Raw genomic sequence first — 72089 nt, 5'->3', positions numbered from 1 at the left:
AACCAAAAAGAGAAGTGGTTGGTGTGTGGCTTTAGTCAGCTGCTCAGGAAGGAAGGAGAACTGACTGGCCTCTAGCCAGGGCCCCAAAACTGACTATAGTTACCATTAAAAAACAAAACCAAAACTGTATTAACAGGCAAATTAGATATGCATATGCCAGTACACCATTCTTGGTTGATTTCCTAAACCCTTTTATGACATAATTTGAAGACTGTGCAAGTCACTGAACTTAGATTTGAGATATAAAATAAAAACTGAAAGTAGGCAAATTGGACTCCCTCAATATTTAAAACTTCTGTCCATCAAAGGACACAATCAGCACAGTGAAAAGTCAACCTGCAGAAGAGGAGAAAATATTTGCAAATTATGTCTGCTAAGGGGTTAATACTCAGAATGTATAATGAGCTGTAAGTCAAGAACAAAAAACAAACAACCTGATTAAAAATGGCAAAGGAGTTGAATAAACATTTCTCTAAAAGAAGGTATGCAAATAGCCAACAAACACATGAAACCATGCTCAACATCACTAATTATTAGGCAAATGCAAAACAAAATCACAATGAGATATCATTTCATACCTATAAGTAAGTAAGTAAATAAGTAAATAAGTAAGTAAGTAAGTAAATAAATAAATAAAACAATAAAAATTGTTGAGGATGTGGAGAAATTATAATCTTTGTACACTGTTGGTAGGAATATAAAATGATGTATCTGCTATGGAAAGTAGTATGGCAGTTCCTCAAAGAAATAAAAATAATACTGTTATATGATAAGCAGTCCTGCTTCTGGGTATATACCCCAAATAATTGAAAGGTATATCTCAATACCCATGTTCATAGAGACACAGTAGCCAAAAGGTGAAAGCAACTCAAATGTCCCTTGATGGATGAATGGATAAACGATGGAAGAATTATTTAGACTTAAAAAGTAAGGAAATTCTGATACATGCTACAATGTGGAAGAATTTTGAGGAATTATGATAAGTGAAGTAAGCCAGTCCAAAAAGACAAATACTGTATGATTTTATTTATATAAATATCTAGTGTAGTCAAATTTATAGAGACAAAAAGTAGAATGGGAGTCGCTGGGGTAAGGGGTAAATTGTTATTTGCTGTGTATGTAGTTTCACTTTTTCAAGATGAAAAGAGTCCTGGAGGTCTGTTGCACAGCAATGTACATATAGTTAACACTGCTGTAGAGTATACTTAAGATGGTTAAGATGATACATTTTATTTTACCAGAATTTAAAAATTATTTAAAACCTGGCATCATCTTTATTGTCAGGAATGAATTATCATTAAGATAGTTATATGGTAACTATTATATATTATATACAACTATACCATTACTGGTTATACAACATACTATAAAAGAATGAATTTGATAAAACGTTAATAGTTGTATTAAATATTTGTGCTCCTGTTATTGGGAGTTATTAAGGAAAAATCTTAATTAAAGGTTAAATAATTTTAAAGCATAATGTAAAGATAAAATTAGCTGCTCCTTTACTGTAAGCATTCTCTGATACCAGTGATTCTGAAAAAAAAAATCCTCGTAAAAAATTATCCAGTGAAACAGCTCTGAAGACTGTTGCCAATTAAATGTTAAGTGTCTTCCTAAATTTATTTTGTTTAGGATTGGAATAATCTTTGGGAAGGAAGTGAGATATTTATTATTTTTAGAAAGTTCTAATGTGAAAATGCATGCTTGTTATATTGCAGAAAAAGCATACTCCCTGGTAAAAGGCTTGTTTTACTAAAAGCCTTCTGTCATCAGTAAGAAATGACAATGTGTATATGGGAAATTAAAAGAAAGCAGAAGAGAAATGTTAAGGTGATATTCATAAATCTCAGTCTTAAAAAGAAGTCCAACATTTCCTCTCAGCCATAAAAAAGAATGAAATCTTGCCATTTGCAACAATATGGATGGATCCAGAGAGTATAATGCTAAGCAAAATAAGTCAGTCAGAGAAAGACAGATACCATATGATTTCACTCATATGTGGAATTTAAGAAATAAAACAAATGAACAAAGAAATAAAGAGACAAACAAAAAAACAGACTGAACTATAGAGAACAAACTGAATGTTACCAGAGGGGAGGTGGGTGGGAATGCATGAAATACGTGAAGGAGATTCAGAGTACACTTACCATGATAAACACTGAGTGATGTATAGAATTGTTGAATCATTATATTACACAACTGAAACTAATATAGCACTGTATGTTAATTATACTGGAATTAAATGTTTTAAAAAATACCAACATTCCTAAAAGGTTAACTAGTTTTCAAAATCACATTGAGATTGGTAACTTTTAAATGGCTTTTGTTCTACCTCAGTTTAAATTGTGATGGTTGCATATGTAATAACACAATTTCTTTACACATGGCCAGTGCTGTTACCTTGGTCCTACTCCATTTGCTTATATCTTCCTCTCGAGACAAGGGGGTTTTGATTAAATTTGGTATCCATGGAATTCTTACTTACATTTTTGCCAAATTTGGATAAAGAATTATTATGTAAATAGAGAATAAAAACATTTGTAAATATCAATATTATAAAATATATTAGGTAATTTAAAGAATGAGTTGATTCAGTGAAAAAAAGAAAACATAGCCATTCGAATATATTTACCAATAAAATTCTAGAACAGTGGTTCCCATCTGGGGTCAATTTTGCTCCCAGAGGACGTTTAGAAATGTCTGGAGACATTTTTGGCTGTCATAACTGGCATCTAGTAGGCAGAAACTAGGTTGTTGCTAAACATCCTACAGTGCACAAGACAGTCTCCCAACAACAAATAATTATCCAGCCCAAATAGTGCCTTGTTCTAGAGGAGCTTCCCATTACCATGTTAAAAGACCAACATTTGTAGTTCACATTAAGGCTACTATAACATAACTTGGAAACTAACTTCGGAGCCTATGGAGCTGCTTGTGGATGAGTTCAACCTGTAGACTCAAAATAAGAAATAATGTACAATTTCTTTCACTGGCCAAATCACAAGGAGGCCCAGTTTGTGATCTGGACCATTACCAACACAGTGGACCTGCCAGAACAAGTCATTATGAACCCATGTTTAGCTCACTGAGTCTTCCAGAGATGTCCTTCCAATGTCATACTCAACAGCCAAATGCAGCAGATTTCAGAGAACTGACTCAAATATTTAAAAGCCTTTGAAGATGGTGCCATCTGCTTGGTAGCCAGCAAGATAAGTATCTCTCTCTGGAGATCCATGATGGCTGCCTGGGTATTTATAGTCTTGCCATAAAGATCTGTGGGTTTTCCCTCCAGAAGACCAAGTCTCCTAGCCTGGTCATTATAGCCAGTGGAAACTGTGGATGAGATATTTTCATCTTCATACATCATTGCTATTAAAAAAAAAAAGCCCTTGGTTCTGGAACAGGGCTTACTCATGACTATTCTCACAGCGTTCTGTGGATCAGGCCTGGAGGTAGCAACATTTCAACAGATATACAGTCAACCTGTGACTCTATGCAGAATAGAGAGACTGTTTTATGCTACCATGTCAAGACCATGGCAGTGTGCTCATGCCTGGGCTTCGGTCACCTCCCCCTTGTGAAGTCTAGCAGTAACAACCTACTTTGTTGGGTGCAGCCCAGCATCAGCCAGGATGCAGCTCAGCATCAGCTGTATGCACTGAAAGAAAAGTGAGGGGCTTTGACATGGAAAGACAGTGACCTGTGGTTTTTAAAGTTTTTTGTTTGTTTGTTTTGTTTTGTTTTTTGAGAGAGAAAGAGAGAGGTGGGGAGGACCAGAGAGAAAGGGAGAGAGAGAATCCCAAGCAGGCTCAGCACTGTCAGCACAGAGCCTGACACGGAGCTCAATCTCACAAACCAGGAGATGATGACCTGAGCTGAAATCAAGACTTGGACGCTTAACTGACTGAGCCACCCAGGTGCCCTAGTGACCTGTACTTTTTAAAGAGCTTGACTTCCATTTACTAAGCATGTGGAATTATTGTAGCAAGATATATAGAATGGAAATGAATGTGTCATGTGTTTTGAATCTTCCATTAAATAATATGTCTTTTCCAGGAAAGAGCAATTAAATGATTTCTCTATGTCAACATGCACCTCTTTGGCACATAGTTAATCCTGAGACTATCTCCTAAACCTGAATTTTTAGACCCTAAAACATTCATTTGTTTACCAAAGAACTGTATATTTAAACACGAACCATTTCCATGATCTTGGGAAGGTCAAGATCAGCTCTCTGGGTTTCAGTTTTATCATGTCTAAAGTGGGGAAAAGGAAGGAAGATAAGAATCCTGTGCTCTTATTATGTATTTTTTTTTTTACTTATCTCACTGTAATTCCCATAGCAAATGATAGTGATTTTTAAGCATATTTTATTATGTAGATTATAAACTCTCAAAGAACTGGGATTGACATCTGGTAATTTTTGCTTTCTTCAACATCTGTCACAGTGTCTGGCACAAATATGGCAAAGCCAAGTAAACAACATCACCTCACAATGAGACTTCCAGGATATTTGCATAATTATCAAAAGCTTTAAAAAAACCAAAGAGTGAATGAAATGAAAAGTGGAATTTCCATCTTAGCCAAGTGTTGGTTTAAGAGTAGGCAGAGCAGGACATAGGAGAGCTAGCCTGGAATGACTGCACGTTGCTGCAAATGTTTTGTTTCCTCATTTCAGTGATTTACTTCCTTGGGTCTGTGACTCCAATATTGATTCCTATTCTTCTTCCATTGCTTCTCCAGTTCTGGATATGTCTGTTAAACACTGAACATTTTTAATAATCGTCCCTGCACCCACTGTTCTACGTATGACATCCTATTCAGTTGTTGTTTCATCCTTACCATTATGCTGTCTGGATCTGTCCTGGAGCTAGACACTAAATCCAGCTATCTGCAGGTACCTTAAAAATAACATATATGAATACTGTACTGTTCTCTCCCCAACAAAATTTTTGTTTCCTTCTAGATAGTTTTATGTCTTATTTAGTTGTACCACCAGCCACCTAATTATTCCAGGTAGATATCAGAGATTCATCTTTAAATCTCTTTTTCTTTCAACCCTGACATCAAATTTGTTATAATAGTCTTTCAGTATTACACTCTAAGTATTTTTGCTAAGCTCCCTTCTATTAATTCTCATAACAACATCATCATTTCAAGTTTTAACCTAATACCTCAGTAATAGAACAACTTCCTAAGTATGCTTGTTGGGCCAGTAATCAGTCAGCAGTGGCTCCCCAGTCAAACTGTTTAAACCTTCCCTGCAAAATGCCACCAACATGATTCATTGAAAAAGCAATACTTCAAATATTAGAATGATTAAAATGCTTCCATGGGTCCTAGTTACTCGCAGAATGGATTCCACATTTTCTAAAAGACTTATACAAGGATCTCTGTGACCTGACTTTATTTCCTATAGCTGACCATTTCCTGCCTCAAATTTCAAGCTGCAGTAACCCAGAATGGCACTTGTTTCCTTCATATACTACATATTTTTGCTTTTCAAAAACTTTTCCTATAATTCACTAATGGCCAAGACTATCTTCTAATTTCTAGCAAGTCTCTTTCCTGTTTCCATTCCCATAGCCAATTTGTACTCATACCATGAGTGTCCAATAATACCATGTAAACATTTTTATTATTAGATTTACTATATTTTTATTATTTATCTTTCTATCATCAGTGCTTATTGGAATGAAATATAATTTCTATTCAGTGCTTCTTGATTACATAAATATTCAATAAATGGAAGGAAGGAAGGGAGGAAGGAAGGAAAGCAGGAAGGAAAGAAGGAAGGAAGGAAGGAAGGAAGGAAGGAAGGAAGGAAGGAAGGAAGTTTTTTCATAGGCCATTTTGACATTTAAAAATCTTTTTCATTCTGGAATTCTACCATTTGGAAGCGGTTGGAAGATATTCTAACAATGGATTGATATTTCACTTTTTGTACCACAAATATCTCATGCCTTGATATTCCAGATTTCCTCATCCATCAAACCAGATAGTTTGATACAAGCATCATATATGGCACTTCTCTCTCCACTTTTAATAATTTGTAATTCAAAGTGCTGAGTTCTAAGATCAGGACTTTCCCAACTATTGATTTCCTCTGGTCTCTTGATCGAAAAGGAGTAATGCCTTTTATGGCAGGTAGATTTGCTTCTTAAATTTATTGTCTAGCTGTATTCTACTTTAACTTATAAATTGGGCACCATGCTTTCAAAAAGAGATTTTTCTAGTCCTCACAGCTCATAGCCAGGTCTTCTGTTATTCAAGAAGTAATGCAGCGGTCCTCAACAGCCAGAGAGAGGGAAAGTTTAACACTCCGAGCTTCTATTTCATGTTCCAAGCTTCCATTGTTACAAAATATGCAGTCTCACAGCTTATTTATTGCTAACTACATCCTTTATTATGCATTCTTCTATCTTCATAGATGAGTATAAGTAAAACAGCAGAGAAAAAGAATGTAAAACAGTATGACAAAGATAATTTAAATGGAAAAATGAAATAAGGAATTCTGAGAGTGGAAATGAGACATAAATATCATTTCTATATTTTGATGAATCCAATTATACATTCTATTTTTATACTAGGTATATTAAAATATAATATAAACCTGCTTTAAATCTATAAAAGCAATAAAATTTAAACGTCAAGGTTAACAATCTCATCATATACTATATTTACCTATCCTCAAGATTGCTTCATAGATGACCAAAGGAAATGAATTCCTATCAACCATGAAAATTTCTGGTCTTCAGCCACTTCTGAGAGATTCCACAGTCTAGTAACTATTTATTTGAGACACCCAAGAAATTAAGTTTCACTAACTGAAGAAATTACACTTTCTCCTTCTCTGAATTTCTGCTGCATAATTTCCATTAAACTTGTTTTAAAGTTTTTTTTTTATTTGAGTATATTTGACACACAATGTTATATTAGTTTCAGGAATACAACATAGTGATTCAACTTCTCTATATATTATGCTATGCTCACCACATGTGTACCTACCTTCTGTCTCCATTAAACTTATTATTCAAATGATTTCTCATTTATCCATATTTCAAAAGACTATAATATAATGCTGATAATTAAAAATCCTGAGTATTGCAAACTCTTCTACTTAAATTTTTTTATAGCAGCCTTTAGAAATAAATTCATTAAGATGGTTTGTTTTGTTTTGACTAGTTAACAGTTCCACAGAGAAGGTAGAAGTAGCAATGAAATTACCACAAGATAAAGAGCATAATGGGTATGCTCTTAAATTAGGTAATGAAAATTTCTTGTGAAAATTTCTTAAATTAGGTAATGGTGAACTCTACCACATTTAATGATCTTACTGACCATCTGGTTTTTGAGAATTAAGGGGAATCAGAAATTAATACACTCTTCTGATTTGAAATTAAGTATTCTTTACAACAGTCAAGAATGAAATCTTTTAGTTCACATCACCATCTTGTCTCAATACTTGTTTTTATGAAGACATGCATTCTCCTTTGTCTCTAAACATAATAAAACCCACTTGTACTCTAGAAATCAATTTGGATCTCAACATTCCAAATGAAGTGAAGTGGTTTCTTCTTACATAAAGCCTGCATCTCTATCATTTGCCATTCATCCATCTATCCATTTATTAATGTAGTTAACATGTGAGTATTATTTGGCCCCTTCCGTATAACAGGCAATGGACAGGAGAGGGCAAATTTTTGTTTCAAAGGGCCAGATAGTAAATACCTAGGCTCTGCAAGTCATGTAATGTTCGTCACAGCTATGTCACAGCTACTCAACTTTGTCATTGTAGTATAAAATCAGCGAAAGATAATATACCAGTGAATGGGAATGGCTGTGTGCCAGTAAAATTTTACTACCCAAGGCAGGTGGTGGGGTGGATTTGTCCAATGGGAGATAGTTTGCTGAGCCCTGGATGATATGAAATACACTTAATGATATATAGTAAGCAAATATAATGCTAGTAATCAAACTGATAAAAGGAAAATTTTAGAGAATAAGGAAAATGCAAAGCTTTTAGAAGTTGGTTAAAAGTCCTAGACATCTGGTGGGTGCCTCGGTGGCTCAATCTGTTAAGTGTCTGATTCTTGATTTCAGTTCAGGTCATGATCCTAGGGTTGTGGGACCCAGCCCTGCACTGGGCTTCATGGTGAGTGTGGAGCCTGCTTAAGATTCTCTCTCTCTCTCTCTCTCTCTCTCTCTCTCTCTCTCTCAATCTCTCTCTCCCACTCTAACCTTTCCACCTCCTTGCTCTCTCTCTAAAATAAAAATAAAAAAAAATCCTAGACATCTGGATATAGGGCTATTAAGACAATATATTAATATTTCAGCCAGAATCAAAGACAGGGAGAGAGATGGAAAAAGGGAGGGAGGGAGGGAGAAGGGAAGAAGGTAGAGACAGAGATAGGGATAGTTGGTTAATATAAGAATATCATGGTTTTCTTCAAAACTTCAAATTTGCATATTATTTACTTTATTAAGAACAAAATGTTATTTATCTTTGTCTTAGCAAAAATTAACATACAATACAATATGCAGTAATAAGTATTATTTAGCCAAAATAGTACTTCTCAGAAAGAATATATATGTGTGTATACGTGTATATGTGTGTGTGTATATATAGTTATAGTTATATTTATATATGAATGATTGGAAAAGTAATTGACCATCCAAAATAATTTTTAAAATGGTAATTTTGTGAGGGGAAGAATGTGTTAACTAACTTTATTGTGGTCATCATATTGAAATATGTAAATTAAAAAGATATATATATGTGTGTGTGTATATATATATATATATATATATATATATAAAATCATTACATTGTACAACTTAAGCTTACACAATGTTATATGTAAATTATATCTCAATAAAGCTGGAAAATGTAATTTTGGAGGTAGTATTTTCTGTATGAGAAATAGTTTGTTCTTAAATCACTTTTTATATGAGGGTTTTCAGGAATACTTTTTAGATCAAAAGCCTCCGACTGTATATCAGAAAATAAATACATAAAATTTTATTTGAAATAGTTTTTAAAAATATTCAAGTGAAGAGTGCCGGAAGATGGCGGCGTAGGAGGACGCGGGGCTCACAGCGCGTCCTGCCGATCACTTAGATTCCACCTACACCTGCCTAAAGAACCCAGAAAACCGCCAGAGGATTAGCAGAAGGGAGTCTCCGGAGTCAAGCGCAGACCAGAGGCCCACGGAAGAGGGTAGGAAGGGCGGCGAGGCGGTGCATGCTCCACGGACTGGCGGGAGGGAGCCGGGGAGGAGGGGCGGCTCGCCGGCCAAGCAGAGCCCCCGAGTCTGGCTGGCAAAAGCGGAGGGGCCGGACGGACTGTGTTCCGACAGCAAGCGCGACTTAGCGTCTGGGAGGTCAGAAGTTAACAGCTCTGCTCAGAAAGCGGGAAGGCTGGAGGACAAAGGGAGGGAGAGCTGCTGAGCCCCCGGACGGCAGAGCTCAGCTTGGCGGGGAACAAAAGCGCCAGCGCCATCTCCCCCGCCCATCCCCCAGCCAAAATCCCAAAGGGAACCAGTTCCTGCCAGGGAACTTGCTCGCTCCGCGCAAACACCCAACTCTGTGCTTCTGCGGAGCCAAACCTCCGGCAGCGGATCTGACTCCCTCCCGCTGCCACAGGGCTCCTCCTGAAGTGGATCACCTAAGGAGAAGCGAGCTAAGCCTGCCCCTCCAGCCCCCGTGCACCTTGCCTACCCACCCCAGCTAATACGCCAGATCCCCAGCAACACAAGCCTGGCAGTGTGCAAGTAGCCCAGACGGGACACGCCACCCCACAGTGAATCCCGCCCCTAGGAGAGGGGAAGAGAAGGCACACACCAGTCTGACTGTGGCCCCAGCGGTGGGCTGGGGGCAGACATCGGGTCGGGCTGCGGCCCCGCCCACTAACTCCAGTTGTACACCACAGCACAGGGGAAGTGCACTGCAGGTCCTCACCACGCCAGGGACTCTCCAAAATGACCAAACGGAAGAATTCCCCTCAGAAGAATCTCCAGGAAATAACAACAGCTAATGAACTGATCAAAAAGGATTTAAATAATATAACAGAAAGTGAATTTAGAATAATAGTCATAAAATTAATCGCTGGGCTTGAAAACAGTATACAGGACAGCAGAGAATCTCTTGCCACAAAGATCGAGGGACTAAGGAACAGTCACGAGGAGTTGAAAAACGCTTTAAACGAATTGCAAAACAAAATGGAATCCACGATGGCTCGGCTTGAAGAGGCAGAGGAGAGAATAGGTGAACTAGAAGATAAAGTTATGGAGAAAGAGGAAGCTGAAAGAAAGAGAGATAAAAAAATCCAGGAGTATGAGGGGAAAATTAGAGAACTAAGTGATACACTAAAAAAAAATAATATACGCATAATTGGTATCCCAGAGGAGGAAGAGAGAGGGAAGGGTGCTGAAGGGGTACTTGAACAAATTATAGCTGAGAACTTCCCTGAACTGGGGAAGGAAAAAGGCATTGAAATCCAAGAGGCACAGAGAACTCCCTTCAGACGTAACTTGAATCGATCTTCTGCACGACATATCATAGTGAAACTGGCAAAATACAAGGATAAAGAGAAAATTCTGAAAGCAGCAAGGGATAAACGTGCCCTCACATATAAAGGGAGACCTATAAGACTCGTGACTGATCTCTCCTTTGAAACTTGGCAGGCCAGAAAGGCTTGGCACGATATCTACAGTGTGCTAAACAGAAAAAATATGCAGCCGAGAATCCTTTATCCAGCAAGTCTGTCATTTAGAATAGAAGGAGAGATAAAGGTCTTCCCAAACAAACAAAAACTGAAGGAATTTGTCACCACGAAACCAGCCCTACAAGAGATCCTAAGGGGGATCCTGTGAGACAAAGTACCAGAGACACCACTACAAGCATAAAACATACAGACATCACAATGACTCTAAACCCATATCTTTCTATAATAACACTGAATGTAAATGGATTAAATGCGCCAACTAAAAGACATAGGGTATCAGAATGGATAAAAAAACAAGACCCATCTATTTGCTGTCTACAAGAGACTCATTTTAGATCTGAGGACACCTTTAGATTGCGAGTGAGGGGATGGAGAACTATTTATCATGCTCCTGGAAGCCAAAAGAAAGCTGGAGTAGCCATACTTATATCAGACAAACTAGACTTTAAATTAAAGGCTGTAACAAGAGATGAAGAAGGGCATTATATAATAATCACAGGGTCTATCCACCAGGAAGAGCTAACTATTATAAATGTCTATGCGCCAAATACCCGAGCCCCCAGATATATAAAACAATTACTCATAAACATAAGCAACCTTATTGATAAGAATGTGGTCATTGCAGGGGACTTTAACACCCCACTTACAGAAATGGATAGATCATCTAGACACACGGTCAATAAAGAAACAAGGGCCCTGAATGCTACATTGGATCAGATGGACTTGACAGATATATTTAGAACTCTGCATCCCAAAGCAACAGAATATACTTTCTTCTCGAGTGCACATGGAACATTCTCCAAGATAGATCATATACTGGGTCACAAAACAGCCCTTCATAAGTTTACAAGAATTGAAATTATACCATGCATACTTTCAGACCACAATGCTATGAAGCTTGAAATCAACCACAGGAAAAAGTCTGGAAAACCTCCAAAAGCGTGGAGGTTAAAGAACACCCTACTAACGAATGAGTGGGTCAACCAGGCAATTAGAGAAGAAATTAAAACATATATGGAAACAAACGAAAATGAAAATACAACAATCCAAACGCTCTGGGATGCAGCGAAGGCAGTCCTGAGAGGAAAATACATTGCAATCCAGGCCTATCTCAAGAAACAAGAAAAATCCCAAATACAAAATCTAACAGCACACCTAAAGGAAATAGAAGCAGAACAGCAAAGGCAGCCTAAACCCAGCAGAAGAAGAGAAATCATAAAGATCAGAGCAGAAATAAACAATATAGAATCTAAAAAAACTGTAGAGCAGATCAACGAAACCAAGAGTTGGTTTTTTGAAAAAATAAACAAAATTGACAAACCTCTAGCCAGGCTTCTCAAAAAGAAAAGGGAGATGACCCAAATAGATAAAATCATGAATGAAAATGGAATGATTACAACCAATCCCTCAGAGATACAAACAATTATCAGGGAATACTATGAAAAATTATATGCCAGCAAATTGGACAACCTGGAAGAAATGGACAAATTTCTAAACACCCACACTCTTCCAAAACTCAATCAGGAGGAAATAGAAAGCTTGAACAGACCCATAACCAGCGAAGAAATTGAATCGGTTATCAAAAATCTCCCAACAAATAAGAGTCCAGGACCAGATGGCTTCCCAGGGGAGTTCTACCAGACATTTAAAGCAGAGATAATACCTATCCTTCTCAAGCTATTCCAAGAAATAGAAAGGGAAGGAAAACTTCCAGACTCATTCTATGAAGCCAGTATTACTTTGATTCCTAAACCAGACAGAGACCCAGTAAAAAAAGAGAACTACAGGCCAATATCCCTGATGAATATGGATGCAAAAATTCTTAATAAGATACTAGCAAATCGAATTCAACAGCATATAAAAAGAATTATTCACCATGATCAAGTGGGATTCATTCCTGGGATGCAGGGCTGGTTCAACATTCGCAAATCCATCAACGTGATACATCACATTAACAAAAAAAAAAGAGAAGAACCATATGATCCTGTCAATCGATGCAGAAAAGGCCTTTGACAAAATCCAGCACCCTTTCTTAATAAAAACCCTTGAGAAAGTCGGGATAGAAGGAACATACTTAAAGATCATAAAGGCCATTTATGAAAAGCCCACAGCTAACATCATCCTCAACGGGGAAAAACTGAGAGCTTTTTCCCTGAGATCAGGAACACGACAGGGATGCCCACTGTCACCGCTGCTGTTTAATATAGTGCTGGAAGTTCTAGCATCAGCAATCAGACAACAAAAGGAAATCAAAGGCATCAAAATTGGCAAAGATGAAGTCAAGCTTTCGCTTTTTGCAGATGACATGATATTATACATGGAAAATCCGATAGACTCCACCAAAAGTCTGCTAGAACTGATACATGAATTCAGCAAAGTTGCAGGATACAAAATCAATGTGCAGAAATCAGTTGCATTCTTATACACTAACAATGAAGCAACAGAAAGACAAATGAAGAAACTGATCCCATTCACAATTGCACCAAGAAGCGTAAAATACCTAGGAATAAATCTAACCAAAGATGTAAAAGATCTGTATGCTGAAAACTATAGAAAGCTTATGCAGGTAATTGAAGAAGATATAAAGAAATGGAAAGACATTCCCTGCTCATGGATTGGAAGAATAAATATTGTCAAAATGTCAATACTACCCAAAGCTATCTACACATTCAATGCAATCCCAATCAAAATTGCACCAGCATTCTTCTCGAAACTAGAACAAGCAATCCTAAAATTCATATGGAACCACGAAAGGCCCCGAATAGCCAAAGTAATTTTGAAGAAGAAGACCAAAGCAGGAGGCATCACAATCCCAGACTTTAGCCTCTACTACAAAGCTGTCATCATCAAGACAGCATGGTATTGGCATAAAAACAGACACATAGACCAATGGAATAGAATAGAAACCCCAGAACTAGACCCACAAACGTATGGCCAACTCATCTTTGACAAAGCAGGAAAGAACATCCAATGGAAAAAAGACAGTCTCTTTAACAAATGGTGCTGGGAGAACTGGACAGCAACATGCAGAAGGTTGAAACTAGACCACTTTCTCACACCATTCACAAAAATAAACTCAAAATGGATAAAGGACCTGAATGTGAGACAGGAAACCATCAAAACTTTAGAGGAGAAAGCAGGAAAAGACCTCTCTGACCTCAGCCGTAGCAATCTCTTACTCGGCACATCCCCAAAGGCAAGGGAATTAAAAGCAAAAGTGAATTACTGGGACCTTATGAAGATAAAAAGCTTCTGCACAGCAAAGGAAACAACCAACAAAACTAAAAGGCAACCAACGGAATGGGAAAAGATATTTGCAAATGACACATCGGACAAAGGGCTAGTATCCAAAATCTATAAAGAGCTCATCAAACTCCACACCCGAAAAACAAATAACCCAGTGAAGAAATGGGCAGAAAACATGAATAGACACTTCTCTAAAGAAGACATCTGGATGGCCAACAGGCACATGAAAAGATGTTCAACGTCGCTCCTTATCAGGGAAATACAAATCAAAACCACACTCAGATACCACCTCACGCCAGTCAGAGTGGCCAAAATGAAGAAATCAGGAGACTATAGATGCTGGAGAGGATGTGGAGAAACAGGAACCCTCTTGCACTGTTGGTGGGAATGCAAATTGGTGCAGCCGCTCTGGAAAGCAGTGTGGAGGTTCCTCAGAAAATTAAAAATAGACCTACCCTATGACCCAGCAATAGCACTGCTAGGAATTTATCCAAGGGATACAGGAGTACTGATGCATAGGGGCACCTGTACCCCAATGTTTATAGCGGCACTCTCAACAATAGCCAAATTATGGAAAGAGCCTAAATGTCCATCAACTGATGAATGGATCAAGAAATTGTGGTTTATATACACAATGGAATACTACGTGGCAATGAGAAAAAATGAAATATGGCCTTTTGTAGCAACATGGATGGAACTGGAGAGTGTGATGCTAAGTGAAATAAGCCATACAGAGAAAGACAGATACCATATGGTTTCACTCTTATGTGGATCCTGAGAAACATAACAGAAACCCATGGGGGAGGGGAAGGAAAAAAAAAAAAAAGAGGTTAGAGTGGGAGAGAGCCAAAGCATTAGAGACTGTTAAAAACTGAGAACAAACTGAGGGTTGATGGGGGGTGGGAGGGAGGGCAGGGTGGGAAGGAGGGCAGGGTGGGTGATGGGTATTGAGGAGGGCACCTTTTGGGATGAGCACTGGGTGTTGTATGGAAACCAATTTGACAGTAAATTTCATATATTAAAAAAAAAAAAAAAATATTCAAGTAACTCCAAAACCTTTACAGATGAACAACACAGGATTATAAGGTTTGATGCATATTTAAACATTGTGATAATATAATATGCTTATTGGGAATAGAAAAGAGCAAAGTTAAAATATCATTCATTTTTTCTATCATCATTGTGAACAAATGTTGGTCATCAGTGAACTACTTAAAAATATGAAAGTGATGTTATGAAACATCACATACTGTAGAATTTCCAAAGAGCATCTCTTGTTGAATGTGAAAATTAATTAGAAACAGTCAGGTCATGCTTACTAAATACCTGAAGAATCTCATTTGGGAAAATCATCAACTTCAAACTTAAATACTAGGGTTAGGTTTTAGGGGTAAGATTTGAATGGTCATTTTTCCATTCTTCCAGTAATTGTTAATATTTGCTAGCTATCCTTCTTAGGGTAATATTTCCTCAACACATAATTTCCTTTTACTTTATTAAATACAATATATAAAGTGTCTAAAATATATTAGGCATGCAGTCCACTTTAGTTATATTTAAATAGGATAATCTCATTTTCCTTATTGTGTTTCATTTGAATTCTTTGTTTTCCACAATTATGGCATTTTTTTTATTTAAAAGTTGCTTCAGAACATCAATGGAAACACACACCAACTCTATTGGCCATGTACTTTTTGAACACTCTTTAAAACTGATATGATGTGTTTAGGTTATGCCACCTTTATCTGTAAAACATTTTGTTTTGAAGTATATGGGGGATTTCTATAATAACATATATATCATGACATATATGAAGAAAAATTCATGCTCACAACTTATAAAATGATCCACTGTGCTATGGCTTAAATTTAATAAGTTATATATTTTAAAGCAGCAAATAATACCTTTTAGAAAATTTTTTCAGGAATATGTTGAGGAGGAAAAGGAATTTACCTATAAGTAAGTACATAAGAAACAAAGCTGACCATGGAGTACTTAATCTTGGTCATGTGCTAAGCTAGAGACTAGAGGCACAGTAATGGAGTAGAAAGCTGTGAGCATCCATGCTCTTGTGGAGTTCACAGGCTACTACTAGAGCAGGTAGTTTTTTAAATAGATAATTATGCAAATAATTAAATAGCTGCAATTGTGATAAATGCTTTTAAATGCAGAGTGTTATGAGCAAGTAAAACTAAGAGATTTGTCTTTTTCTAGAGATGAAGGAGAATTTAGAATTTATACTGGTGGGTGTAAGAGAACAGTATGAGGTTAAAATGAAATTGTTCAGAGACAAGGAAACTCTGCATATCTCCTCCATGCAAATTCTCTTTGAGATGACCAGCTTGTATAGGAACTCATCTGTCCTACTCTGTGAGCTTCTGATTCAAAACTTTAGTAATGTACTCTATGCATTATATTATATTCCATGCCAAAAAAAAAAAGAAAAGAAAAGAAAGAAAAGAAAAGAAAAGGAAATGAAAGGAAAGGAAAAGAAAAGAAAAGAAAAAAGAAAAAGAAAAAGAAAAAGAAAAAAAATCATTCAGTTTTTGGTTATAGATGTTGCCATTCTTTAACTTTTAGTGTGGTGCAGAGTTCTCTGCAATTTTACTTCCCTCCCCAAGTTTATTGTGAGCTTCTGAATTTGATTCACTACAATATACCTATGCACTCAGAAAGTGTTCTTAGAACATCTGAAAATGAATAAGTCTTGTCCTAATTTGGTGGAGTTGACAGTTAAATGCAATTACCCTTACTGCTTCCCACTTTCTTCTTTCTATTAATCACCATTTGGTTTCTTGAAGTTGTGAACCTTAAAACAAAACACAATGTAACTAAAAGGCACACTATTCTAAACTTCAGAGTGATAAAATGTATAATTGGATTATTTGATGGAAGCATGATATTGCTTAATGGAATAGTCCTTTTTTTTTTTTTTTTTTTTTTTTTTTTTTTACTGGAATTCAAATCAGAAATGATTCTTCCTAGCATTTTAGGCTTTAGTCCACTGGTATGGACCAAGATAACTTTAATGTTCTCCTCGCCTTGACTAAGCTTTCCACAGCCTTCTTCTTTATTATAGGCCCCTGATTTCCTTTTTGTGGAGCTTTTACTTGAGGAAACTTGCAATCATAAATTTTTTTTCTCTGCTTCTTTGAGATGTATATCTTTTATAACCCAGGAATGTCTTTCTTAAGGACCTGGGAACCTTCCCTTTGAAATGTAATCATCAAAAAAGCACCCCTGTGTCCCAGACTCTCTGTGACAGTTGGAAACTAACATAGATAACCACCAGTTAGCAAATACAGATTGCCTAATCACATTGACCCACTTCCTTCAACTGTCCTCCAGGTTGGTTTTTTTTTAGTTGCTCACTCCAGTCTTTAAAATCTTGCCTTTGTTTCAGTGTAGCTGAGTTCAGTCTCTCTCCCCTATTGCAATAGTCTCTCTCTCATATTACAATAGTCTTGAATATATATATATATATACACACACACACACACATATATCCTATTCAACTACTCTCATGCGCTTTTCCTTTTACAGCACAGTGAATGCTATTTCTCCCTAATTTTACATGGAATAGGATCAGATATCACAGCTATGCCAAAGAACACAGTTAGGGTTAAACCAAACATGTCAGAGGGATGCAATAATTTTTTAGAGGGAAATTGCACAGACTTTATAATTAGTCTATTCTTAGGAAGCCCAGTAAGGTTTATACCATCAGAACTATGAAATAGAGATATATCCTAGTGCAAATTTCATGAAGTGAGCCCAAAGGGCTTCTGACACTCAGAAGAGGAAACCAACTACTTAACTATTATCCTAATTCATTGAGAAAGAAGTAGAAATTGATGTTCAAAACCTATAACACATCTGTTACAGGCACATATATAATATATATGTGCATATTAAATTGTATACAGTTTAAATTCTAGAATTTGTCATCAGTCATCTCAAGAAAACTTTATTCTTATTTTATTTATGGTTATTCTGAATTTCTTAACCTCTCTAGATGTTGTGGTAGGTACATGATTGATCATTAAAAGTAAAAATATACTTCAGTATAGATAACATTTCCCACCTCCACTTCCCCCCACATGTGAGCTATCACTCTTTCTACTACATATTTCACTTTCATTGTGGTTCATACATTGAGTCTCTAGCAATAGAACTTTCTACAGTGATTGAAATGTTCCAGTAAAGTAACCTCTAGCCACATTTGGTTGTTGAGCACTCAGAATCTGACAAGTGTGACCAAGGAGCTGAATTTTTAACTTTATTCTGTGACAAATTTAATTTCAATGTGAACAGTTACATGTGGCTAGTAACTACCATATTGAACAGTGCACCAGATCATATCAATCATAAATCTATATCTCATTGCCAATGGGTGAGAGCTTGCTAGAAGGTTATTCGTACAAAGTTTTTTACAAGATTTTCATGGTGGAAAATGAGATCCATGCCTACCTAGGTCAGAGTTTCTCAATCTCTGTGCTATTAACACTTTGAATCAGATAATTCTTTGTTGTATGTACACTGTATGGGGAGTGTCTTGTGCATACAGAGGATGTTTAGCAACAAGCCTGGCCTCTACTGCTAAATGGCAGAAGCACCTCTACTCTAGTTATGACCACCAAAAGTATCTTCAGATGATGTACATTGCCCAATGACTTCTGGGGCTTTGAGGAGCATCCAGATAAGTACTGTCTTTAAGCCTGATCATTCCTGATGGAATTCTGGCCACTTCTTCAGGCAATCTGCCTCCAAGATCACCTGGCTCAATTAAGGAGGCTCATTGACATGTCCCTTGGGCTGGATATCTGAATATATGACTGTGAAATAAGAGATGGAGGAAAATAGTACAGGAAAAAAAGGAAGAGAACTAATTCTATTACAGACACAAAAAAGATTAATTTTTAAATTATATACTTTGAGTTCTCACACTTTCGCCTTTGCAAAATGACCTCACCAGTATTTCCTAGTGTTTGATTACTTGAAATTACCTAATGTGTTTGATTACTTGAAACTTAAAGAGTTTTTAACTTCATATTATTTTAAGAAGTATTTAAGAAGTATTTAAATAGCATTCTTAAATCTCACCTCTGCGAAACAAGAATAGAAATAAAGATCTCTTTTAAATCTATCAAGGGTCAGAATTATACTTCCTACCTCAAATGAAAGCATATTAGCTCAGTACAGGTGAAGAGGTGACGTATATGGCAGCAGCTAGCGAGGAGAAAGAGGACATCATGTATGGATACAGATATCCTAGAAGCAGTAGGTACATATAAACAGTCTTGGAAAGAAGAGTCTGGACCCAGAATATGTGAGTTCTAGTTTCTAGTTCAGCATATTCAAACTGTGTGAACTTCAGCAGTAATATTCCTTCATCCTGAATGTTCTCATTTAATTGTACTGAGGCATACCTATCCAGGTACTTCATCTTTGATTTAGCATTGAGAATAGAATGAAATGCTATCAGTGATTGTTTGTGGCAGTATTGTGAAAACAGCTAGATAAATATCTCTTTATAGTCTTGCCCATGTAGTCTGGACTATAGTAACTTATATTTATGATGAAGGCCTACAACAATATAATAACTACTTTCCAGAATACATAGTACATATTAATTTTTAGTCAGATATTTCTCACTTATCTGAATATTTCTACTCTAGTTTACCAAATCAGAATTGAGTGCATAGACTGCCATTTATCAATGTGCTAGTGTCTTTATTTTTATTTTAAACTAAAATATAAAGTATCTTCAGTAGTTTTTCTTAATACAGCATTTGACAGTTTTTTTTAAACAAATCAGCATGTGTTTACTAGTCACTCAAACAAATATTTCGTTGCATTTATTCCCACTGAATGTACCAAGAGGCCTCTGTAGTCTGTTAGGGGCTCATCTTAGATGTATAGCTACATATGATAATAAGGAGAATTTAATTCAATTTAACAATTACCAAAATGCCTTTTATTTGCAAGTGATTATTAATAAAACAGTATAAAACATGCCACAATTCTATTTAAAGACTTTAAATTCTTTTTTTTTTTTTTTTTGAGAGAGAGAGAGATAGAGAGAGAGAACCAGGGGAGAGGGGCAGAGGGAGAGAATCTTAAGCAGGCTCCACACTCAGCATGGCGCCCAAAGTGGGGCTTGATCTCATGACCCTGAGATCATTAACTGAGCCAAAATCAAGCATCAGATGCTCAACTGACAGAACCATCCAGGTGCCCTGACTTTTAAATTATTTATATAATATTTACAAATATGTTTTATATTTGAAATTAGTTGTTCCTCCATTTCTGGAACAAAATATGAGGGAGTAAAATACCTGTAACTTAAGCCAAAAAAAGGTTTTTACTCTATGGCAAGTTGAGGGATACCATTTTGAAAATTGTAATGCTCTTAAATAGAAACAAGAATGCTCAATATGTTAAGAGGCTTGATTGTAGTGATCATTTCACTATATTATGTGCATCAAAACAACATGTTGTATACCTTAAATATACACATTTTTTATTTAAACAAACTCAAAAGACCAAGAATACTGATTCTTGGAGAGAGGGTAAGGATTGTGAAAAATATGATGAGTTGAAATAAAATCAAGAATTCAAGTTTTGAGGGAGGAGGTAAGGATTTGTACATTATAGAGCAAATTGTTAAAGTAGTAAAACATGCTATTTGAAATAAAAGACATTTCTTGAATCTTTAAAGGGAAGACTACTTTTAAGAAAATGTGGAAAAATGTTTATATAAATGCCATTTCAAAAATAGTACTAATTTTTTCATTGATAATGTTGGCCTCATATATAAGGTGGGAATCACCATGAATCATTTTTTGAAATGAGTGGACATTTACTGAGCCAAAGAGTTGGCCTAATTATTTTCCCCATTTATTTGAATAGAAAATTTTGGCTTCGTTAAGTACACTGCTATGATGCACACAGACTACCGAGGCTGTTAATAAACGTTGTAAGAAAATAAATTATTTCCCACAATGTTAACATTTATTAGTGTTACAAGAATTTAGACATCCTTATATGTAAATATTTTGAAAATTAGATTATTCATATTCAATAAAGTACTTCTATAATGGGATATAATCCCCAAACTCTGGGTTTTATTTAATTAAGATTAATTTTATTTCAGTGCTGTTAGAAGACCCAAATATTTGTATCAATAAATGTTGATCAGCTGCAGGACGTCATTGCATATGTTGTAGGGACAGAAAATAGCCCTAAGATACAAATTTGCTTGAATTCTAGCCATTTTATTGAAGAGCTATAATCATAATGGTAAGGGGACTTGTCAGAGTTGGAGGGGGGATCAGTTGGGAGTTTGTGCTTTTCAGTGACTAAAAGCCCAAAGGAAATCTTCAAATTCCAATCAAACAAATGACACAGATTCTATTTTGTTCCCCTCTTGTGGGTGGAGGAGGAATTGTAGGATAAATAAATGACTGAGTTGCCACTTTCTGTCAGAGACTTTAGAGGTACTTTACATGCACTGCTTTATTTCAAGTTTATGTAGCAGGTGTGACCTGCTTCTTAAACTTCAAATCAAATCAAATGCTCAAGTCCCCAAATGTTTGTGTCAGCAGGAACTTAATTTCTGTTTCTTGAGTTGAGCAGCCCTTCTAATAAGTCTGTATCTTCAACTCCTTTACCCCTTTTTACATGGCACATATGACCTTGTGCTTGGTGGCCGTTCCTGCCAGTAAATTTTATCTAGAACAATCACAGAACATCACTGAGTTTCTCATAATGTTTGACCTTGAAAAGGAGGTTGAAAAAGTTTCAACCCTTTCCTCTTATGCAGCTCATTGGCTCTAAGGCACATTCATTTATCTCCTCCCCAATAAACAGGGTCTACAACTAAAGAATATTGAGAGGAACCTTCTTTACTAGGCTAATTATACTGCAGCTATGTGTATCTCCGAAGGGTATGGGTGCCTTCTTTCTTCATGTTTGTATAACTGAGATGGGACATATAAGAAGAGAGGGGCAGTGAAGATGAAGACAAAGAAGAGAAGAAGAAAAAGGACAGAGAACTCAAAGATGAATTGTTTTATAGAAGAATTCTGCAGTTTTTTTTTTAAATAAAGAATTGGGTACACTTTAAATGTAATATCCCTGCGAGGTCATTCAAGTTTTCTCCTACTTTCCAGTATTATTAAGGCTACTTATAAAGGTATACAGTGAGGAAAACTGTTATGTCCCATGGCATTAGGTACTGTGTCATTTTAGTAACAATATGAGTGATATCTAGTGAATTCTTCTCAAAATCATTTTATTTCTACGTCTCTAAAGTATATGCTGTTTTTGTTTGTATGTTATCAATTTAAAAACAGATGACAAATGATGTACAAGAGAGAGATAAAGGAAATGGAAATTTATTTTTTCTGTAATAATGGAAATACACAGAGCCACATCATAGCTAGAGCAAGAGTGAGATACTATATGAAGGTTTAGAAAACAAATATTGCAAGAAAATGTGTATCAGTCATAATTAGAAAAAAAATACCCTTCTATTAAGGAGAAATTAGAGACCAATCCACCAATTGGAATGGCTGATACAGTAAAGATGAGGAGGCAGAAAATTTAGAATTACTACCCCGGAGGGACCATAGTCAATTACACCATGCTCACTTGACTGATTTCCAAGAGAACACTTGGTCAAATGATTTGGAGGCTATTTGACAAATGCAAAGTCTCTTCACAGGAATACCCAGATTAGTGTTTTATTGAGTAACTGGGAAAAGGTATACCAGGGAATGTGAATCTTGGGGAGACATCTTAGTATTCTGTCTATCACAATGCCTACAGCCTAAAGGTCAAAATTTTTTTCTCCTAGAGGAACTCTTACAAATATGCCCAAAAAGAAATGCAGAAAAATCTGTATAAAAATGAACAAAATGAAAACAATCTTAATGTAAATATCAACAAAGTAATGGATATATAACATGTGTTCTTTTTATAAAATGTGAAAGGTGAAATTAAGCCACATGATCCAATATGGATGAGTCTCAGAAATACAATGTTGAAATAATTCCCAGTTATAGCAGAATTTTTGAAGTATGGTATCATATACAATGGATACTATTTGCAAAACATATCATATATGTGTTAAGTATACCAAAGCAAATAACTCCTATGAATCACTAATAAAAACCTAATACAAGTAAAATATGGACAGGAATTTCACAGAACAGGAAACTTGAATATGACATAAAAACATATTCTCACTAGAAATTTATTTACTTTTTGTAAAGTTTACTTATTTATTTTGAGAGAAAGAGAGACATTGAGCACGTTCAGGGCAGGGGCAGAGAGAGAGAGATTCCCAAGCGGGCTCTGAGCCCGATGCGAGGCTCAAACTCACAAACCATGAGATCGTGACCTGAGCCGAAGTCAGATGCTTAACTGACTGAGCCACCAAGGCATCCATATATTCTCACTAAAAATTTAGAAAATGAAAATTAATACAACTAAATACTACTTCACTCCTCTCTGCGGGCCCAAAACTATAAAATATGGAAGTCCTAGTATTGGTTAAGAACATTAATGAGTATGCATATCGATACAACTACTTTGGTTCAACATTTGAAAATCAGTGTAACCCACCATCTGAACAGGCTAAAGAATAAATATCATATCATCATATAAAATGACACATAAAAAGGATATGGTAAAATCCAACATCTATTCTTGACAAAAACTCTCAGCAGCCTGAAAATAAAGTGGAACTTCTTCAATTTGATAAAGAACATCTACACAGAACCTACAGCTAACATCATATTTATCATTGAAAGACAGTGTTTCCGCCCTCCTCATATCAGGAACAAGACAAGGATGCCCACTCTCACCAGTTTTATTCACCTTGTTACTGGGGATTCTGGTCACTGAAATAAGGCATGGTGATCATAATGATGATGAAAGACAAAAATGAAAGGTGTAAGATTGGTTGGAAAGGAAGAAATAAAGCTGTCACTATTTGCAGATGACATGCTTGTCTATATAGAAAATACCAAAGAATCTAAAAGAAAAAAAAACGTAGAACTAATAAATGAGATTAACAATGTTGTAGGATACAAAATTAACACAAAAATCAATTGCATATCTATATATTAACCATGATGATGTGGAAAATTAAATTAAAAACAATACCATTTATAATTACAAAGAAAATGAAATATTTAGGTAAAATTCTAACAAATATGTGTGCTGAAAATTCCTGTGAGAAGTCTGCATCCATCCTGGTCAACAGCCTCTGGATGCCAGGACAGACAAAACACCAGTTTCATTGTCACCTCTCTGATCTGTCCTTGTCACAGTCTTCTTCCCTCTGAGAATGTTACCGACCCCTGAATCTCTCTTCTCGTTTCCTTTTAGTTATTTTCTCTCATTTTCCTTTTTGATGGTAGAGGTGGGCTATCGGTGAGCACCTGTATACAATAGGGCTCACATTTGCATTTACCTAGAATTTGAAGGGATTTCTGATGCTCAAGAGACTCACGTTTTCATCCTTTTTTTTTTCCTGCTCAGCCTGCTAGATAAAAATATGTCTTGACTGTTGTCCACAAATCTCCAGTATTTTCTCCACTTCATTTTTCAAAAAGAGCAACAGATAGTTAATACTCTTCCATCTGGGCTTCGTGGCTCCTGGCTTCCCAGTACAGCCTCACTTCCTCTACCCCTCCTCCTGCCTTTCTCAACTGTCCTGAGGAAGGAAGTGTGTGTCTCATTTTGCTTCCTGTGCATGCTTTAAAGGATTGAGATGTAGTGTGTTCATGAAAATCTAGCAGACTCAGCTGAATGAAGGGAAGAGTATTTGTTTCATAATGGCCACAATCCCCTTGATAGGTGTTTGAATATTTTTTAGTGTAGTGTGTGTGTGTGCTGTGTGTGTGTGTGTGTGTGTGTGTGTGTGTGTGTGTAACTTTATGAAACCTGTTCTCTTTTTGAGTTTTAGCAGTAACCACTTATAATAGGTGCTGCTACAGTTTTTATTTAGCATGATGGTGGCCAAGTGATCAGCATAGAAGACATTGAGGTGGTTCAGATGAGACAGAGTGGAGCAATGATCATTGTCTTTGCAAACACTTGCAATACCTTACAAAATACTGATGAGATAAATTGAGGAAGACTATAATAAATGGGGATACATTCTGTTTTCATGGACTGGAAGACTCAATGTAGTAAAGATGTCAATTCTCCCCAAATTGATCTATAGTTTTAATGTAATGACTATAAAAATCCCAGCAAGGTTTTTGTGTAAACTTAGAAAATCTTATTCTAAAATTTATGTGAGTAGGAGAAATCCTTAGAATAGCTAAAAAAAATGTAAAAGAATAAAGTGAGAAAAATCTTTCTACTTAATATTAAGGCCTACTATATAACTATAGTAATCAAGACACTACTATATTAGAAGAGGAAAGGAATAGAAAATGCAGATGTAGGCCTAAATAATATGCCCAAATGGTTTTTACAAAGGTACAAAGTAATTCAATGGAGGAACCATGATCTTTTCAAAGACAAAACAACAACAAAGAATCTTGACCTAAACATTACACCTTATAGAAAAATTAACTTAAAAACATTACATACTTAAATATTTAATGAAAACTATAAAACTTTTTGTAAAAAAAGAGAGAGAAATAGAAAATCTTTGGAATGTAGGGCTAGACAAATAGTTTTCAGACTTTAGACCAAAACCATGAGACATAAAAGGAAAGGTTGATAAATTGGATGTTATCAATCTTTGCTCTGTGAAAGAGCCTATTAAGAGAATGAAAAGACAAGCTATCCAACAAAGGATTATATCTGGAATATATAAGAACTGTCAAATTTTAACAGTAAAAAACAATTGATCCAATAAGAAAATAGGCAAAACATATGAAGTGACATTTCACTGAGGAGGGTATATGAATGACATATTATCACATAAAAGATGTTCCACCTCATTAACCATTAAGGGAATAAAAGTTAAAACCACAATGAGATCACTACATAAATCTCAGAATGGCTAAAATAAAAAATAATAACACCACCAAATGCTGACGAGCATGTAGACAAACTAGATCACTCACACATTACTGGGGTAGATGTAAAATGTTTCATGCATTCTGGAAAACAGTTTGACAGTTTCTTATAAAACTAAACATGCAATTACTATACAACCCAGCAACTACACTCTTGGAAATATATCCCAGAGGAATGAAAACTTATGTTTACACCAAAACCTCTACACTAATTATCTGCTCATAGAGACTTTATTTGTAATAGCCAAAACCAGATGTCCTTTAATGGGTGAATGGTTAAACAAACTGGCAATCCATAATATAGAATATTATTAAGCATAAAAAGAATTAAATATTGATACACAAAACAAGTGGATGATCTCCAGGTAATTAAGCTGATTGTCAAAAACCAATTCCCAAAAGATTACAAACTCTGTGATTCCATTTATATGACATTCATGTGATGACAAAAGTATAGAAATGAAAATAAGACTGTTGTTTTCCATGAGGCGTGGAAAGAGGGTGGTAGTTATAAAGGATGACACAAGGAATCCTTGTGGTGATGAGATTATTCAGTATTTTGACTGTATTAATCTCAATATCCTGTTCGACAGAGAGTAAGTAATGTTCTACAAATGCTACCATTGGGAAAAACTCGGTAAAAGATACACAGGATCTCTCTGTATTGTTTTTTAGCTGCATGTGAACCTGTAATTATCTCAAAATAAAAATTTTTAATTTAAAAAATTAATGTAATTCTTCAAATTCCAGGCTATAGAGACAGACCATCGAGTTCAAATCCTGTGTGTATGTCGTGTCATCTTCTTAGGTAAGTTTATTTTCCCTGTACCTTAATTTTCTCATCTTTAAAATGGTAGTAATAGAATTCATCTCAAGAGGAGTTACTTATACTCCTTCAATAAATTAATGCTTTTAAAGTACATAGAACAGTGATTCTCACAGATTTATGTTCAAAAACTGTTGGTTTTATTATGACTATTGTAGTTATATGTATATACATGCTTATGAAAAATTTTCAAATTCGCTTGGGATGGGTACATACCAATGCAATATAAGGGCTACCTTTGGAGGCAGAAATGAGAATTAGATGAAAGGTGAAACTTTAGTTGTGCATATTTTATATCTTTAAAAAATAATAGATGTAAAACAAATATGACAGCTATCCAGTAGAAAAATGTGTTTTTGTTATTCTTTATCTTGATACAAGGTTATGTGGTTGACATATTTAAATTTTATTTGTAAAACAGGTGAAAATATTTTATCTTTGTCTTATATATTTTATATTATATATTTTAAACTATTTAATATATTTTATATTTGTTTTATTTATTTATTTTTAATATAATTTATTGTTAAATTGGCTAACATATAGTGTGTAAAGTGTGCTCTTAACCAAGAGCACGGGGTAGATTCCCGTGGTTCATTGCCCACATACAACACCCAGTGCTCATCCCAACAAGTGCCCTCCTCAATGCCCATCACCCATTTTCCCCTCTCTCCCACCCCCACAGCCACCCTCAGTTTGTTCTCTGTATTTAAGACTCTCTTCTGGGGGCACTTGGGTGGCTCGGTTGGTTGAGCGTCAGACTTTGGATCAGGTCATGATCTCACAGTTCGTAAGTTTGAGCCCCACATCAGGCTCTGTGCTGACAGCTCAGAGACTGGAGTCTGCTTCAGATTCTGTATCCCGATCTCTCTCTTCCCCTCCTCCACTCATGCTCTGTCTCTCTCTGTCTCTCAAAAGTGAATAAAGATTTAAAAAAAATTTTTATAAAGGCTCTCTTCTGGTTTGCCTCCCTCCCTCTCTATTTGTAACTATTTTTTCCCCTTCCCTTCCCCCATGGTCTTCTGTTAAGTTTCTCAAGATCCACATATGAGTGAAAACATATGATCTCTGTCTTTCTCTGACTGACTTATTTCACTCAGCATAATGCCTTCCAGTTCCACTCATGTTGCTGCAAGTGACATGATTTCATTCTTTCTCATTGCCAAGTAGTATTCGATTGTATATTTTATATTTGTTTTAGAATGACATAATGTGGGGCGCCTGGGTGGCTCAGTAGGTTGAGCGTGCAACTTCGGCTCAGGTTATGATCTCACAGTTAGTGAATATGAGCCCCGTATCGGGCTCTTTGCTGACAGGAGGGAGCCTGGAGCCTGCTTTGGATTCTGTGTTCTCCTCTCTCTCTGCTCCTCCCCTGCTTGTGCTTCCTTTCTCTCTCTGTCTCTCTCTGTCTCTCTCTCTCTCTCTCAAACACTAAAAAAATTAATTAGAAAAGAGAAAGACAATGTAATTGGGAAATAACACATTTTTGATGAACTCATCACATGATTAAGTCTTCAGCATTTTCTAGAAATAAGGTCTTTTCAGTGCACTGTTGATTTTTGATTACCTTATAACATGGAGTACACTAATCCATTTTTTAATTATTATTCTCAAATTGGTTAACATACAGTGTAGTCTTGGCTTCAGGAGTAGAACCCAGTGATTCATCTCTTACATATGATGCCCAGCGCTCATCCCACGTGCCCTCCTTAATGCCCATCACCCATTTAATCCACCCCCCCCACCCCCTCATCCCCATCAACACTCAGTTTGTTCTCTGTATTTAAGAGTCTCTTATTATCTTAGTTTTCCTTCCCTTCCCCTATGTTCAGGTTAAGTTTCTCAAATTCCACATATGAGTGAAAGCATATTATATCTATCTGAGTACACAAACCTAATTTTACTTTTTATTGGTGACCAAAGAACATATTATAAGATTGATTTATTTTATTGTGCTATAAATCAATAATATTCCCTGACATTATTAAATTTTTCAGAGTTTACATTACATTCTGAATTCTCCCAATTGTAATGTTTTGTTGACATAGTTGTTGACATCTCTGGTTTCTCCATTCTTACTCTCAGTTGGAGGCTTCTTTCATTTCTCTTTCATCGATACCTATAATGTTTTCCTTATTTTAGAAAGATAGTTCGATAGAAAATAAATAGATCAACAATCCAGTTTAATATTTTTAGACATCATTCTAGGTGAATGGCCTCATTTTCCCTGCATATATCTTCCCCACCCTGGAAAAGTATTTCACAGGATTAGTTACACTTTTTCTCTCACCTTGTAGACATTGATGTCACTAACCACCATGTTTAGGACCCTGATCAACATTATTAAAATTTGTTGCAAATCTGAGTTACCGTGTCTCATTTATTAAAATATATTTTTGTCTTTGATGTTTATTTTTTCAGATAATTGGATTAGAATTCAAACCTTAAATGAATGATAATATACTCATATTAGCTCATATCTAGTATGTTAATATATTAGTGATATCACTGTCCTTTTTGATACAATTCTTTATTGTTCAAACAATATTTATGGAGTGTCTCATATAGGCTGGGCAATTTCTGCATAATGAATGCACAGAGTAATTGGCGGAAATCCTGAAATTCAAACGGGTATCATTTTGGACATTAAATATTGTAAGCTTTGCTTATTTTAAGCTGATAACTAAAGAAATGGGAAATTACAGATATATTTATTGTTTGACTTAAAATGCTATAATTGTTACTGCATATCTCCTTAAAGATAAGGAAGTAAATTTTAGGTAATTATGTTCTGTTTAATGCAGAATACTATGAAGAAAGACTATGTGACAACACTCTATTTAAGATCAAATCTATTTAATATCTCTTGTCTGGGGTGCCTGGGTGGCTCAGTTGGATAAGTGTCCAACTTCGGCTCAGGTCATGATTTCACAGTTTGTGGGTTCAAGCCCTTATGTCAGGCTCTGTGCTGTCCACTCAGAACCTGTAGCCTGCTTTGGATTCTGTCTCTGTCTCTCTCTCTCTCTCTCTCTGCCCCTCCCCCACTTGTGCGCACTCTCTCTCTCTCTCTCAAAATGAATAAACATTTAAAAAAAGATCTTGTCTTAGTTACAAGAATCTCTCCTTTTGTTTATTAATAAGTAGTAAAAAGAAGCAAGATTTATAAATGTAACTGTATCCACAGAAATACTGCTTGTTTATTACGTTATTAAACATTTCTTATAGAATTGTAAATGATCACTTAGCATATAAAATAACCCACTGGACTTGTATTAATTTGATCCAAAACTATTTCTATTTCTGTCTAAATCTGTCTATTCTATCTCTCAACTTCTGCTATTCAAAAAGCCACATTTCCCTGAGTCTTTTGTTCCATTTGCAATCTTGGACTACAAGTAAATAAAGCATGCAACAAATAGATTTCTATTCAAAACCAATGTGAAGATTTGTTCTTACACACTGTCTTAGTCAGTGTGGGCTGCTTTAACAAAAATACCATCAACTGAGTTTCTTAAACAACAAACATTTGTTTCTCACAGTCCTAGAGAATAGAAGTCTGAGTTTGAGGTGCAAGCATCGTCAGGGTCTGGTGAAGGCCCTCTTCCAAGTTGCAGACTCCTGACTTCTCCTTTTATCATCACATGGTAGAAAGAGAGCTAGAGAGTTCACTGTGATCGCTTTCGTAAGGGGACTAGACCTGTTCATGAATGTTCCACCCTCACAGCCTAATTATCTACTGAAGGGCTCCACCTCTTAATACCATTACATTGGAGGTTAGGATTTCAACACATGAATTTTAGGGGAATGCAAACATTAAGTGCACTGTACATGCACAGTAGTGGGGGAAACACATGCTAAACATATTTTATTAGGATATGCTAAATATTATAATAGAGGGATTTAAATAGTCATTTAAGTTAACAAAAGTAGTGCAGTTAATCAGACCTCCAAGAGGTATGGAAACTTACCTGGAGGAAGTGATTCTTGAGTTAGGTCTCAAAAGCTGATAATGAATTAGTCAGGAAAAAGGTCACACAAGGGTTTGTAAGAAGACAAATCTTGGGAGAAATGATACAGAGGTATGTAGTTGCTGGGTGTCAAGGTCTAAAAATTGTTCAGTGTTTATATTGTACGAAATGAGTTCTGAGAAGTAGTAAGAAATACAGCTGGAAAACAAAATAAGAGATTTCAGCTTCCTTAAGACTTTTGTATGTCATGGCAAGTATTTTACTTTTATATTAACGAAGAAGAAGCGACATTGGAGTTTTTTAATAAAGTATAAAAGTGGAATGGTTAATTTGAATTCTGTGTAAATCATTTGGAAAGTGGGCTGGGGAATGGATTTGAAGAGCACCATACTAGAAGAAGAGATCATTGTAAGAACTAAATGCAAGCCAGAGTTAAGGAGGCCCCAACTAGAACAATAGTATTTAAAGATGCAGGGGTGGATTCCATAAATACTTGGGCAATTATATTGACAGAACTTGGTGATTAAATGAAGGTATTTTTTAATGTTTATTTATTTTTTGGAGAGAGAGAGAGTGAGAGAGAAATAGAGCGCAAGTGGGGAAGGGGCACAGAGAGAGGGAGAGACAGAATACAAAGCAGGCTCCAGGCTCTGAGCTGTCAGCACAGAGCCTGATGTGGGGCTAGAGCTCATAAGCCGTGAGATCTTGGCCTCAGCCGAAGTTGGATGCTTAACCAACTGAGCCACCCAGGCACCCCAGAACTTGGTGATTAGTAAAGAGTAAGAGAGACAGAGAAGTTACATTGGTTATTCATTGCCAAATAGCAAACTGCCCCCAAAACTTAGTGACTAGAAACAACAATATGCATTTATTATTCCACACAGTTTCGGTGGCTTAGGATTCTGGAGCAGCTTACCTTGGTGGTTCTGGCTCAGGTCTTCCCATGTGGTTGCAGTCATGATGTCAGCTAGTGCCGCACGTCCTCTGGCCTGACTGTTGTTGGAGGATCTGCTTCTAAGATAGCTCACTCACATGGTTGTTTGCAGGAGGCCTAGTCCTTCCTGGCTATGGCAGGAAGACTAATTTCCTTGCCAGTGAACATCTCCATAGGGCCATAGGGTTACTTGAGTGTCCCCATGAAATGGCTGCTGGCTTTCCCTGCAATCAGTTGTCCAAGAAATAGGAAAAGGTATCAGCTTCAAACCTCTTTATGATCTAGCCAGGAAGTCAAATAGTCATTTTGGAAATATTCTATTGGTTACATAGGTAGGAAATGGGCATGAATAACATGAAGCAAGACTCATTGCAGACAGAGTGGCCAATAGTCCCACATTTTTGTCATCAGTATTTAGTTGGATTATGGTGACACCTACCAGATATAAAGTTAAAGAGGAGTAGTGTTATTGTGGTTTATTTGGTGTGTGTGTGTTTCCAGAAAGTAGAAGGTAATAAGTTCAATTTTGGAAATTTTCTAGCAAATGCTAGATAATATGCTTCTGCAGTCCAATTTTATGTTTAGTGATGGAGAAATAGATTTGAAAACTGTCAGCATATAAATGGTATTTTAAATCTTAAGATTACAAAGGTTTCTCCAGGTAAAGCATAAAAATAAGATGAAAGGAAATAACATTGTTTTAAAAAAATGAGCAAAGGGGTGGAAGGTCATGGAAGAGATAAAGCAAGATGATCAGAGAGGTAGAAATAATAGAGATTAGCACTGTAGAGACGAAGGAAATAAATAGTTTAAGAAAGTGAATAGTCAGCAGTGTCACAGCAGAAGTATATAATGAACTAAAATATGTCCATTGAGTGTAGCAGTATTTATGCCGCTAATAATGTTGCTAGAACGATTTCGAGTGTGGAAGCATGGGAGCAAGAATATATAACAGTTAAGTACAGGTAAATTAAATGAAACTGTGTCTAATTATGAACCAGTTATATTCCGTTCTGGAAACAGAAACCCTTCAAAATATTTAAGACTGAGGGAATTTAATATTAGGAATGATTACATAGGTGATGGAATTGCTAAAAAGCCAAACAGGAGATGATGAGGCAACTCAGAGATTAGCAGTTTCAAAAACTGCTGTGGTGCCTTTTGCTGAAGAGATGTATTGAGGAGATGGGGTTACTGAAGCCCAGAGTTCAGGGTCTCTTGGAGGAAGTTGGAATTAATCCTTGTAAGAACTAGAGCCAGAGAGCAGAAGCAGCTACTGCTGCAAATGCCCCATTAGCAGGCAGAGTGAGAAATACCCTTTATTCTCCCTCTTTCTGATAATGCCTCCCATCAGCAGACTACAGTTGAAGCCAGCTGACCCAGGAATCTGGGAGAAATATTTCTCCTGGGGTCAGCCCTGATGTGATAGAAAATGAAAAAAGGAGAGAAATGTATTTGAGAACAAACAGAGGAACAACTGACACATTTTTTTAAAACTTTCCAACCTTGTAAAGACAAACCAAATTAGAAGCCCCGCATGAGAAACTTTGTAGAACTTTAATGCATAATGGAAAATGAACTTCACTTAAAATATTTCAAAGACTGAGGCCTATGCTCTAGGTAAAATACCCGTAAATTGAAGAGCTTTCATCTCAGCACTTTTAATGTAGAAAGATTCAGCCTGACTTGAAATAATTGGGCTTGACATTATCTCTCATAATGCAGGAAATCATCAAGAATTCCCCGCACAGAATACACTCATAAAAGATTTAGAATCCATTTTATTTCTAATTAAATATTTCCCTTTTTTTTTGATTTAGTGAATTTTTAAAGGATATGGAATAGTAGTAAAATGAGATGTATTTAGAAAGTCACCATAGCCATGAGATAGAATAGCATTTAAAATGTAATTTTAGTACTTAGGCTATTACAGATACTTGTCCTTCAAAATGTTAAATATTGTCAATTAAAACATATAGCAGTATACAATTGTAGTGGGCGTTGTTGAAGTTCTCGCAACATCCATTCTCCTCTCTGAATCCTAACAGAATCTTGATTTACATCAAACATTCAATACTCTCGTTCCATGTGCCTCAGAGGAATTTGACCCCACAAATCTTGGTGTGAGAACCTGATTGGCTTAAGCTAATTAGCACGTATGAAACTGGACAGAAGTGAACAGTGACATAAATGGGTATTTGGGGAGGAGGTGGAGATAAAAAGATCTCTTGAGAGTGCTGAAACACAAGAGTTCTTTCTTATCCTATGCAAATTGTCATATGCTGCTGTGGAGCCCAGAACTGCAGCTACCAGGCTACTAGTCTGAAGAGGAAGAAGAGGGTTGACTAATGTCAAGATTATTTTAGGAAAACGAAGCAAAAGTTATTGGCATGAACCAAACCTGAAGCCTGGCATAATTTCACTTCAGGCTACATGGGGAAATAAAACTATTTTTTTAGGCCACGTTTAGTTGTGTTTTCTTTTAGTGGCTGCCAAAACCATCCAAAGTCAATGTAAAAAGTGTGTGTGTGTGTGTGTGTGTGTGTGTGTGTGTGTGTGTGTATAAATATGTATATATAAATATCAATACATATTAGTTTCTAACTTTACAATATTTACACTTCATTCTTACATACATTCTATGTACATATATATGTATACATAATTTTAAGCATTTCAAATAATAATTAATAGATATTTTAAAAATCCCACACAATAACCTATATGCTACATCTATTTATCATCTCATGTAACCATTATATCTGACATATCAATTTGGGGGGAATAATTTTAACTCAATAAAGTATTTTTAGTCTTTCATTTCACATTGTGATATCCAAAATCAAATGTTTCTTTACACTTGAATTGATCATTTCTGCCTCTTTGTTTATTGTCCTAACCATATACAAATGAGTCATCTTCTGCTTGCAGAACCATTAACAAAATAAAATTAATAAACCTTAGAATTTAACTTCAAATTTCAGTAAAATTCCAGTAGGATGATAGAAACTAGGGAAGAATTTCTCAATGCTTTTGGAATCACTAACTCTTTTTAAAAATATAATGCAAGACACTGAACCTCTCCCATGGAGAAAAACTTTACAATGCATTAATACATACAAAAACTTGTATACACTATACTGGATTCCCAGACTGAGTGATAGTAATCCCTTCAGTAGAGTATCATTTATTCAGTAGAGAGATAGAATTTAAGAAATGGATATCAAAATAAAGCTAGAGTAGCAATACTTACATTAGACAAGGTAGATTTTAAACCAAAGACTGTAACAAGACATGAGGAAGGGCACTATATCATAATAAAAGGGGCAATCCAACAAGTAGATCTAACAATGGGTAAATATGCCCTCAACATGGGATACCCAAATATATAAAATAATTAATAACAAACATAAAGGAACTCATTGATAATAGTAGAGTAATACGAGGTGCCTGAGTGGCTCAGTCGGGTTAAACATATGACTCTTGATTTCAGATCAAGTTGTGATCTCACTCACGGTCATGGGATCAAGCCCCCACCTCAGGCTCCATGCTGGGTGTGAGGCCTGCTTGGGGTTCTCTCTCTCCCTCTCCCTGTGCCCCTCCACTCCTCAGACTCTCTTGCTGAAAAATCTGCTATAAGGGTAGATCTTATGTTGTGTTCTTATCAGAAAATAATTAATTAATTAATTAATTAATTAAAGGGTGGTAGGAAACTTTTGAAGGTGTTGGACAGGTTATGGCATAAGTCATAGTGATGATTTCATAGGCATATAAATATCTCTAAACTTATCAAATGATATACATTAAATATGTACAGCTTTTTATATGTCAACTATACCACAATAAGGTGATTTTTAAAAAAAACAATTCTTGGTTTAAGACATTGGCTTGGAAAAATTAAATGTTGGCTCAGAGATGAGTATAGGCCCATTCATTCTACTGTGCCTCATTGTGTGACTTGAGTATGTTTTGTTACTGGTCTTAATATTGGATTTATTTTATTTTTGGATATTCAAGGTTGGAACTTTTCTAAGATATTCATCTCATATATATTAATATGTGATTTCTTTAAAGAATGTGCGCTTAAATACCATGAGGGAAGGGAGAGTTAATTTGCATTCGTCACACCTACAATAAATAGTTCAGATTACTTTAGGATATACTGCATCATGTATTTGTTCAAGTATTTGGTAATAAAATAGGACATTGTACTTAACTGCCTTTGTAGAGAGGATGGAGAAGGGAGGAATTTATATATTCCTGGGAAAGGCTATATGAATAAAGATGTTATTATTTTTTAATACATAGAAATATTAAAAAAAATTTTTTTAACGTTTATTTATTTTTGAGACAGTAGGAGACAAAGCATGAACAGGGGAGGGTCAGAGAGAGGGAGATACAGAATCTGAAACAGGCTCCAGGCTCTGAGCTGTCAGCACAGAGCCCGACGCGGGGCTTGAACTCACGGATCGCGAGATCATGACCTGAGCCGAAGTCGGCTGCTTAACCGACTGAGCCACCCAGGCACCCCAAAAATATTTAAAGGTGAATGTATACTTTAAATGTTTTTTAAATGTTTATTTATTTTTGAGAGAAAGAGAGACAGAGTGTGAGCAGGGGAGGGGCAGAGACAGAGGGAGACACAGAAACCAAATTAGGCCCCATGCTCTGAGCTGTCAGCACATAGCCCGATGCATGAACCGTGAGATCATGACCCAAGCTGAAGTCTGGCGTTTAATACCAATGAATACCAATGAATGTGTGTTTTAAAGAGGATATCAGGGATGCCTGGGTGGCTCAGTCGGTTAAGTAACCCACTTCCGCTCAGGTCATGATCTCATGGTTCAGTTCGTGAGTTCAAGCCCCATGTCATGCTCTGAACTGACAGCTCAGTGTCTGGAGCCTTCTTCGGATTCTATGTCTCCCTCTCTCTTTGCTCCTCCCCTGCTTGCGCTCTCTCTCTGTCTCACAAAACTGAATAAACGTTAAAAAAATAAAAAGAAATATTTAAAGATCAACACATCAGTTTTGATGTGAATCTTAAATCACTGTAGTTTTGTTTATAATGTAGTAAAACATACGCATCAAATGGTTCATTCAACAATAGAACACGATGATCTGTAACTGTCCATAGAATGCAAGTCATGAAGAGAAATCTAAAAAGCATGGATTTTCTACATTTCCATGTTATATGAAAAAATTATTTCTTACTTATATAAGGGATTAAATGTGAGATGAAAGCTTAAGTCAGTAATTTTATTCTTGGAGGAATAACTGTGGAAGCTAAGAAGATATGTTTTGAGTTTAGTTTCCGCGGTTCTATGGACTTCCATTTTTAAAGGCTATTTGTCATGGAGTGGAGCAATTGATACTATTTTACTACTTGACTTTTTTTGACATTCATGGGACAAATATTTCAAATGGGACATTATATCTTGAGAGGATAGATAGCTAAAAAAAAAAAAAAGAATGCATTCCTCTTCTCTTCTTTTCACAATAATCACCACTTGGCCCTTGATCTGACTTGAGACTCTTTATCCTTCTGTACAACACAGTGGAAGGAGGCTTATTCTACTGGAATTAAGTAGGCCAAGATGTCATGTGATAGTAATAATCACTTCTACCTCTCCTAATGTGGAGTTTTTAGATACCAACTATTTGGTAAAGACAGATGTGTAATACATTTTCTGGATTTTTTCCCTCCATTTTTCTGCCAGTTAATGTATTATTTTTTCTTTAAAAGCTCTAAAATTTTCATGTCAGTGAACAGGAACAGAATATTTTACAGCAAAATTTCAAAGAGGTTTTTTTTGTAAAGATGCACCCCTAGTGATGAAGTGTTTGTGCCGGGAATGATAAGGGTAGTTTCCCTATTGTTCACACAGCAGGCTGTCATCTTTTTCTTCTTAATAGGGAAAGGTCTTATCCTCCGCAATGCTGCATGAGTTTTTCAGTTACTTGGCAACAATAATAAAAAAAGACACAAGCAGTAAAGGACCCATCATCAACATCATGACAAATAGTGATGCCTCAGCTGGTTTTAATGGCCATATGGAGGCATTAAATTCTTTGCCTTCAAGAATTAAACCCAATGGATATGATCAGGTTGAGCCATGATATGGGCAGAAATGTGAAATATTTTAGCTATTGTGTGTGAATTAGTATATAGAAAAAAGTGAATAAATACGAGACATTCACTTGAATAAACAAAGTACCCCTGGAATGCACAAGACAGACATGGTGTTTTCTAATTTAAATATCAGGATACATATTTTTTTGGCACATCCTTATGATCACTATGATTTAGCTGATACTACAAAGCTATCTACTATGTATGATGATGTCTGTTGGTAAAGAATAAATAGAAATAAATACTCAATTAAGAAATACTGCCATTAATAAACAAATAGTAAAAACTAATTAGGATGTGGAGGAAACCCAACATAGGATACAAATACTAACAAATGAAACTACCTATAGTTAAAATCAATAGCATAACCATACTGAACATAAGGGGAAAAGAACTAACCTAAATAACTTTAGAAAACAATCACTTGACTTGACTGGATGCAAAAAGATAAAACCAAAAGAACTACGTACAAATGCTGTCACATAGCCAGTAAATGTGTTTCTCACAGAAGTATTGATAAGATATTCTGAAACTAGTTTAAATGTATACTGGAATTGAACAAATAAGTAAATAGGTAATAATAAAACTAAGATTTATTACTGTTGGAAAAAGAAATTACAAGTAAAGAAAGTGGGAAAATTAAAATGATTCCTATTGTGTTGAATCGGAATCTGAGATATCAGTATAAACTCATTACGCACACAAACACATATACACACACACAGATAAAAAGAGATATGTGTGTATACATGGGTTAATATACAAATATTTCCCAGCCCTGTCACTGAGAGAGCCTGGAAGCAATGACATTCCAGTAGACCTTAGCATACCTAGTACCAAGATCTTGGTTTCTAAGCATCATTCTTCTGTAAAAGGAACCAAGGATCCATGTCTGCAAGAATCTTTTAGGGCTTAGACAGAGAAAATTAAGTTGAACTTGGAACATTTTGCAGAATCAGAGAAAAAAAGAAAGTTCTCAAAAGATATGTGGGCGGAAGCGTTGCCGATAGAATACAACATTAGGAGATGGAGCTCCTTATGGCCAAAACTTTGAGAAAGAAAAAAACAAAAGAAATAATGCTAAGTATTCACTTATAACCCAAAGAATGAAAACATTCAGGAGTCTATAATGGTATAAATAAATACTTGATTAAATACAAAGATAGAAGAGATATGAAAGTTACTCCTTTTAATGGAATTGCAATTAATAACTCTGTAAAGACAGGAAATACAATCACTGTTAGGCAGATACCATGGTGGTGATTATTGCATACTTGATCTACTAATGGGTAGAATCAGTGGATTTGTGGAGAAAACATATTTTATAAAATATATTTTCACTATATTTCTTAACTACAGGGGAAAGTAGAGTAATTTGACAATGGAAATTCTCATCAGAGACCACCTTGACTAGATGATCAAGGTCAGTGTCACCAGTAATGCTGTAATAGGAACCCTGTGATATGGTGTGCTGAGAAAAACATGTCACGATTTCTACCATTTCTCTTTCCAAGGAAGTATTGCCATACTCTGATATTGAGAAGATACCAGATATGCCCAAATTGATGGACATTCAGCAAAATAACTGATCAATACTCTTTGGGACTGTCAATGTCATGAAAAACAAGGAAAGACTGAGGAACTATTGTGTTAGGACTTAAGGGAGAAATAACAGCTAAAGGCCATGTGGGACACTGATTAGGATCCTTAAAAAGGATAGTAATGGCAAAAATGGTGAAGTTTGAATGAAGGAGTTATTTGGTTAATGTTATTAGGACCGTGTCGATTTCCTGATTCTGGCAGTTGTATGATGGTTATCTAAGATGTTAACATTGGAGGAGGCTGAGTGAGGGATGTATTGAAACTCTCTGTACTATGTAGCAGCTTTTCTATAAATCTAAAAGTAGTTTTAAATGAAATTTCTTTTTTTAATTATTGTTATAGGGGTCCCAGGGTGGCTCAGTCATCTAAGCACTGACTCCAGCTCGGATCACGACCGCATGGTTCATGTGTTCGAGCCCCACAATGGGCTCTGCGCTGACAGCTCAGAGCCTAGAGCCTGCAGCCTGCTTCAGATTCTGTGTCTCCCTCTCTCTGTCTCTGCCCCTCTCCCTCTTGTGCTCTCTCTCTTACATACAAAAATAAACATTTATTTAAAAATAAATAAATAATAAAAATTACCATTATAAGAAAATTCAGGAGAACTTCCATTTGCAGTTGCTGTAAACAACTTTTAAAATAGCAGAATATATAAAGGGACTGGAAAACATTCAGCACAAGATTACAATCTTCAAAAGTAGTAAAATGAGTGAGCTAGGCTTCCCCAATCATCCTGTATCTCTGCTCAGAGGTGATGTCTAGACCGTGGTGCCAGGAGGATAAGCCAAACAGAGCACCATGATATCATTGAACTGAGGACATAGTAATCAGGGTTTGGGAATAGTAAGGATGCTAAAATTTGCGGGGCAAGTTGTTGGAGAGATAAAAGCTCAGTCAATGCTCCAGAAATCTGTGGAAGGGTACCCTTGGGTGTTTTACTGAACACTGAGTTGATCATGTGAAGGGCAGGATTCTGTGAGGCTGGGCAAAGAGCAGCTACAAGGGGAACTTTAAAAATACTGAAGAGTAGTGAGCTGAACAACTGTTGGAAGGCAAACATGGCTGGAAGACTTTTAAATATTGAATAGTCAGAGGTGAGAGTCCTCTTTGAACATTCAAAGTGATTCAGTAGTCTTAGACAAGTGTAAGCTGTAGAAATAGGACTAATGTAGTTCAAGAATAATGGCTAACATAGACCATCCTAACAAAGTTTGAAGATAGGCCTCAAAAGGTACAATATGATGGATAAATGAATTAAGTTCTTGCTTGAACTTTTGTTTTATTTATTTTAGAGAGAGAGAGAGGGAGGAAGAGAGGGTCAGAGATAGAGGGAGAGAGAGAATTCCAAGCATGCTCTGCGGTGTCAGGGCAGAGCCCGAGATAGGACTCATCCTCACGAACTGTGGAATCATGACCTTAGCCGAAATCAAGGGTCTGATGCTTGACCAAGTGATTCACTCAGGCACCCCTTGCCTGAGTTTTTTATTGAGGAAAATAACAAAATCTACGCCTTCAGAATTCAGCATCCATAATGCCCAGAGTACCATTAAAAACTACTACGCATGTGATGAAGCAGGCAAATATGATCCATAAAGGAGAAAATGTAACTTATAATCAGGAGAAAAATCAGAGATCAATAAAATAGCAGACAAGGACTTTAAAACACCTATTTTAAATGTGTCCAGGATTTAAAGGAAACATAAGCATATCAACTAAATATTTGAATAGAGAAATTGGAACTAAAAGAAGAAGAAACAAGATCATTCCATAGATTCAAAATAAGTCTCATTAAAATTACAGCTGACTTTCCTTATAAAAATCAACAAGCTGATTCCACAATTTATATGGAAAGTAAAAGTTAATACGTTAGCCAATTAATCTTGAAAAAGGAAAACAAAGTTAGTGTACCTATACTGTTTGGCTTCAATATTTATGATAAAGATCCAGTAGGCAACTCTGTGATTGTACTAAAGACAGGCAAATAGATTTGTGAAACAGAATAGAGGATGCAGAACTAGAATCATATTTGTCAAGTAATGTTCAACAAAAGTAGCAAATACATTTAATGGGGAAATGAAAACCTTCTCAACAAATGGTGTTGCGACAACAGGGTGAACATGAACGTTGGTCACAACCTAACTCCATACAAAAAATTAACTTGTATTGGATAATAAACCTAAAACCTCTAGCTAAAATTAAACGATTTTAATAAAAATTAATACCAAAGGGGAGAACCAAGAAACAGACAAACTGAGTACAAACTCTTAACTATATAGAACAAATTGATGACTACTAGAGGGAAGGTTGGGGAGAGGATGGGAGAAATAGATGACAGAGATTAAGGAGGGCACTTGTTGGGATGAGCACAGGGTGATGTATGAAAGTATTAAATTACTATATTGTACACCCGAAACTAATATAACACTGTATGTTAACTAACTTTTAAGAAGTTTAAAAACTTTAAGAAAGCTTCTAGAAGACCACATAGGAGAATATCTTTATGATTTGGAAGTAGTCAAAAATTTTTTAGACAACAGTCAGAAAATACTAACAATGAAAGAAAAACAATGATATAAAAAATTCAACAAAAAAATCTGCTAAGCAAAAGATATCATTAAGAAAATCAATATGTAAGCAAGCCAGCAACTTATTTAAGTTATGGACAATACATATATCTGACAAAGGACTGATATCCAGAATATGTAAACAACTTCAACAACTCAATAATAAAAACAACTAATAGAAATGGGTAAAAAACTTGTACAGGCACTTCACAAAGGAAGATAATTAAAGGGCCAATAAGCCCTTGAAAAATTATTCAAGCACATCAGGAACATTGAAATTAAAACCACAATAAGACAAAATCATCTACCCACTAGAATGGCTAAAAATAAAAGGATTCTTGCTGTAAAATGTTAGTGAAGATGTGAAGCACCCTAAACACATATGCATTGTTTGTTTGAGTGAAAAATATTGCAACCACTTTGGAAATTGTTCTAGTAGTCTCTCATAAAATTAAACATATACCCACGTTATGGCCCAGAAATTCCACTTCTAAAAATTTACTCAAGATAAATGCAAACATATCTAAAAAACAGACTTGTACGTGAATGTTCATAGAGCATCTGTTCCATCACGAAACTCGAAACAACCCAAATGACTATCTTCATAAATGTGCCTACAGATTTTGGAATACTATATACCATGGAAGACGACTCAGTAAAGACAAATTACTCAATAAGGAAAGGAAAAAAACCCTCTTTTACATGATACAACGTGGATGAAGCTCAAAAACATACTAAGTGAAAGGAGTCAGACACAAAAGAGAACGTATTGTATAGTTCCACCTATATGAAAATTTTAAAGGGTCAAGTTCTGTTTCCCATCAAAATTAGCAGCAAGGACTTTATTTACCCTCATGCTAGAAACAACAACAAAAACAACAAAAACAAAAGAGATGAAAAACATATGGAACAGTGGTTTGCAAGACCCTGCGCACCAGGTAATGAAGAAGAATGATCACTGAGATTTGGGAAACATAAGAAGTGAGCCCTATGGTTGTCCCGGCTTACTGCCTTAAAAGAATTTCCAGGAGTTAGTGCAAGGTGAGGAGACACAGGCAGAGCTTGCCATTTCCGTGAGTTGAAGAGATAGAGTTTGGAATTAGGGGAGGCCAAAGTGTCTAGAATTCACCATACAAAATATCCAGTAGAGGAGAGTTTCTGGAATTCTGGAGCTCACACAAGACTGGCAGTAGTTCCTGTTCCCATCAGTCAACGTGGAAAACCACAGAATTCAAGGGCCATCAGAGCCCTCAGAAGTGTTTTGCCTCAATAGTGAGGCAAGATTAGCTAGACACTAAATGCTACTTTGGTCCCAACTTACAAAGTTTCCAAGTAGGACCCACAAGAATCAGAAGAATCATAACACCAAGATTTCCTATCAGTGCTTAGGGAACTCCAGAATTGTTTGAGTTTCAGGGCCCACAGCCCTGAGAAGGATGAAAGGGTGCTGAGTGGGTGGGACAATGGGCTTAATTACAATCCCTTCTTCACCCACATTTTTCTGCCTTCAAATCATGGATTGGGTTTCTGGGGAAGGCTTAAATTAGATCAGAGGTCCTATGTCTAAAATGTTTGCAACCACTATATAACAGTTAGATACAGATTATGTCATGGAATCCTGGCCTTTAGGGACCCGTGTGTGCTCTCTTAACTTCATGGTCCCTCTCATATACTCTAGTCATTGCACTGTCCCCAAGTGCTCCTGATGTTCCTCACTAGATGAGGTTGTTCTGTCTGGACCCATTGCCTGGCACCTGATTATTCTGATCAAATCCTTCTTCCTTAAAGTAAAGGGAAAAGGCTTATTGACATTTCAGAATTTTAAAGCATGCCCAGAGAAATTCTGGTACTCAAAGCATCACTGAAGAAATCCCGCTTTCTATGGATGAGAGATTAAGTTAATTTTCTGCTCAACCTACTTAGAAAACAGGGAAATTAAAATAACTGTGAGACAATATATTTTCATCCAAAAGTTTGGCCAAAATTTTAAAAGTTGGTAAAATAAATGTCTGTGAGAGTATAAATCATTTACATGCATTAAACGCGAGAGTATGAGTCAGCACTGCTTTATTAGAATAGAATTTCAGCAATATTTATAAAAATTTACAATCACCACATTTTTCTACTTTAATCCAATTTACACTTTGCTATGTTTTTCCTACAAGAAAACATGCATATTCGCCCAAGAATTCATGCTCACTGATGTGGATATCAGTTCTACTAATCATAGCAGTGTATGGGAAACAGTTTATGTGTCCATCAGGAGCAGAATGGTTAAGTTAAATATGGCACATATGCACTTTAGAATACTTGGAGGAATTAAAAGAGTGAGGTGGATCTATATCTGTTCTCATGGAAAGATCCTGCATTCGTTTTAGCAAGTGACAATGGCAGGAGGCAAAATAATATGTACACTGTTATCTATCCATATTAAAAACTCACAATTTGTGTTTATAACACATCAATACAAGGGAAAGTCTAGAATAAATTTTAAAATAACACACAAATTGTGGGCTTTTGTTACTTCTGAAAAGAGGGATGAATTTTGCAGGGATGTAGTAAGGAAGGGGAATTATTATTTATCCATGCTGTTAGAATTTGGGGACAATAAAAGTATGTGCACTGTTACCTAAGGCCAGCAACAGCAACAAAAACAAATTAAAGTAAAATTTTCCTCACGGGAAAACATAGAGGAGACAGTGGAACAATGTTGACTTTTTCTTATTAAGGATAGCCCAACTGCCATAGAACCATTTTCCACCTCCTAGAAGGACTCCTGGGTTTTAGGAATTCTATGTACATGTGTGTTTATACAGTGATTTCCACGAGCCTTTTCTCATCTACTACTGAAGGAGGAGGCTTTGGTTTTGACCAACAAGGTAAATTCATTTATTGTTGTATGTGATCAGTGACCAATCTCAAATAATTCAGCTCATTAAAGCTCTATTGCAAATATCAGGGTGGTTTCCAAAACCTCCTCTCTAACTTAAGGGTTATATCCCAAGAAACAAACAGTAGGCTGTGTGCCAAATCAGACTTTAGTCACCAGCAGACTTGAAAATACTTTGTGAATGTGGTGAAGCACCGGGGCAGGGTGGGGGTGGGGGAGTGGTGAAGGCAAGGAGGTGTCTAAAACCACACTGTCGGAATTACATGGAAGGGAAGTTGCTGTCAGAGGGGAGCCAGGGGGCCTGATGGGAGCTGCAGGGAGTTGGAATGCTCTAAATCAGGGGAGGGTGCGGCCTGAGAGCTGTCTGTTCCCCCAGGAGCACGATGCAGCCTGCAGGGGAGGACCCAGAGGAGAGCTGGCCTGAAGGTCAGGTCCAGGTATGGACATGAGGGCCCACCGGGGAAGTCCCAGGGGAGGGAGCAGTCATGCAGGAAAGTGCCGGGAATGGACATTTGTGCTGAGACCAGGGCAGAGCCAGCTGTTGGGGGGACCCTGGGGCGAGGGGCCAGGAGATCCTAGGGACATGAACCCCGGGGACAATCCCCAAATTGTGCCTGTTTCTCATTTTTACCTTCCTTCTTTTGGGCTGCTTTTAGTAGTTTGGCCAAAGGGTCCTTCTTTCATTGCCTGAGAGACATCATGGGATAGTGAGAAGAGAAATTACAGGACAGAAGGTTGGCCTCAGGCTGGGAGGAGTGGCACTGTGTGGGCTCCAGAGTAATCAGACCAGAGCTTGAGTCCCAGCTCTGTCACTCATTGTGTGAACTGAACACATTATCAAACCCTATGAGTCTTAGATTCTTCATCAAAGAAATGAGTTTTATAAGCGGTATCTTCTAGAACTGTTAGAATGTGTACAGTGTATGTGAAGCACATGGCACAGTGACTGGTGTACATTGAAACTTTAAAGAATGGCAATTATTGCTATGGCTTTTTTGATCCCAGATAATACCAAAGTTCCTGCTGAGATTTTTGTTTTTTTGTTTTGTTGCTTTAAACTAGGAGATGTCTGAGAATATGCAGTGCTGTAGGATACTGTGCACCAAGTCAGCCAAGAATTCTTAGAAAGAAAAATTACCCTAGTAAATCATCCCACTTAGAGGATATGCTATTGAATTTGGATGTTGGGGAATCTTCCCCATCTGGATGCAACTCAAAGCTCCTAAAATGTATGTTAAGAACCAACTCCTCCCCTCCCTCCCAGCTCCTCTTTGATCCAAATCACCCCTATTTTTATTCATTTAATCCCTACCAAAGTCAAACCCTCCCTTATAAGTGATTTGCTAAATTTTACTCAAGATAACCTAGTTAAATGCCCTTTGAATGGAACAGGCTCTGTTTCTCCCAGCCCATGGCAAAGAGGGACAGCATAGTGGCTTCTGGGCATCTAGTCTCAAGGAAGTATTACCCTTATTTATCATAAACTCTCTGGTGATGATATGGATAAAATACCTAGTTTGTGTACTATGTTCACCTGCATTGGATCCAGAGCACAGGGCACCTTCCATCACTACCTGGGTAAAGATTTGTGTCTGGTTTATCCAGGATCCCAAAATAACTGCTAAAAGCAGTTACCCATTGGAGGCCTAGTTTCTCAACTCTGACACACACCACCCAAGGGTCTGGTCGCTGCTTACCACCCTCACATGCTTCTCCGACCCACCACCTTCACACCCTCCCCCACGGCCCACCACCCTCACATCTCCCACCCCACCACTTCAAACCCTCTGCCATCTCGTACCCTCCCCCCAAGACCCACCACTCTTGCACCCCCCAACCAACCACCTTGCAACCTCTACCACCTCACACCCTCCCCCACCACCACCCTCATACCCTCCCCCAACCTGCCACCCTCGAACCCTCCCCTAACCCTGACCATCCTTGCACCCTCCTTTGACCTACCACCCATCTTATCTTACAATTACCTCCCATTGAAGGGTTTCAAGTTTCCCAAGGCCTCAAATTGTCTTGCTTCAGGATGTTTACATTTGACTGCTCTCATCTGGACCTCCCCTTCCTGTCCCACCTCATCCTTCTTTTTTGTCTATCTCACCATCTTCCTTTTATGGGCAATGACTCCATCTTCTTTTTCTTACCACCCCCCACACTACTATGGAGCCTTCCAAAGAGCAGATGCTCATTTAATGTTAGAAGAATAAAAAAAAAGACAGTGAGCAATTTATTATGATTTATTTTCTCGTACATTCTTGAATGAAGAAATTTCAGGCATGTAACTTTTATTTTACAGAAGAGCAGAGTACATGGAATAAAGAAAACCAAAAATTGACCATCTTACTTTTTTCTCAATTTTTTGACTCCAGCTACTTTGTTGCTAATTTTTTTCACATTTCCAAAAAAATGGCAATTGCAGTGCTATGTTTTCTTGTTCCAGATCACTAAATAAGATGGAAGGTTACCAATTTGTTTTAGAAAATAGCGAAACTCATACTCTTAAACCTCACAAACAGCATCAAATGTGTAATATATTGTGAAGCTAATTAAACTTTTCAAAAACAGAAACATTTGATAACTTTCAACGAGATAAATTTGTAAGTTATTTATGTAGAATGTACGATATGCACTATGTCCCCTCTAGCTAGCACCACCTAAGCCCTCACACTACTTCAAACACAAAGTGAGGAAAGTGCTTCAGGTTTCAATACAGGTGGGAGAAGCTGCCAAAATTGGCCATGGAAGGCCCAGTGGCCAGGGCACCAGTATGAACCAGAGCTGTAAATCTGGCTCGGGCTCGCTCTTCCTCATCTTGCAAAGCCTCTTCATACCAGGATGGGAAGGCACTGGGGACGGTATCATGGACCTTGGCCAAGAATTCAAGGACTTTCATCTTGCTGGTCTCGGCGTAGGCTCTTGGACCCCACAGGAACTCACGGCATGGAGGATTGCTGTTGGACACCTGGCGGTACAGGAGGTACCTTTCCTGCACCCAATCTTCAGTGATGAGCTTCTTGGGATCCCCATAGATGAAGTGCTTCTTATCAGCATATATCCCCATCACATTAAGCACTTCCCACATATCCTTTTCAGTGGCACAGTTGCCCTTCATGAAGATCACACAGAGGACGGTCATCAAGAGGCCGGTCTGGGGCATGATTTCCTCACCCCTCAGCCTGTCATCATTGGTGTGCTGCAATTTGCTGATAAGGGCATAGCGGTGCCTGGTAGGGTCGACTTCCTTCAGATCAATGCCAAAGGCCAGCACCATTAGCTCAGAGGCTTTCCTGAGGATCTCACGGAAATGCACCTTGTGCTTTTTGATGACATGCTTAATCATGTCTTCCTTTGTTATGGGCTCCCTCATGTTATACTTGCGCAGCAGGAATTGCACCAATAGAATCGCCGTGTCATCTAGAGGGGTTCTATGGTAACGACCAGTGTTGGGTTGTGCCTGAGAGGTGCTTGGTTTTTCCTCATCTTGGCTCTTGGCACTTTTATCAGATCTTGTATGTGAAACACCTGCAGAAGTAGTAGTAGTGGATGGGGCTTTCCGAAACCCCTGGGTTTTTCTACCTGACCCAGCAGCTGAGGAGCTCTGGGCACTACCACCAGAAGGAGAAGAGGAGGAAGTGGAGGGCTGTTCTTCCTCTGCTGCAGTGGCCTGAGCATCCTGGGCACGCTGAGCCTCGCTCCGGGCCTGATGGCGTTTCTCACGGGCACGAAGCTTACTCTTTTGCCCCCGAGGCATGGTGACACTGGTCAGGGACAGTAGGCATTAATGTGGGCAGGAGGGCAGGCAATGAGGGCACCTAGAGGAGGGAGAATGAGATAGTGTGTGCGCCTTCAGCAGGGACATTTCACCTTGGCTTTAACCAAAGCCACTTCTGCAGGCTTCCCTGACAACACTGCTCTAAGACCACACAGGGCTCCTTTTCTAATCACTGTGTCCCCTGAGAACCCTGAAGAAGAAGTTAGAGTGTGCCTTAGACTGCAGCTGCCGGCCCTGCCGGGATCAACTTGGTGGCCGAGAGCAAGGGCTGGCAGGTTATAGTTTCTGTACGGTCCCCTCTGTTCTGAGGTGGAGAATTCTCAGTTCACATTTAGGATCATCCTGTCAACTGTTGGCAGGGCCCAGGGCCTCCTCCCCTCTACAGCTCTGAAGCTAAACTCTTTACACCGATGACCTTACCGCCCTGAGATTCTTGGGGAGCAAATGAGAAAGAGCCACTCATGCTGCAGCCTTCCAGAGCTGACAACAGGAGCAGAGTTTTGTGGGATCCCCACAGTCTTGGATGATTAGGGTTTTCAGTGCTCAGCCGTGTACCCACTCCCATCAGACCAAACCCCCCATCTCCCGGAGGTGACAGCCCCACCTGGGGCCTCCCAGGGTAGATTGCAAGGGCAGGGCCCTCTGCGGGGTTGGGAATACCCTCAGTCCTCACTCAGACTCCTCTCCTTGACTCCGAATAGAGCCTGGGATTCTTCACTCTTTTGATCTCAGTCCACCAGCCTCAGATCAAAGTCTTCATTCTCTGAGACCCTGAAACGGAATTGAAGGGGCGTTAACAGCCAGGCCTCGGGCCTCTGCGCGTGGGAGGGGGGGCGGGGTTCTGTGAGGTTTCCTTTGTTCTACGTATTCCCACAGTTCTAAGGAAGGATAGTCACCTTGACCCTAAGCATTGCCTATTTCCTCTGCAGACCTGAGGCTGCCCTCCTCAGACCTGCGACCCTGGAGGTGGAAGTCAGTCAGTACCTCATGCTGACAAGCTCTGCTCTCTGCTTTCCAGGAGTGAAAGCAGGGGTAGGGCTGTGTGCAGGCTTCTCAGCTCTGGGGTGTGTTGTCCAGTCTATCCTGAGGGTGGAGGCAGGGAGTAGGGTGTCCTCTTGAGAAATACCAACTCTCTGAAAGGTCTGAGCAGCTCCCCTACTGCAAACCTTGCAGAAAATTGCCAAGTCCCCAGCCAGATCTGAGCTGGGGAAACTGCAGTGTAAGAAAGGGTGGTAGGACGGGTGGTGGGCTGTAAGAGGAGAAATACAGAGGCCCATAGTGGTTTTTTGCCACCCAGACTTAGACTTGGGAACCTTGTACTCTAAAAGATCTACTTTCAAAGGAAGAGACTGAGCTGCATGATTTTGTGAGACTCAGATCTGTTGACATTGTCTAACATTGCTCAGTCCAGTGCAGTAACTTTTATTTTATTTTTGAGCCTCATCTGTAGTAAGAAATACATTTACATCTTTAACAAGTCTGTGTGTATCTATGTGGTTTTTTTTCATGAAAGATTACCTACCCTTCTTAAGTGGGATTCCTTCTTTCTATTCCTTTTTATTTGATTATAATATTAAAAAACAAAAAAGTCTGGTACCTACCCTCTAAAGAGGTTTCAGGTGGTTATTGCACAGTCTCCGAACTCATACGGTTTCAAACAACCCCAAACATTGATGCTGTCCTGATATTACTCCCATGGTCCTGGCCATTCAGCCTCTGAGGAACAGCCTGAGCTCCCTTCACTAAAGCAGTAGAAATTCATTGTCCCAAGGCACTGTGAAAGAATCAAAGGCTGCACTTAAAACCTGTCCTCTGACCAATCCTGTTTTGTAGGCTACAGGACAGTTCCAACTTCAGGGCCTGCCCCCACCTGCCCACATACAGCTTCTGGTTCAACACAGACTTAGTCTCTTTCAGGGATTTCTCATCTATGGTGTTTTGCTCTTGCTAATACTGTTCTTTCATTCTCCCTTTTATAGTTTCTCTAGGGTTGATTTTAGGAAACAGCAGCCTGAGTCTCGTATTTTTTGGAAGCTGTATGTGAGGCAGTGTATTAGCATGCTCCAGCCGCGGTAATGGAATACCACAGGCTGGGTGTCTTAATAACAAAATTTATTTTCTCAAAGTTCTAAAGGCTAGTAGCCCCAGATACAGGTGAGGGCAGGTTCAGTTTCTGGTAAGAGCTCACTTCCTGGCTTTGCATTTGGGCACCTTCTTGCTGTGTCCTCACATGGACTCTTCTCTAAATGCACAGAGAGTGATCACTTGTGTCTCTTCCTCTTCTAATATCAGCCCTATTAGATTAGTGCCTCACCTTTTTAAAGCTTTTTTAACCTTATTAGCCTCCCTAAAGTATCTCCAAAGATAGTCACCTTGGGGATTAAGGCTTCAATATCTGAATTAGAGGTTGAGGAAATGGCACAACTCAGTATATAGCAGTCCATATTTAAATCTGTAATTAATTTTAGGAGAATGACATCTTTACAAAATTATTTTTCCCATGAATAAACATAGTGTATTCCTCTATTTATTTGTGACTTCTTTCTCTAAGTATATCACTAAATATTTATAGTTGCCTCCAAAAAGATTGTGTACATTTTTATTAGGTGTATTTTTGGATAAATTTTGGATATTGCTGCTGTTGTTATTGGGATATTTTCTATTAATTATCCTAATTAGTTATTGATTTTATGTGGCTAGGCTGCCAATTTTGGTAATCTTATATGCAACAGCTTTGGAGTATCTTATTCATTTGAATATTTTGTACACTGGTTCCTTTGGATTTTCCAATTAAGGATCATATTGTCACCATTTATTATCTCAATCATATCAATATTCCTTTTTCTTGTTTATTTTGCTACTCTCATTCCTGTAGTTATATATTCCCATCCACCTTTAAATAGAAGGTATGGTACCATAACATCTGTGTCTTTGTCCTATCTTTGATGGGAATGCTTCCAACGTTTCACATTTATGTAAGTTTGCTGTAGATTTTAGGAAGTGGAAATTCTTTTCAAATGTTATTTTGCTAAAACTTTCTTTACCATCAATTGGTGCTAAATATTTTTTAAAAGGCTTTTTATCCACCTCTAGACATGATCAAATGTGTTTTGTTCTCTAATCTATTAATGTAGAGAAATTCCAGCTGGAAATTTTTTCTAATATTTTAATATCTTTATAGTTACTGAACTTAGCCTGTTTATTCACTGCTATATTGGATATGCTATAAATTTATTTAGGATAGATGCCTCTCTGTGACAGAGCTTGGCTCAAGAGATTTTTTCTTTGGGTATCCCTATGTGGTCTTTGTATCAAGATCAGCAAACCTGTTAAAATGAGTTTAGTAATTTCCTGTATTTTTGTATGATTTGGAAGAGTTTATGTAAGATGGCATTAGGTTTTCCCTAACTATTTGGTGCAACTAGATTCCAAATCTGACTGGTCCTGGAATATTTTGAGGGGCTGGAATGTAGACTACAGTTTCAGTTTGTGTTATTTGACTGAAGTTCTCTGTTTCTGCTTGGAAAAATTTAGTTAATTATGTTTCTCCAGGAACGAATCCATTTAACTTGGATTTTAAAGTTTAAAAACATGTTTTATTTATTGTGGTAAAAAAAAGAACATATAACATTTGATCTACTGTCTTAACAAAATTTAAGTGTGTGTAATTCCACTCTTGGATATTTATGCAGAGGAATTGAATTCAAGATCTTGAAGAGGTATTTGCACCCCCATATTCATTGCAGTATTATTCATGATAGCCAAAAAGGGAAGCAATCTAAGGGTTTATCAGCAGATGAATGGGTAAAGAAAATGTGGTATAAATACATATTTATAATAAACATTTTCACTAAAGAAATTATTAAGGGTATAAAACAGTACAGAGAAGAGTACAATGAACAATTGTATATTCCATAAATTTTTTTGAAGAACTGGCTTTAGTTGGCTTTACTATTTTCTATTTACTTATTTCTGCATTTATGCGTATTACTTTTTACCTTCTACTTCTTTAGCATTTTTTATTAAATAATATTGACATACATGATTGTATGTCTTTCAGGTGTACAACATAGTGACTTGCTATTTATACACATTACAGAATGGTCATCACAATAAATCTAGTTATCATCTGTCACCATACACAGTTGTTACAATATTATTGACTATATTCCTTATGCCATACATTAAATCCCCATGGCTTATTTGTTTTGTCACTGGAAGACTGTACCTCTTAATCACCTTCACCTACTTTACCCATCCCATCCACCCCTCTCCCCTCTGACAACCATCAGTTTATCTGTATCTATGGATCTGTTTGAGTTTTGCTTGTTTTTTTTTTTTTTTTTTTGCTTGTTTGTTTTGTTTTTTAAGCCCCACATATAATTGGAATCATATGATATTTGTCTTTATCTGACTTATTTCACTTAGAGTAATACCCTCTAGGTCCATCCATGTGTCACAAATGGCAAGATTCTATTCTTTTTTATGGATATGTATATATCACATCTTCCTTACCCATTCAGTTATCAATGGACACTTAGGTTTCTTCTATATCTTGGCTATTGTAAATAATGCTGTGGTGAACATAGGAATGCTTGTTTTTTTCAATTAGGGTAGTCATTTTCTTTGGATAAATACCTAGAAGTGGGATTGCTGGATCATATGGTAGTTTAATTTTTGTACAAACCTCCATACTGTTTTTCATAGTGGCTGCACCATTTTATTTTCCCATCAACAGTGCATGAGGGTTCTCTCTTCTCCACATTGTCACCAACAGTTGTTATTCCTTGTCTTTTTGATTCTAGCTATTCTCACAGGTGTAAACTGATATTTCATTGTGGTTTTGATTTATGTTCCCCTAATGATTAATGCTGTTGAATGCCTTTTGGCAGTCTTTATGTCTTCTTTGGAAAAATGTCTATTCAGGTATTCTGCCCTTTTTTAATAGGATTGTTTTCTTTTTTTTATTTTGTTTTGTTTTGTTTTTGCCATTGAGTTATAGGTGTTCTTTATATATTTTTGATGTTGACCCCTTATGAGAGAGATCATTTGCAAATATCTTCTCCTATCCAGTAGGTTGCCTTTTCATTTCTTTTTGCTGTGCATACACTTTTGATTCAATGTTGTCCCATTTGTTTATTTTTGTTTTTGTTGTCCTTGCCTAAGGAAACAGATCCAAAAAAAATAACCCAAGACTATGGTCAAAGAGCTTATTGCCTATGTTTTCTTTTAGGAATTTTTTGGTTTCACTTCTTACATTTGAGTCTTTAATCCATTTTACATTTATTTTTCTATATGGGGTGAGAAAGTGGTCCAGTTTCATTCTTTTGCATGTCCAGTTTTACAACACCATTTATTGAAGAGACTTTCCTTTCCCCATGGTATATTCTTGACTCCTTTGTCATAGATTCATTGACCACATGAATGTGGATTTATTTCTGGGCTCTCTATTCTGTTCCATTGATCTAGGTGTCTGGTTTTTTTTTTTTTTTTTTTTTTTTTTTGGTCAGTTCCATACTGTTTTAATTACTACAGCCTTGAAGTATAAGTTGAAATCTAGGCATGTATTACTTACAGGTTTGCTCTTCTTTCTCAAGATTGTTGGATATTTGGGGTCTTCTATGGTTCCATACAAATTTTAGATTTATTTGTTCTAGTTCTCTGAAAAATGCTATCGGTATTGGTATAAAGATTGCATTGAATCTGTAGATTGCTTTGAGTAATATGGACATTTTAACAATATTAATTCTTATAATCCACAATCACAGTATATCTTTCCATTTATTCATATCAGCTTCAGTTTTCTTCATCAATGTATTATAGTTTTCAGAATACAGGTCTTTCACCTCTTTGGTTAAATATAGTCCTATGTATTTTATTCTTTCTGATGCAATTATAAATGGGATTGTTTTCTTGATTTCTCTAGTTTATTGTTGATGCATGGAAATTCAAAAATTTCTTTATATTGATTTTGTATCCTACAACTTTACTGAATTAATTTATTCATTCTGAAGTTTTTTGGCTGAGTTTTCAGGGTTTTCTATATGTAGCATCATGTCATCTATAAATAGTGACAGTTTTACTTCTTCCTTTCCAATTCGGATGCCTTTTTTCCCCTAGCTGCTATGATTAAGACTTATAATACTATGTTACATAAAAGCAATGAGAGTGAGCATCTTTGTCTTGTTCCTGATCTTACAGAAGTTTTCAGTTTTTCACCACTTGAGTATGGTGTTACCTGTGAATTTGTTACATATGGCCTTTATTATGTTAAGGTACATTCCCTCTATACCTACTTTGTTGAGAGTTTTTACCATAAATGGTTATTGAATTTTGTCAAATGCATTTTTTTGCGTCTATCAAGATGATCATATGATTTTTATCTTTCATTTTGTTAATATGGCATATTCTTTAGGTTTAATATGCTATTTATTCTCTACATTTTTGAATTGCTTAGGTGTTATGAGTATTTCTTACTTCCCAATAGATCTATTTAAGACTATAATCATCCCTCTTAATGCCATATGGGTTTATCTCACAGGTATTGTTACAGAGTTTTATGTGTATTCTTTAAAAATTTGCAACTTGAATATATTTTTCTGTGCCATGTGCTAGAAAAGTAATTATAATTGGCCACATACAACATTCAAGCCTTGTCCAGAGACACAGAAAATGCTCTATATATTTAACCTAGAAGGAATTTAATGTGATATATTAGTTACTCAAAGGATGAAAAAGTCACATAAGGAAGGGACACAAAACCTAATATTCAGCAATTTGAGAATGCCACTCCCAACTTTAGGCTCCTGGAGCTTAGGAGTTTGTATCAACAGAATCTATAACTATAGTGGGCCAATATGATGGGGACTAGAGCCAAGGAGAAGATGCAGTTATTGAAGGAGAAGCCACCTGATACAGAAAAGGAGAAAGAAAAAAAACTCTAATTGCTCCTGCCCTTCAGGGCTGAAACCTCTTTTTAGTTTTGTTTTTGTTTTTGTTTTTTGTTTTTTGTGTTTTTTTGGCCTGAAATGTGATGGCAGCCAAATACTGGAGAGGCTAGGATTTACAGAATCAACCCTTGTATAATAGAGAATAGAGCAGAGGAAGGGTGAGGTACAGTTCTGAGGGCAAATATACCTAGGACTACCATACCACATTGGCATTAACAGATTAAATGAGAAAAATCCTGTCTAAATTGATACAGAAAAATATTTTATTAAAGTCAGCATTCATTTGTGATAAAGAAGGTATGTTATCAGGTTAGATAAAGGATATCTACAACAAACAAAACACAAAACACAAACAGAAAATGACATACATAATGTAGAAATGTTAATAGCTTTTATTTAGAAACTGAAAAGTAGACAGGGATACCTGCTATCACCATTTCTATCCAACATTTTAATAAACATTTTTCATAATAATAGCAATTGGAATCATAAGATATAAAGGGGATAGGGATTGTAAGATAGGAAACACAGCTTTTATAATTGGCACATAATTAGACTGTGTATTATGAAAATCCAGAAGAATTAAAGATAAGATATTCAGTCACCTAAGAAACTTTGTCATTACAAGAAATGCTAAAGTCAATCAGGCTGAAATTAAAGGACACTGTACAGTAATTAGAAGCCATATGAAAAAATAAAGATCACCAGTAAACACAGGTAAATATAAAAACCATCATTATTGTATTCTTGGTATTATATATATGGTAATTACTCTTTTTGTTTCCTATATAATTTAAAAGACAAGCACATAAAATAAAATAAAAATTATAAATCTTTCTTAATGAGCACACAAATATAATCAATATCCCGTATGAATATAGATGCAAAAATCTTGAACAAAATAATAGTAAATGAAAACAAACAGCACATGAAAAGGATTGACTGGGTTTTATCCTGGAAATTCAAGTCTAGTTCAACATAAGAAGATAAGTCAATGTAATATGCCACATTATAAGAACAAAGGGAAAATAATGGTCATCTCACCAGCAAAAGCATTTGACAGAATTTAATACCCTTTCATAATAAAAACACTCAGCAAACTAGGAATATAAGGGAACTTCTTTAACATTATAAATGGAATTTATGAACCCCCATAGTTAACATCACATTCAATGGAGAAACAATGAAGGATTTACCACTAAATAAGGAACAAGGCAAAGATGTTGGCTTTATCAGTGATAACATTGTACTAGAAGTCCTGGCCAGAGCAATTAGGAAAGAAAAAGAAAAGAAATAAAAGGCATCTAAATTGGGAAAGAGTTAGCAAAAATATCTCTATTTGAAGATAACATTATTCAATATATGTAGAAAACCCCCAAATTTCCAAAAAAACAAAAGAAAGAAAACTCACTAGAGCTAACACATGAATTCAGCAAAGTTTCAAATCAACACACAAAAATAAGTTCACAAGCAATAAAGCTGAAAAAGAAATTAGGGAAATGATTCCATTTACAATAGCATCAGTAAGAACATAATACAGGAATAAGCTTAACCAAAGATAGGAAAGAATCTACACTGAAAAATATGAACTATCCTAAAAAAAAAAAAAAAAAAAGAGGACCTAAATAAGTAGAAAAACACTCCATGTTCATGGATTGGAAGCCTTAAATATTGTTGAGATAGTAATACTTCCCAAAGTGATGTATACATTCAATGCAATTTTTGCAGAAATGTAAAAGCCAGCCATCACATTTATGTGGAACTGCAAGGGATACCAACCAGTCAATAAAACATTTGAAAAGTAAAACAAAACTGGATAACTCACATTTCTTTATTTGAAAACGTATTAGAAAGCTACAGTAATCAAAACAGTGTGTACAGTCATAAGGATAGACATATAGAACACTTTTAGTTGGTGTGATTTGATCATTTAGATTTAATATAATTAAATAAATAGTGGTTTAGGTATATTTCTTTTAAAGTTTTCAATGGATACTTAAAGGATTACAATATTAATATGTAATACCACTATTTATTTAATTTAAATTAATTTTAATATTTACATTAAAAGCATTTAAATTGATAAGTGATCCACAGAATGGCAGGAAAAAGGAAACAGAAGAGTGTAAAACAGAGAAAATAAACAGAAAACAAAGATAAAATGGCAGATATATCAATAATTATATTAAATCTAAATGATCAAATCACACCAACTAAAAGATTTGGTTAGTAGAATGGATAAAAAAATATATGACCTAGTCACATGCTGTCTGCAAAAATCTCACTTCAAATTTTATGATACACATAAGTTAAAAGTAAAAGGATGGGAAAAAGATATGTTATTCAAACCGAAATCAAACCAAAACAGAACTGGCTCCATTAATAGCAGAAATGAAGAATTCAAAATAAAGAAATTTCCAGGGGGATATTAAATAATAATAAAAGAGACAATTCACCAAGAAGGCATAATAATCTTAAATGTGCATGTACCTAAAAGTATAATTTCAAAATATCTAAAAAGCTGACAGAACTGAAAGGAGAAATAGCCATGATTATAGTTAGGGTCTTCAATGCCTCTATCAGTAATCAAAAGAACCACTAGAAGAAAATCATCAAGGGTATGGAACTGAACAGCACTATCAGACAATAGGATCCAGTTAACATTTATAAAAAATTTGACCTCACTACAGCAGAATACATATGGTTTTTTTATGAATACGTGGAATGTTCACCAGAAACAACCAAGTGCTGAGTTATGAAGCATGCCCTAAAATGTAAAATAACTTAAATTGTATAAATTATGTTCTCTGCACTCATTGGAATTACTCTAGAAATCAATACCAGAAACATAACAGGAAAACTTCCAAACAATGCAAAATTAAGCAATATACTTCTAAATCATATGTAAGCCCGTGAGGATTTCTCAATAAAAATTTTAAAATATATAATTGAATGGAAATGGAAATAAATCATCTTAAAATCAATAGAATGCAGATAAATGAATGCTTTAAGGAAAATGTGTATCAGTAAATATTTGTGTTAGAAAAAAATGTATCTCAAAACCATAATCCAAGCTTCCCTCTCAGGAAACACGAAAAGGAGGCAGATGTTAGGAAATATGTCATAGTAAGGTCAGAAATCAATGCAAATGAAAACAGAAGAACAATAGAGAAAATTAATAAAAATCAAACACTGGTTCTTTCTTTTTTAAAAAGTTTATTTATTTTCTTTGAGAGAGAGAGAGCATGTGCGTGAGCTGGGGAAGGGCAGAGAGAGAGGTAGAGAGAGAATCCCAAGCAGTCTCTATGCTGTAGGTGCAGAGCCCGACGTGGTACTCAATCTTATAAAACTGAAATCATGACCTGAGCTGAAATCCAGAGTTAGACACTTAACCGACTGAGCCTCCCAGGTGCCCCAGACACTGGTTCTTTCAAAAGACAACATAAAAATGATAAACATCTAACATGACTGACAAGGGAAAGGCTGTGAGTAAACAAACAATATCAGAAAATAAAGGGGGGATTTTACCACAAACCCAAGAGACATTAAAAGGATTATAAAATAATATTATAAACCTCTCTTCAAACATAAATTTGATAACTCAGAAAGAAATGATCTAATTCCTTGAAAGCTACAAACTGTCTGAACTCTTCCAAGTTAAAATAGCCTGAAAAATACTTTAAATATTAAATAAATAGAATTCAAAATCACCTACTTGTATCATTTGAAGCAAAAAAAAAAATTGACAAAATTCAGCACTCACTCATCATAAAACCTTACAACATACTAAGAATAGAAAGGAACTTTCTCAGGGTGACTCTCTCAAGGTGGTGAAGAGGGTCTATTAAAAAAAAAAAAATACCTTACAGTTCATATTAGACTTAATGGTGGAAGATGCTTTTCCATTAAGTTTGGGAATAAAGCAAGTATGTCCACCCTCATCACTTCTGTTTGACATAGTGCTGGGAGTCCTAGCCAGTGCAATAATACAGGAAAAAGAAATAAAAATCATGCACATTTTAAACAGTGAAATAAAATGTTCCTATTTGCAGATTACTGATTTTTTTTAAAGTAATACCAAGGAATCTAAGGGTAAAAAAAGAAAGCAAATAATCCTCCCAAATCCCTTAATAAGTTATCTTAGCAAGGTTTCAGGACACAAGCAAGATCACAGAATAAAATCATATTTTTACATACTAGCAATAAATAATTGGAACCCGAAATTAAAAAAAACACAGTACATTTACAATAGCTGAAAAATGCAAAAGGCTAATGGAAGAAATCAAAGATTTAAAGAAATAGAAGTAGTATATCCATATATCAAAAGAATCAACACAGTAAAGATGGCAATTCTCTTCAAAGTGATCTGCAAGTTTAACAAATCTATAAAAATCTCCACTGGCTGTTTTATCGATACACATAACCTGATTCTAAAATTTATATGTAAAAACAAAGGAACTAGAATAGCTAAAACTTTGGATAAAGAAGATGTGTGTGTGTGTGTGTGTGTGTGTGTGTGTGTGTGTATACATACATACATATACACAAAATGGAATATTAACCATCAAAAAGAATGAAGTCTTTTCATTTGCAATGATGTGGATGGAGCTAGAGTATATTATGCTAAGTGAAATAAGTCAGAGAAAGACAAATACTAGATGATTTCACTAATATATGGTATTTCAGAAATAAAACAGATGAACATAGGGGGAAAAAGAGAGAGAGGCAAACCAGGAAATAGACTCTTAAGTATAGAGAACAAACTGAAGGTTGTTGGAGGGGAAGGAGCAGGGGATGGGCTAAATGTGTGATGGGCATTAAGGAGGGAACTTGTTTTGAGCACTGGGTGTTATATGTAAGTGATGAATTACTAAATTCTACTCCTAAAACCAGTATTACACTATATGTTAAGTAATTAGAATTTACATAAAAATTTGAAGAAAATAAAATAAAGTTCATATGGAAAAACAAAGGAACTAGAATAGCTAAAACAATTTTTAAAAAGGTTAATAGAGTTGTAGGAATTATACCACTGGATGGTAAGGCTAAATGTATAACTACATTAATCAAGACTGTAGTATTGACAGAGGGATAGACACATAGATAAATTGAACAAAATACAGTCTGGGAATAGAACCATACCGTAATAGCCAACTGATTTTGGTAACATAGCAAAAGCAGTTCAGTAAAGAAGTGGTTGTTTATTCAACAAATGATGTTAGAACAATTAGACTTCTATAGGATTAAAAAAAAAAAGTGAACTTTGGCCTAAACCTCATACCTTATTCAAAAATTATTTAAAATGGGTCATAGTTCTAAATATAAAACTTAGACAAAACACAGGAGACTATCTTGCTGACCTAGAAGACCTGTCCCCCAAATCAGGATATATAAGAACAATAATGGATAAATTGAACTCGATCAAAATTTAAAAGTTTGGTCTGGGAATGGCATTGCTAAGGGAATAAGACAAGCCACAGTCTAGAAGAAAATATTTGCAAGTCACATATCCAACAAAGGATTTGTACAGGCAAAAACTCCTTAAACTCAACATTAAGCAAGAAAAAGTCAAATTTTTAAAAAAGGCATAGAATTTGAACACAAGCATCACCAAAGAGGCAAATAAGCAGATTAAAAGATAGATGTTCAACATCCACTGCGTGTTACATGTAAGTGATGAATCACTAAATTCTACTCCTGAAACTAGTATTACACTATATGTTAACTAATTGGAATTTAAATAAAAATTTGAAAAAAGGTATCCAACATCATTAACCTTTAGGTAAATGTAAATTAGTGGGAATGTAAAATGTTGCAGGCTCGCTGGAAAACAAACTAGCAGTTTTCCATTAAATTAAACATGTATATGATTCACCAGGCTCTTCCTGAGTACTTACCCTAGAGAAATGAAAACTGTTCATAGCAGCTTCATCTGTAATAGGTACAAAACTGGAAACAACCCAAATATCCTTCAACAGGTGAATGGATAAATAGACTGTGATATACACTCATACAGTAGAATACAACTCAGCAATAAAAAGGAATAGATTATTGATACAAGCAACAACTTGGATGGGCATCAAGGGCATGTTGCTGAGTGAAAAATAGCAATATTCAAAGGTTACTGAATAAATCAATTTACATAAACTTCTCAAAATGATAAAATTATGTAATGGAGAAAAAAAGTCAGTGGTTTCCAGCCCTAGGGTTGCGGGGAGGGCATGATTATAAACAGGCATACCAGGGCATTTCTTTGGAGTTTTGGAACAGTCTGTATTGTGACTGTGATCATGGTTAGAAAAATTTATACATATGGCAAAATTTCCTAAACTATACACCAAACAAAACAAAACAACAAAACAATGCAATAACCACAAAATCACTCATTTCATGTTAAAACTGGTTAAATGCAAATTAGATTTTAGATTAGTCAATATTGTACTGATAACACTTCCCAATTTCTGATAATTTTACTATCATTACATAACTTGATATATTCAGAGGAATAAGAGAGATAGTCCACAGGAACTCTCTGTATTATGTTTGCAATTCCTATATGAGTCTAAAATAATTTCAAAATAAAGGGCTTAAAGACTTCTGGTTTCAGCTCCAACATATAAAGAGCTTAGAAGTCATCACTTCTGTCATATTTACAATAAGAAATAGCTGGAAAAATGGAAAATCAACAACTTTCCAACAGGGAACTGAGGTCACAGAGGTCACAGGACAGCCACATTCATGGAGATACAGTGAAATGCTTACCTAGAACAGAAGCTGCTACAAGCTATACAGGTAGAACCAATTACTTCACTAGTAATGTTGACAAATAGCTGGAGGCTGAATGCCCACTAGTGTGAGATTACAAAACTCCCGGAGGCTGCAATCATAAAGGGGTCTCCAAATTTACAGGCTTTCCCTCCAGGCACTACACCAAATGGGCACAGTGAGGATCCCAGAAAATCAGCTAGTGGCTCTGGCAGGGAGAGGGGAGGAACAACCACAGCCTTTCTGTCTCAACAAAGGAAAACAAAACAAAACAAAACATAATCAGCAAGAGATAGGTCTCCAAAGAAATAGACTGGGAATGATGCACCCAGGTAAGGAAGTGGAGGGGGCTAGGGTGCTATATTCCTGGAAGAGGGACAGAAATATTTGTGATGGCTACACTCCCTTGAAACAGGCAAACTAAAATACTTTGATTTAATGAGAAGATTATAGAACAATTCTCTTAACCACCCCCTCCCCCCAGTACTACCACAGCAACATATACCTCCAGTATACTAACAATGGATTACAGCTGAAAGAGGTGAAAAACACAGATGCTCCCTGAGGACCAATGCAAAGAGAAGCCCTAAAGCAAAGACAGGAGACAGAAATTAGACACTACAGGTATTATAGCTGCAATAAACATTAAATATAGGCCAACTCCTAGCCATGTTAATATACATACTTGTACTAAAAGCATACTGCCTTCAGTACCTACATATCTGTCTTTCAAAAACAATTATAAGACATACAATAAAGCAAGAAAGAACGTAGTCTGAAAAGACAAAGCATCAGAACCAGACAGACCTGATACAGATTTTGAAATTATTAGACAAGGAGTTTAAAGAAACATGATTAGTATTTTAAGGGTTCTAATTGGACAAATAGGCAACATGCAAGGGCAAATAAGGTAGTTTCATCAGAGAGATGGAATCTATAAGTAAGAACCAAAACTAAATGCTAGAGAGGCACCTAGTGACTCAGTCAGTTGAACATCTGACTTGATTTTGGCTCAGGTCATGATCTCACAGTTGTGGGATCAAGCCCTGCATCGGGCTCCACACTGGGCAGGGAGCCTGATTGAGATTCTCTCCCTCTCTCTCTCTGTCTCTCTCTCTCAAAAAATAAAATAATAAAATAAATAAATGCTAAAAATAAAAAATACAGTAAGAGAAATGAAAAGTGCCTTTAACAGGCTCATAGGAGATGTGACACAGTTATGGAAACAATCAGTAAACCTGAAGATAGGTGGAAAGCAACCTCCCCAAGTGAATCAAAAAAAGAAGCAAAGAACAAAAATTAACAAAAGACCCAAGAACTATGGGACATTATCAAAACGTGTAATATATAAATCATTGTAATACTAAAAGAAGAAAGAATGAGGGTAGAAAATATATTTGAAGAAATAAATCAACAACTTTCTAACATTAGGGACAGACAGCAAATCATAGATCCAAGCAGCTCAGAGAACACCAAGATAAATACTAAAACACCTAAGCATATCATATTTAGACTGCAGAAAACCAAAGACAAGAATAAAATTGTGAAGAAAGCCAGAGGGGTCAAAAACAGCTTCCAATAGAAGAAGAAAAATAAAAATTATAGCAAACTTCTCATCAGAAACATGGAAACAAGAAAGGAGTGAAATGAAATCCTTTAAGTATTGAAAGAAGAATGCTAATCTAGAATTCTACATCCAACAAAATAATCCTTTAAAGGTGATAGAGAAATAATTTCTCAGAAAAAAATGAGTCAATTCATTGTCTCAACAATTAAATTGTTTCTATGTAAGAAATGTTAAAATAAATTCATTATGCAGAAGGAACATGATATAGGGCAGAAACTTGAATGCCCATAAAAAAAAAAGGAAAATCATCAGAGAAGGAATAAATGGAGGTAAAATAAAAACTGTAACTTTTCTCAGTTCTAATTTTTAAAGAATGCTTGTTTTAAGCAACAATAGTAACAATGGATTAGATGATTAGAGCATATGAATAAGTGAAATGAATGAGAGCAGTGTCACAAAAGACAAGGAATTGGAAATACTCTGTTATAAGGAATCTGCACTACATGTGAAACAGTATAGTGCTTTCTGAAGTGTACTAAGATTATTTTAAAATGTATGTTATAAACCCTAAGAAAACTGTTGAGAATGCTTAAAAAGAGTATAAATGATATGAGAGAAGAGATCAAAGGGAATCATATAAAATGCTCAATTAATACCAGAGAGCACAAAAAAAGTGACAAAAAAGAACAAATGCACCAGATGGAAAAAAGTTACACAAATAGTAGAGTTTAGTACAACTATATCGATAATTGCTTTAAATGTAAATACCAGTTAAAAGCAGAATTTGTCAGATTGAATAAAAAATTTCAAAAAGACTCAACCATATGCTGTCTACAAGAAACCGATTTTGTGTATCAAGATTCCTGACAGTTTAAAAGTGAAAGAATGATGGATTTGGGGGCAGTGAAACTCTTCTGTATGACATTATAATGGTGGATACCTGATATTATGCATCTGTCAAAATCTATAGGGGTCCGTCCATACAATAGAGAAAATGGATGTTAATATAAACTATGGACTTTAATTAATAATAATGTATTAATATTAGCTCATTAATCGTAAAAAATGTACCACACTATTGCAATATGTCAATAATGGGCAAATCTGTGGGTATGTACTAGGGTGGGAGCATATGGGAACTAGAACTTTAGGCTCAATTTTTCTGCAAACCTAAAACTACTCTAAAAAATAAAGTCTATTTAAAAAAATCAAATAAAATCCATATATATGGTGGATGTTTAACAAGCTAACTGTAATTGAACTAAATCTGTACTGTAATTGAACTAAAGCACTGTTGAATCCACTGCTAATTCTTTAATGTGTCTTATTTTTTTGCACGTTAATTCCCATATTCTGGCTATTGCCCACAACCCAACTCAGCAACTCTAGGCTGTCTGCCAACACACACTCCTGTTCAACTTCCAGGGGTTACCTTAAAACATCCAAGATCAGGCCAGTCACTTGGTGATGGTGGGTAACATCTAGTCAGTGTTCCATAATGGTGTCTTTTTAAAGGAAGTATCTGATGGCCTCTTCACTTCCAGCAATGGTCGCCTGCAGAAAATGAAAGAGTCCTTAGATGATGTGATGGATTAACTTGTTAGCAACATACCTCTTAACCATCTGGTAGATTTCCTTTATCCTTAGCTGACCAAGTCTCAGAATGCTCAGAATCAAAGTGCGGGGAAGGACAGGACCAGCTGTGAAGCCTAGCAACCTAAGCACAAAACGCATTAAACTTGTCCCTTTCATTAGTGCATAGTGCAGACCAGCAGATGACACCTTCTGTTATATTGAAATGAACCTGCTAGGCAAATCTGAATTGAGGAAGCAGGTAGCTATAATATGTGACCTCAACTGTGCTCATTTTCAGGTGAATAAAGAATTTTAAAGTGTCTGCCATTAACAGATAAATTCTGTTGTTTACTTGGCTGATAAGAAAAGAAAGGCAGACTTGTTAGACCGTAGCCAGAAGTCACTAAAATTCAAGTACATGTATAGTCTCATTCTGTAGCCATTGTGTTAATGTATGATTTTTTAAAATAGAAACACATTCATGAGAGCTGCCTATGAACTAGTGTCTGGTCTGATTTTGTCTAAGCAGATCTCCTCACTCGTTTGTCTTATGATACATCTTGTATAACTTTATTTTAGTTTCTCATATCTCATATAGGAATGTCACCTTTGAATTTAATAGAATTCATTTCAGAGTAGGTCAGGTAAAGGATGGAGACAGATATACCGTAGTAATGATGGGGTTTTGGAGTGATGGGGGGTGGGGGATTCAGAGCTGACACCCAAGAAAGAATTCTTGAACACGTCTTTGGTGCAAAAAGGTGATTTTATTAAAACACGGGGACAGGACCCATGGGCAGAAAGAGCTGCACTGGGGTTGTGAAGAGTGACTAGTTATATACTATGGAGTTAGGAGAGATACAACCAAAAGGGAGACCTCCAAAAGGACTTTGATATGCTTAAGAAGACTCTTAAGATACCTGAGGCCTTGCTATTGTCAAGCTAAGGTTGTTTTTCCTCTAGTAAGGCATTAACATTAGGACTGGCAAGGGGTTCCTGGAGAAATGTTGTACTCTATTTGCCTCAAGTATTTGTCAATGGCTGCAGGTTATAAGGAAATTTAATGTTACCTGCCATTTCCTTCTTGCCTTTGTTCCTGGCATCACAATGGAGGGGAGGGTGATGTTGGCATTCTAGGAAACTGAGTCTATAGGTTTCTGGAGATTAGGCCATTGATAAGATTGCCTTTATCTTATAATTTACTAAGACATTTGTAAACTGATGGAGACTCCTGTAGTGCCTGACTGTGATCTCTATCAGTTAGCCATTTATTTTCTTTCCTTTCCTTTGTTCTTGGGCAGCCAGGAGTGCCTGAGGAATATCAGACATATCCCATGGGGTAAGGGGTGGGGTGCTAGGTTGTGCTTGGCCCTCAGCTTGCCCTGTGGTCCCTCATCAGTAACACTAGTCAAAAAATGCTAAAGTAGCTATACAAATTTCAGTCAAAGCAGATTTCAGAGCAAGGAATAGTATCAGGGATGAGGAGACACATTATGTAATGATAAAAGGATCAAATATCCAAGAAAGTATTACAATCCTAAACATGTATGCACCTAACAAAGGAGCCTCACAATATACGAGGCAAAAACTGATTGAATTAAAGGAGAAATATGTAATCACAGTTGACAGACATCACTACTCCTCTAGCAGTAATTGATAGATGAAGCAGAAAATCAGTAAAGATATAGATGGCATGAGCAATACTAACAACTTAACATAATTGAGATGATAAAGTATTTCATCTAACAACAGCAGAATACACATTCTTCTCAACCTCACATGTTACATTCACCAAGATAGACCACACTTTAACCCATATTTTCATCCATAAAACACTATTAAACAAATCTTAACACTTTTAAAAGAATGGAAATCAAACAAAATATATTATAAGGTCACAACAGGATTACATTAGAAATCAATAACAGAAAGGTAGGTGGAAATTTCCCAAATATTTGCAAATTTAAACCACTTCTAGATAACACATGAGTCAAAGAAGAAATGTCAAGAGAAATTTCAAGATATTTTGAAATAAATGAAAATGCAAATTACCAAAATTTTTAGGTCGTTACTAAACTAGTGTTTACACAGAGATTTAGAGGATTAAATTCATGTACTGGGGAAAAAAAAAGGAAAGCTCTAAAGTAAATTACCTAAGTTTCTCCCTCAGAAGACTAGAGAAAAAAGAGCAAATTATACCTACACTGAGTAGAAGAAAGGGAATAATAATAATAATAAATAGACCACAGGAGCACCTGGGTGGCTCAGTTGATTAAGCATCAGACTTTTGATTGTGGCTCAGGTCATGATCTCATGATCTCATGGTTGATGAGTTGGAGCCCCGGGTAGGACTCTGTGCTAACAGTGCAGAGCCTGCTTGGGATTCTTACTCTCTCTCTGCCCCTCCCCCACTCTTTCTCTCTTTCTCTCTCTTTCTCTCAAAATAAAGAATTAAACTGAAAAAAATGTAAATATACCATAAATAAATAAAGTTTAAAACAGGAGAACAACAGAGAAAATCAATACAATCCTCAATGACATCAGTAAACTTGGTAAGTCTCTAGCTAGAATAACGAAGAAAGAAAAAAATAGAGAAGATCTAAACTACCAATATCACGAATGAAAGAGGGGTCACCAGTACTGATTCCAGAGACATTGAAAGGATCAAAATGGACTAGTATAAACAACTCTATCTGTACAAATTTGAGAACAGATCAAATGGATCAATTCCTTGAAAGTCACAAAATAACAAATTCATTTAAGTTGAAACAGATAATGTGAAGAGCCTTATATCTATTAAAGAAATTCAAATAATAGTTTTAAAGTCTTCCCAAAAAAGGAATGACTAGGCCCACATAGTTACACTGGTGAATTACATCAAACATTTAAGGAAAAAATAATAAAAATAATCTATAATTTTTTTCAGAAAATAGAAGACAGAAGGAAGTATTCCCAGTTCTTTTTGTGAGACTAACAGCATTCTAAGCCCAAAACCAGATAAATACATTACTAGAAAAGAGAAGCACAGACAGATATCTCTCATTAACATAGACAAGGAAAAATCCTTAACAGAATAATAGCAAATAGAATCCAGCAGTATGTAAAAAGAATAATACATCATTAACAAGAGGGACTCATTTCCAACATTTAATCCTAATTCAACATTTGTAAATCAAGTAGTGTATTTCATCATATAACATACTGAATAAGAAAATAAATGTGATCATATAAGTAGATGTAAAAAAATAATTTGAAAATTTTAATATCCATTTATGACAAAAACTTTATTTTTTATGTTTATTTATTTGTTTTGAGAAAGAGAGAGAGCAGAAGAGGGAGAGAGGAAGAGAGAGAGAGAGAGAGAGAGAGAGAGAGAGAGAGAGAGGATCCCAAGCAGGCTCCATGCTGTCAGCACAGAGCCTGATGTAGGGCTTAATCTCACACACTGTGAGATTATGACCTGAGCTATATCAAGAGTCAGACCTTTAACGGACTAAGTCACCCAGGCGCCACTATGATAAAAACTTTAAAAACTAGGATTAGAAGGGAACTTCCTTAACCTGATAAAGGGTATGTAAGAAAACCTATAGCTAACATTATGGCTAATGATCTGAGAGTGAATGCTTTCACCCTAAGATTGAAAATGAAACAAGGATATCTTCTCATTACTCCTATTCAACATCATAATGCAAGTCATATTTAGTGCAAGACAAGCAATAACAAATAAACAAAATGTATACATATAGGAAAGAGATAAATAAAACTTTTAATTTTTGCAGAAAATGATTGTTTATGTAAAAAGAACCTACAAAGAAAACTTCCTGGAACTAATAACCAAGTATAATTCTTGACTATATACCAGCAATAAACAATTGAAATTAGAAATTTAAAAAGCAAAAACATTTACAGTTACACAAAAATGAAATGCTTAGATAAATGTAACAAAATATATACCAGATCCATTTGCAGAAAACTGTAAAACACTTATCAAAGAGGATATAAATAAATGGAAAAATTATTCCCTGTTCATGAATTGGTAGATTCACCATTATTTTTTTTAATTTTTTAATATTTATTTATTTTGGGGAGAGAGAGAGAGAGAGAGAGAGAGAGAGAGAGAGACAGCATGAGCGGGGGAGGGGCAGAGAGAGGAGATACAGAATCCGAAGCAGGTTCCAGGCTCTGAGCTGTCAGCACAGAGCCCGATGCGGGGCTCGAGCTCACAAACCGCCAGATCATGACCTGAGCTGAAGTCAGAAGCTTAACTGACTGAGCCACCCACGCGCCCTGGTAGACTCACTATTATTAAGATGTCAATTACTTCTGCCCATGTCTTCCTTTGATTATTTGTTTTTCAGGTGTTGAGTTTGGTAAGTTCTTTATAGATTTTTCCAAAGAAGGGGCATCCAGATAGCCAACAGACACATGAAAAGATTTTCAACACCCCTCATCATCAGGGAAATATAAATCAAAACCACATTGAGATACGACCTCACACCAGTTAGAATGGCTAAAATTAGCAACCCAGGAAACAACAGATGTTGGTGAGATGTGGAGAAACGGGAACCCTCTTGTACTGTTGGTGGTAATGCAAACTGGTGCAGCTACTCTGGAAAACAGTGTGGACGTTCCTCAAAAAAAATTAATAGCAATATTCATTGCTATTATCAATATTAGCAATAGCACTCCTAGGAATTTATCGAAAGGATACAGGAGTGCTGATTCATAGGGGCACATGTACCCCAATGTTTATAGCAGTGCTTTCAATAATAGCCACATTATGGAAAGAGCCCAAATGTCCATCAACTGATGAATGGATAAAGAAGATGTGGTTTATATATACAATGGAGTACTACTTGACAATGAGAAAGAATGAAATCCTACCATTTGCAACAACGTGGATGGAACTGGAAGGATATTATGTTCAGTGAAATAAGTCAGTCAGAGAAAGACAGATATCATATGTCTTCACTCATATGTGGAACTTGAGAAACTTAACAGAAAACCATGGGGGAAGGGAAGGGGAAAAATAGTTTCAAACAGAGAGAAGGGAAACCATAAGAGACTCTTAAATACAGAGAACAAACTGAGGGTTGATGTGGGATAGGATAGGGGGAGGGGAAATGGGTGATGGGCATTGAGGAGGGCACTTGTTGGGATGAGCACTGGATGTTGTATGTAAGCAATGAATCACGGGAATCTACCCCTGAAACCAAGAGCACACTGTATACACTGTATGTTAGCTAACTTGACAATAAATTATATCTAAAACAATGATGTCAATTATTTCTAACTTGATCTATAGATTTAATGCAAATCCCAGTCAATATCTTAGCAACTCTTTGTAGATATCAACAAACTTATTATAACATTTATATGGAGTGGCAAAGGTCCTAGAATAGCCAACACAATATTGAAAAAGAAGAACAAAGTTTGAAGACTCACACTACCCTATTTCAAGACTCAATATAAAGTTGTAACAATCAAGACAGCATAGTGTTGCTGAAAAAATAGCCAAACAGATCATGGAACAAAGAATGGAGAGCCCCAAAATAGACCCACACAAATATATAGTCAACTAAATTTTGACAAAGGTGAAAAGGCAAATAAATAAAAACTAATATTTTTTGAGCAAATAGTGCTAGAACAATTGGATGTCTATATGGGAGAAAAATGAACTTAGATACTTAGACACAAACCTCACGCCTTACACAAAAGTTATCTCAAAATATATTATAGATCTAAATGTAAAATGCAAAACTGTGCAACTTCTGGAGGAAAACACAGGAGAAAATCTGTGACTTTGAGTGTAATGATTAGTTTTAGACACAGTGCCAAAAGCACAATCGATAAAAGAAAAACGATAAGTTGGGCTTTGTTAGAAAGTTTTGCTCTGTGAAAGACCCTGTTAAGAGAGTGAAAAAACAAGGTGTGAATATTTGTCTATCACATATCTAATAAATGACTTGTATCTGAATGTACAAAGAATTTGTAAAACTCAACAATAATAAAACAAGCAACCAGTAGTTGTTTGAATGGTGTCTGTAAAAAGATATGTCTGGGGGGCCTGGTGGCTCAGGTTGTTAGCATCTGACTCTTGATTCCAGCTCAGGTCATGATCTCATGGCCAGTGAGTTCAAGCCCCACATTGGGCTCTGAGCTGACACTGCAAAGCCTGCTTGGGATTCTCTCCCTACTCTCTCTGCCCCTCCCCAACTATCTCAAAAATAAATAAATAAACTTTAAAAAATTATAATAATAAAAAAAAGTTAAAAAGATAGGTCTGTTTCCTAATCCTTGAAACTTGTGAATGTGATCTTATTTGGAAAAAGTCTTTGCAGATGTAATTAAGTGAAGGATATTAACATGTGATCATCCTGAATTTAGGGTGAGCCGTGTTTCCAAAGACAGGTCTTAAAATAAAAAAAATAAAAAAAATAAGAAAAAAAAACAGAGGGAAAATTGAGACAGAAGCATTTAGAGGGGAAGGCCATGTGAAGACAGGTTTGGAGGCA

General features: G+C 36.2%; 1 protein-coding gene across 2 annotated transcripts; it reads right to left on the bottom strand.

Moving 5' to 3' along the window:
• Positions 1 to 47167: 47167 nt before the first annotated feature.
• On the bottom strand, positions 47168 to 49537 carry LOC102962354 (melanoma-associated antigen B10-like). 2 transcript variants are annotated; one of them, XM_042974372.1, is made up of 2 exons: positions 49378 to 49537; positions 47168 to 48757 (listed from the first exon to the last, which is right to left on the bottom strand). In XM_042974372.1, the coding sequence occupies exon 2, from the start codon at positions 48694 to 48696 to the stop codon at positions 47650 to 47652; it is 1047 nt and encodes a 348-aa protein (XP_042830306.1). In that variant the 5' UTR covers positions 48697 to 48757; positions 49378 to 49537; the 3' UTR covers positions 47168 to 47649. The 2 variants fall into 2 exon arrangements, with proteins under 2 accessions (XP_042830306.1, XP_042830305.1); XM_042974371.1 differs by having other exon boundaries at positions 49391 to 49537.
• Positions 49538 to 72089: the final 22552 nt, after the last annotated feature.

This window comes from Panthera tigris, chromosome X (genome assembly GCF_018350195.1).
Source record: "Panthera tigris isolate Pti1 chromosome X, P.tigris_Pti1_mat1.1, whole genome shotgun sequence".
Taxonomy (NCBI): Eukaryota; Metazoa; Chordata; class Mammalia; order Carnivora; family Felidae; genus Panthera; species Panthera tigris.
This window is presented reverse-complemented; position numbering and strand designations above follow the sequence as displayed.

Excerpts from the sequence above, each read along its gene's own strand:
- LOC102962354 (XM_042974372.1), bottom strand. The coding sequence starts at position 48,696 with ATGCCTCGGGGGCAAAAGAGTAAGCTTCGTGCCCGTGAGAAACGCCAT.